The sequence below is a fragment of the Dermacentor andersoni genome, chromosome 5 (assembly GCF_023375885.2).
Source record: "Dermacentor andersoni chromosome 5, qqDerAnde1_hic_scaffold, whole genome shotgun sequence".
In the NCBI taxonomy this organism is placed as follows: domain Eukaryota; kingdom Metazoa; phylum Arthropoda; class Arachnida; order Ixodida; family Ixodidae; genus Dermacentor; species Dermacentor andersoni.
The window spans coordinates 39452450-39524538 of record NC_092818.1 but is presented as its reverse complement, the minus strand read 5'-3'; the positions used below and the strand labels follow the sequence as shown (position 1 = coordinate 39524538).

At 47.8% G+C, this 72089-nt stretch overlaps 1 pseudogene; it reads left to right on the top strand.

Moving 5' to 3' along the window:
* Nucleotides 1-41588: 41588 nt before the first annotated feature.
* LOC140218536 (uncharacterized) lies at nucleotides 41589-42832 on the top strand (annotated as a pseudogene).
* Nucleotides 42833-72089: the final 29257 nt, after the last annotated feature.

Genomic DNA, 72089 nt, shown 5'->3' with positions numbered 1-72089 from the left:
TTGCCCTTATACTACCTCTGACTGATATCTCTGATGCAAGCAATATTAGGATGTGACAAAGTGCATCCATAATTTATCACTGATCAAACTGCTTGCAATAAACTTTGCCAACTCGTCCTTGTTTGAAGCATCTCCAATGTGCTATAATCACATTGCCAGATTATTTTATTGCGTGCACAAACAAACATGTAAATTTTATTATGAAACTTTTATGGTACCTGGCTCCTATATTGCAATAAAATCTTAGGCAGATCTACTCTGAACAAGGGATTCAAACTCTGATGATAGCTTTCGACAATATCATTGTGCTATACAGTGCTTACCGGCTGGTCGAGGAATGCGTCATGCAAAGGCAGTAGTATCGCCATAAGTGTTCATACGAGAATATGTCCCCAAGTGAAAATCATTGCATCAAATGTACCGACAACAGCTTTGATGGGGATGAAATTCCAGAAGTTGAGCTCTGAACGTCTTATTTCCTCTGTAGTTAATTATGCTGGTATATATGTGTCACAATGATTCAATGTGATCATACAGCACATTGATCACGCTCTTGCATTTACTACGAACAACTCATAATTCTGACTGTCATTAATGAGCTTTTGTATGCACTACGACTTAAGTGCACACACTTTTTATGCAATTCATAGTCATTTTCAAAGATCAAGTTGCTCATACGACTACAGTGCGTACACATCACACGCCACCTCACACACGTCATACATAATCTCGTCAGGTCTACACAACTCATCGCACACATGTCATACAAGCTTATGCATTCTTATCGCACATCCCATAAATCTCGTGCACTTCGTAAAAGTCTGCGTAGCACATCATGCAGATCTCGCCCGTTTTCTATGAGAGTTCGTTCAATATGCATTTCATATCGTTCATTTCTCGTCAAATCTGTGCGACATGCATACATCTCGTTCAATTTCTCGTCAAATCTGTGTGACATCCATACACCTCGTTCACTTTCTCATACAAATTTTTCAATAGGGATGTACCAGTTTCTTCCGTTCCCTCCTCAAGTCTAGGCTAATTCGAGTTCTCACCATCCTGTGGTCACTGCAGCGCACCTTGCCGAGCACGTCTACATCATGTATGATGCGAGGGTTAGCGCAGAGTATGAAGTCTATTTCATTTCTAGTCTCGCCATTTGGGCACCTCCACGTCCACTTTCGGCTATCCCGCTTGCGGAAGAAGGTGTTCATTATCCTCATATTATTCTGTTCCGCAAACTCTACTAATAACTCTCCCCTGATATTCCTAGTGCCTATGCCATATTCCCCCACTGCTTTGTCTCCAGCCTGCTTCTTGCCTACCTTGGCATTAAAGTCGCCCATTAGTATAGTGTATTTAGTTTTCACTCTACCCTTCGCCGAATCCACGTCTTCATAAAAGCTTTCGACTTCCTGGTCGTCATGACTGGATGTAGGGGCGTAGACCTATACAATCTTCATTTTGTACCTCTGATTAAGTTTCACAACAAGACCTACCACCCTCTCGTTAATGCTATATAATTCCTGTATGTTACCAGCTATATTCTTATTATTCAGGAATCCGACTCCTAGTTCTCTTCTCTCCGCTAAGCCCCGGTACCACAGGACGTGCCCGCTTTCTAACACTGTATATGCTTCTTTTGGCCTCCTAACTTCACTGCGCCCTATTATATCCCATTTACTGCCTTCTAATTCCTCAAATAGCACTGCTAGACTCGCCTCACTAGATAACGTTCTAGCGTTAAACGTTGCCAGGTTCATATTCCAATGGCGGCCTGTCCGGAGCCAGTTATTCTTAGCACCCTCTGCTGCGTCGCAGTTCTGACCGCCGCCATGGTCAGTTGTTTCGCAGCTGCTGGGGACTGAGGGCCAGGGTTTGATTGTCGTGTTCATATAGGAGGTTATGGCCAAGTACTGCACCAGGGTGGTCAATCCTGCTCTGTTGAGGGAGTGCGTTATCGGTTCTGGTCACCAGGATCACGCCACACTCCAGGCATGTTTGTGTAATTTTAGTAACACCCGGATTTTTTTCTTTTTTTTAATCCGGTGGAAAATGGCCGGCACCGGGATTCGAACCACGGAGCTCTTGCACGCGAGGCGGGTGTTCTACCTCTACGCCACCGCTGCAACACCGCTGCAACACCAACTACCCCAGTCATGTGCTAATTGTGGCCATTTTGTCCCGGCAAGCTTAATAATCTCATCCGCCCACCTAACTTTCTACAGCCCCCTGGTGCGCTTCCCTTCTCTTGGAATCCAGTCCGTAACCCTCAATGACCATCGGTTATCTTTCCTCCTCAATAAATGTCCTGCCCGTGCCCATTTATTTTCCTTGAGTTCAACTAAGATTTCGTTAACTCGCGCTTGTTACCCCACCCAATCTGCTCTTTGCTTATCCCTTAGCGTTACACCCATCATTCTTCTCTCCACAGCTCATTGCATCGTCCGCAATATGAGTAGAACCTTTTTCGTAAGCCCCCAGGTTTCTGCCCCATAGGTAAGTACTCGTGTCAAACAGCTGTCATACACTTTTTTCTTGAGGGTTATTGGCAGCCTGCTGTTCATGACCTGAGAGTGCCTGCCATCGCAGCCCACCCATTTTTTATTCTTCCGATTTTTTCAGTCTCATGATCCGGATCCGCGGTTACTACCTGTTCTAAGTTGATGTATTCCCTTACCATTTCCGGTGCCTCGCTGCCTATTGTAAATTGCTGTTGTCTTCCTAGACTGTGAAACCTTAGGTTAGTTTTCTGCAGAATAATTTTTAGACCCACCCTTCTGCTTTGCATCTCCAGGTCCGTGAGCATGCCTTGTAATCGGTCCCCTGAGTTACTATTAGGCAAGGTAATTTCTTCAGCTAATCACAGCTTACTAGGGTGTTCACCATTAACTCTTATCTCCAATTCTTCCAAATTCAGGTCTCTGAATACCTCCTGTAAACATGCTATGAATAGCATTAGAGAGATCGTACCTCCCTGCCTGACGCCCTCCTTTATTGGGATTTTGTTGCTTTCCTTATGGAGGACTACGATGGCTGTAGAGCCGCTATACATATCTTTCAGTATTTTTACATACGTCTCGTCTACACCCTGATTCCGCAATGTATTCGTGATCGTTGAGGTATCCACTGCATCAAACGCTTTCTCGTAATCAATTAAAGCTATTTATAAGGTTTTGTTATATGTGCGGCTCTTTAATGAAATTCTGACGCAAACTTGAGTCAGCAAGTGTGCATCTATGGGAATCCTTTGTTCATTTTTGACCCCCTTTTCACCCATGTTTGTATCACTGTGTATGTGCCTGGTTATGTGCTTATCTGCTATCCCCACCCTTTACGAGCGATGGGAGATTATGCTGTCCAGCCCCGCCGTGGAAGACTAGCTCCGACTGATCCACAGGGGCCAGCTGGTCCTGGAGGCATATGGAGCCCGCGAAGAGGGAGCCACCCCATCAGGCGCTTAACGCGTTTCATTTCATAAAGGACCAGTAAAGTTGGTTCTCTCTCTCTTCAACGAAGCTCTGTTATTGTCAGCCTATGAAACTTTGTGTGCGCCGCCTTCCGACACAATCATAAAATTAAACATATCATCAACAATTTCCGAGCAACAATGAGTTAGATTGCAAGTAGCAATAAATTCACTGATCTCTTTAATGAATTCTTTATTTACTTGGCAAAAAAAGACATCCGGCAGAATGCAGTATATGATGATAGTGGACGTAATTGTCATTCGCATTTAATCAATGTAGCCACGCCCCCTGTCGCCTATGCCGAAAAGGTCCACATATAAGGTGTTATTAACCCAGCCAGGTTCCGCTGTCACGCTTCAATTGATGGATGGACGCTATGAGCATCTCCTTTGGAGTGGGCCGGAGGCTTACGCCACCAAGCTCTTTTTCGTAGTTCCCCAAATATCTTTTATATCGAATAATTGCTGGTAAAATATTTCCAGTGTGAAACCTTCTCAGCCAATATTGTTAACTGTATTGCAGATTATCGGCGCCGGCACTGTAAAGTGTCAAATAGGAAAACGACGAATTAGTAGTGCGCGCTGGATTGCTGTCCAATTGGGACTACCCCGTTTTACTGGTTTTCTGTCAAGCGGCCTGCGGACCTTACTTACAAGAACATCCCGTGGCATTTGGGGGACGCGCGTGTTAACCGTCTTCATAGCCATTGTGCTCCAAAGCCGTACGTTCCCATTTGCCTCCACAATAACCGAGGACGCCGGCCCCCTCGCAAGCCGCTCCCGACCCCACGGCTGTCGTGTATTCTGGAGCGGTATGTCAGCGCGACTCTGTGATCTTCAGTGGCACCGACGATCACGACGTGGAGGATTGGCTTGCAGAGAATGAATGCGTTAGTGCGTATAACAAGTGGGATTGGCGCACGAAGCTAACTAACGTCATCGTTTATCTCACCGATGTGGTCAATCTGTGGTTCAGAAACCAAGAAGCCGATTTTGCAACGTGGTAAGTTTTCACAGGGGCACTCATTTCATTCTTAGGTCATCTCGCTCTGCACAGACTTCGCGCTGAACACCGTTTGCGCGGTCGAACTCAGCAACGCGATGAGACCTTCGCGAGCTACACTGAGGACGTCAGTAACCTCTGTAAGAGCGTGCGTCCATGACTGAACCAGATAAGCTACGAAATATTAGGAAAGGTGAAGAAAGGCCTTCCATATGCTCGTGGCCAAGAAAGTTACGATGGTTGCTCAAGTAATTGATATTTGTCAAAGCTTCGACGAGCTGCTTAAACAGCGCCTTTCCTCCCGTCGCACCACTTTGCCATTCCCGGACGTCTCGGCCTTGGACCACTGATGCGTTGGTGCTGATCACTTCACCCTGCTGCCGAATATTCAGCAACACATTCGAAAAGAAGTGGCTCGACAGCTATCTCTTGTGGCGCGTGTTACTGAGCCTGCTTCCACACTAGGCCCATCGCTTCGTCATGTGATCCAGGCACAAGTTGCTAAGGCGCTTCCACCTCCCTCTCAAATGTCACCTGTACCTGAACCTCTGACTTACGCTGCCGCTCTCAGCCGACCTCCCGCGCGACTGATGCCTACTACCTCCAGACCAGCCGCCAGTTTCTAGTCCTCACCAAGTCCAGTATGCCTAGTTCACGTGTTGTTTTCTCATTCCGGACTTTCTATTAACCCCTGGCGTACTCCGGGTAACCACCCCACTCGTCTCACATGCGGTACTGCGGTATATGTTGCGCGTTTCTCTTGCAGCCATGGAGCTTATTTTCGTCATGACGCGTCGCACCTCAGCTACCTTCCCCAAACACCTTTGCACCATTCTATATCGGATACCTCGGACTCGTGTTCCAGTCACGCCGCTTTCAGCTGACATCGGCCTGCTCGCCGCCGCTCGCTTTCACAAATGGTTCGCCGGTCCAGTTTTGGTCAGTAAGAAAACTGACAGCTGCAGTTTCCGACGCAAGAACCACGTCTTCGTCGAAATTCTCAAGGCCTCATCTTTCTCCTTCTAATTAAATCGCAGCTTTTCACGAGACATCGCGACAACTGTTCTTCTCGATAGGGGGGGTCCGTTTGGGTCATAAATGAAGACATCTTCCACAAACTCAAAAATGACGATCCTTGTTCCCAATATTTCATACGCACGGCAACCTCGCAGCAAGTCATGCTTTTGGCCGCATGTACCACTCGTGTTATGATTCAGGATGTACTATATTTTGTTGAATTCGTCGCTCTACACCGTGTTAACACGATGTTATTCTGGGTTGGGATTTTCTATCCGCGCACCATGCTGTTTTAAACTGCGCTCGTGTGCAACTGGCTTTGTCTCCGTTAAGTGACCATACCATCCATCTCCCGAACCGTTCTCCTGAAGTAGTCGTCGCCAGTGACGTCATTATATCTCCTTTCTCTGCCACCTTGTTGCCCCTCTCTTGTAACTATGTCTCTGCCACGACTGCACCTGCCCTTATTAAACCGTCTGAATATTGTGCACGTCTACGGAACCTTCTACTCCCGTTTGCCGTCGTCAGACTCGCCGATCTTTCCGCTACACTTTTACTTGCCGATCTTTTCGCTACAATTTACACACGCAAACCATTTCCCGGTCCTCCAACTTTAATACACGGTGAATGTCTGGGGCATCTCAACACTTTTGATGTCAATCTTCTCTGTGACCTGCCTTGCGATAAGGCAACATTGCCTATCGGTGTCTTCGCTTCTACTGCCGTACCAGGCTTACGTTCCCCAGATGTTTTCTTGCATATCGTTGATGACGCGCTTACGCTAGCTCAACGCGGTGATGATGTTGAACTTCGTTCGACCTCATCCAACCTTCCTTGGGGCGCACTTCAGCGCTTGTTTACAGTATTGACACCCATCAGAAGTGCTCCGCTGTGCCAGTGTCCATACCGTGTTTCTGTAGTCGAACGCCGCGTCATTGACGAACACGTTAGCGACATGCTGAAACGAGGTGTAATTCAGTCCTCCCAAAGTCTTTACGCGTCTCCGGCCGTGCTGGTGCTGAAAAATAAAGGATGGCTTAATCAAATTATGCTTCAATTACATCCATTTAAAGAATATTACCTGCAAGGATGTTCATCCTCTCCCGGCCATTGACAACACCATGGATTGCTTGCTCGGGGGTGAGTTCTCTTCGCTGGATCTGCGCTCCGCGTACTGGCAAATGGTGATGGCTGAAGCCGACAGTCCAAAAACGGCCGCTGTAACTCCTGATGGAATATATTGGTTCAATGTAGTTCCTTTCGACCTTTGCAACGCTCCTTCCACTTTCGAGAGAATGATGTCCGCTACTATCAGGGGTCCTAAATAGCACACGTGCCTTCGCTACTGCGATGACATTGTGGTCTTTTCTACGGATTTCAAATCGCCTCTCGCACGCCTTGAGCAAGTTCTTGTGTATCTCGCGAAAGCTGGGTTGCAACTCAAGTGGAAAAAAAGTCATTGAATAAAGCCCCGTGTTTATTAGACAGCCGTTTCTTATCCCTTTTACACAATGACGTCACAGCCTATGCACATGAGTGCTGGGTGAGATCAGAGAACTGATAACACTACAGTTGTGAAATTATACAACATTCAAAAGAACAAAGCATAGACCGCAGTTGTTTAAAGTGCAGCATTTTCACTTGGCCTAATAACACCTACCAAAAACTCGCCCATATACCAAAATTTCACGCGCAAGTCTGAGCGGGACTGATGAACTTCAAGGCGCTTGTCCAGACTCACCAAATAAAGGTAAATTAGACACAGGCATTGGAGCCGTTACATACGCTTTTCTTCGGCAGAAGTAATTCTTTCTTGAACTTGGCCACCCTTGATGTAGCTGGCACATTATCAGCTCCACAAAGTTATCAATGCTGATAGTGAATGAATTCTGCATGTTCACACTTCCTGCTGCATCACTAGAATCGTTTACAAATTGGAGCAGCTTGGCGTGAGCCAAAAGTTCCTTCATACAGTTCATGCCTATGAAAAAACGTGTAAGGCTTTCCGCGTCGTTCCCCTCGAATAAGTCGCTGATGTGACACTCTGCGGATGAATGGATGGATGAAAAATTTTATTGGGGTCCTTTAGGGTGCGCGCTATCGCGCAGCGGGCCGCTCCCACGTAGGGGCAGAGAGGCTGAGCCTCTACGCTACGTCGCGGGCCTGTTGGACAGCCCATAACTGTTCTTCGAGGTTGGGTCTGTGTAGGACCGCATCCCAGCGTGAAGAAGTGTTGATTTCATCGCCGCGTAACGTGGGACATCGCCAGAGCATGTGAGGTAAGTTCGCTAAGTCATTGCATAGTGCAAATGCATTAGTTGTCTGAATTTCGGGGTACACCTTGTGAAGAAGTAGGGGGGTTTGGGTATGCCCCCGTCTGTAAAAGCCTTAGTCTCAGGACCTGAGGTCTATTAGGTTTCCAAATGGGAGGGGGTTGATAGTCCGAGCCAAGTAAAAGTGCTTAGTAATTTTGGTGTACGAGGAAGGAGACGCCCGATTGTCAGTACCCCCAGCGTCACGCTGCCCGGTAGCTACGCGGTTGATGATCCCTCGCGCAGCTCCGTGTGCCGACTCATTGAGGTTGGGCGGGGCACCCTCGCTCTGTCCCATGTGGGCTGGAAACCTGATCAATGTGTGTGGCTTGATCTTTTTGCTTCCTAGTATCCCTAAGGCCAGCTCGGATATAGTTCCTTTGGCAAATGCCCTAAGAGCTGATATCAAGTCACTGTAGATTGATGTCATGTTGTCTTCCAGTAAGGCCATCGCTATTGCAGCCTGCTCTGCGATCTCAGAGGACGTCGTCGGAATCGAGACTGCGTTGGTTATTTGCCTTTCATGATCTACTCTAACTACAGCGAAGGCCTGTCCTTCGGCGTAGCGCGCTGCGTCTACGAAACTGTTCTCCGAAGCCCGTTCACGAGCCTTTTCCAGGAGAGCCTTCGCGCGCGGCCGACGTCTTCCCACGTTGTGCTCTGGATGGACATTTCGTGGGATCGGGGCGACAATGATGCGGTCCGACTGCTCTCGTGGGATGCTACATAACTTTGTTTTGATTACTGTGGGGGGAACACCCAGCTCCTGCAAGATGTGTCTTCCAGCTTGTGTGGTAGATAGCCTGACAAACTGAGCCCTCTCCTGTGCTTCCACTATTTTCTCTAGCGTGTTATGCATGCCAAGTTCAAGTAAGCGTTCCGTGTGAGTGTATATAGGGACGCCGAGAGCTCTCTTGATTGCCTTCTTGATTAATGCGTTGAGCTTATCCCGCTCGGATCTTTGCCAGTTGTGCATTGCCGCGATGTATGTGAAATGGCACATGACGAACGCATGTGCCAATATTACGATGTTGTCTTCTCCCAGGCCTTGCTGCTGGTTGGCCACTCTTCTGATTAGTCTGATGGCATTGTCCGTCTTCTTAGTGAGTCGCAGCACTTTCTGCTTCTTTTAACCACTCGACTCTACCATCATGCCGAGAATCCGGATAGCATCCACCCTCTGAATATAGCCTCCGTCGTTTGTGCGCACTTTTATGTCGCATTCGGTCAGTGGCTTCCATACCTTTGGTGTCGGGTCTCTCCACTTGGGTCGATAAAATAGCAGTTCCGACTTGTGCCGTGAGCACCGAAGGCCCGTGGACTCAAGGTATCTTTCGGTAGCATCAATCGCCTCTTGCAGGGCCGTCTCTACCTGTCCGTCACTACCTCCCGTACACCAGAGGGTAACGTCGTCTGATACCGACGATAGCAGAGAGTTTCCTGGATAGACCAATCATGACGAGGTTAGAGAGGGTTGGAGATATGACCGCCCCTTGTGGCGTTCCCTTAGACCCCAGCTTGATCATGTCTGAAGTCAGGTCCCCGATCTTAAGGGCGGCTTCTTTGTCTGACAGGAAATATCTAGTTTAGGAATGAAAGTGTTTCTCCAGGTTAAAGCTCGAGACTGTGTTTAAAATGAACGAGTGAAGAATGTTATCAAAGGCCTTTGCCAGATCTGGACCTAGTATGGCTGTCGTGCACCGCGTATTACAGTCAATAATGTGATGCTTGATGAGCTTCATCGCGGCCTGCGCCGAGAGTCCGACCCTGAAGCCGATCATGTTGTGTGGGTAAATGCTGTGGTCCTCCAGGTAGCGTGAAAGCCTGTTTAGGATTGCGTACTCAGCAGCCTTCCCAGCGCACGATGTGACCGAAATTGGGCGGCGGTTATCGAGGCAGGGCTGCGTGCCTTGCTTGAGGATGAGAATGGTGTTCGCCGATTTCCACATTTCCGGAACTTTACCACTGTTCCATACTTGGTAAATGATGTCCGTCAGGTATTCGATGTACTTCTCGTCCAGGTTCCGTAGAGCTTTATTCGTGATCTTGCCCGGACCCGGAGCCGATCTGCTGTTGAGGGCGGGGAGCGCCTGCCTGATCTCCTAAATCCCAAATTCTGCGTGGAGCTCAGGTTCTCGGAGCCTTCGTAGTCAGAGCAAGGTAGTGTAGGGCCCGATGCGAATGATAGGTACTTCTTCACGAGCTTGGATAAAATTTCCTTGCTCGAATATTTTCGCTCTGCTGCATGTAGAGTGCGCGCCAGTGTGTTGCACAAGCATTTTTAAGAACTACCCTGAACTTTATCAGTAAACATAGAACGTGTTCTGAGACGATCACCATGGCGATACTACCTTGCTTGCGTGACGTATTGCTCCGCCAGCCAATCAACTCATGCAGTTTCGCTAAACAAGTCAGTTAACGCATGCCTTATGGCAATACTAACGCCGAGGCGACATATCGCCGAAAGAGATCACCGCAGAATGCGTCCCCACGTATGCCCTGCAAGAGGCCTACTTCCCTTCAACATCATCATCATCATCATCATCAGCCTGATTACGCCCACTGCAGGGCAAAGGCCTCTCCCATACTTCTCCAACTACCCCGGTCATGTACTAATTGTGGCCATGTTGACCCTCCAAACTTCCTAATCTCATCTGCCCACCTAACTTTCTGTCGCCCCCTGCTACGCTTCCCTTCCCTCGGAATCCAGTCCGTAACCCTTAATGACCATCGGTTATCTTCCCTCCTCATTACATGTCCTGCCCATGCCCATTTCTTTTTCTTGATTTCAACTAAGATGTCATTAACGCGCGTTTGTTCCCTCACCCAATCTGCTCTTTTCTTATCCCTTAACGTTACACCTATCATTCTTCTTTCCATAGCTCGTTGCGTCGTCCTCAATTTAAGTAGAACCCTTTTCGTAAGCCTCCAGGTTTCTGCCCCGTACGTGAGTACTGGTAAGACACAGCTGTTATACACTTTTCTCTTGAGGGATAATGGCAACCTGCTGTTCATGATCTGCGAATGCCTGCCAAACGCACCCCAGCCCATTCTTATTCTTCTGATTATTTCACTCTCATGATCTGGATCAGCAGTCACTACCTGTCCTAAGTAGATGTATTCTCTTACCACTTCCAGTGCCTCGCTACCTATCGTAAACTGCTGTTCCCTTCCGAGACTGTTAAACATTACTTTAGTTTTCTGCAGATTCATTTTTAGTCCCACCCTTCTGCTCTGCCTCTCCAGATCAGTGAGCATGCATTGCAGTTGGTCCCCCGAGTTACTAAGCAAGGCAATATCATCAGCGAAGCGCAAGTTACTAAGGTATTCTCCATTTACTCTTATCCCCAATTCTTCCCAATCCAGGTCTCTGAATACCTCCTGTAAACACGCTGTGAATAGCATTGGAGAGATCGTATCTCCCTGCCTGACGCCTTTCTTTATTGGGATTTTGTTGCTTTCTTTATGGAGGACTATGGTGGCTGTGGAGTCGCTATAGATATCTTTCAGTATTTTTACATACGGCTCGTCTACACCCTGATTCCGCAATGCCTCCATGACTGCTGAGGTTTCGACTGAATCAAACGCTTTCTCGTAATCAATGAAAGCTATATATAATGGTTGGTTATATTCCGCACATTTCTCTATCACCTGATTGATAGTGTGAATATGATCTATTGTTGAGTAGCCTTTACGGAATCCTGCCTGGTCCTTTGGTTGACGGAAGTCTAAGGTGTTCCGGATTCTATTTGCAATTACCTTAGTAAATACTTTGTAGGCAACGGACAGTAAGCTGATCGGTCTATAATTTTTCAAGTCTTTGGCGTCGCCTTTCTTATGGATTAGGATTATGTTAGCGTTCTTCCAAGATTCCGGTACGCTCGAGGTCTTGAGGCATTGTGTATACAGGGTGGCCAGTTTTTCTAGAACAATCTGCCCACCATCCTTCAGCAAATCTGCTGTTACCTGATCCTCCCCAGCTGCCTTCCCCCTTTGTATAGCTCCCAAGGCTTTCTTTACTTCTTCCGGCGTTACTTCTGGGATATCGAATTCCTCTAGATTATTCTCTCTTCCATTATCATCGTGGGTGCCACTCGTACTGTATAAATCTCTATAGAACTCCTCAGCCACTTGAACTATCTCATCCATATTAGTAATGATATTGCCGGCTTTGTCTCTTAGCGCATACATCTGATTCTTGCCAATTCCTAGTTTCTTCTTCAGTGCTTTTAGGCTTCCTCCGTTCCTGAGAGCTTGTTCAATTCTATCCATGTTATACTTCCTTATGTCAGCTGTCTTACGCTTGTTGATTAACTTCGAAAGTTCTGCCAGTTCTATTCTAGCTGTAGGGTTAGAGGCTTTCATACATTGGCGTTTCTTGATCAGATCTTTCGTCTCCTGCGATAGCTTACTGGTATCCTGTCTAACGGAGTTACCACCGACTTCTATTGCACACTCCTTAATGATACCCATAAGATTGTCGTTCATTGCTTCAACACTAAGGTCCTCTTCGTGACTTAAAGCCGAATACCTGTTCTGTAGCTTGATCTGGAATTCCTCTATTTTCCCTCTTAGCGCTAACTCATTGATCGGCTTCTTATGTACCAGTTTCCTCCGTTCCCTCCTCAGGTCTAGGCTAATTCGAGTTCTTACCATCCTGTGGTCACTGCAGCGCACCTTACCGAGCACGTCCACATCTTGTATGATGCCAGGGTTAGCGCAGAGTATGAAATCTATTTCATTTCTAGTCTCGCCGTTCGGGCTCCTCCATGTCCACTTTCGGTTATTCCTCTTGCGGAAGAAGGTATTCATTATCCTCATATTATTCTGTTCTGCAAACTCTACTAATACCTCCCCCCTGCTATTCCTAGTGCCTATGCCATATTCCCCCACTGCCTTGTCTCCAGCATGCTTCTTGCCTACCTTGGCATTGAAATCGCCCATCAGTATAGTGTATTTTGTTTTCACTCTACCCATCGCCGATTCCACGTCTTCGTAGAAGCTTTCGACTTCCTGGTCATCATGACTGGATGTAGGGGCGTAGACCTGTACAACCTTCATTTTGTACCTCTTATTAAGTTTCACAATAAGACATGCCACCCTCTCGTTAATGCTGTAGAATTCCTGTATGTTACCAGCTATATTCTTATTAATCAGGAATCCGACTCCTAGTTCTCGTCTCTCCGCTAAGCCCCGGTAGCACAGGACGTGCCCGCTCCTTAACACTGTATATGCTTCTTTTGGCCTCCTAACTTCACTGAGCCCTATTATATCCCATTTACTGCCCTCTAATTCTTCCAATAGCACTGCTAGACTCGCCTCACTAGATAATGTTCTTGCGTTAAACGTTGCCAGGTTCATATTCCAATGGCGGCCTGTCCGGAGCCAGGGATTCTTAGCACCCTCTGCAGCGTCGCAGGTCTGACCGCCGCCGTGGTCAGTTGCTTCGCAGCTGCTGGGGACTGAGGGCCGGGGTTTGATTGTTGTGTTCATATAGGAGGTTGTGGCCAAGTACTGCACCAGGGTGGCCAATCCTGCTCTGGTGAGGGAGTGTGTTACCGGTTCTGGTCACCGGCATCAGGCCACACTCCAGGCCTGTTTATGCAATTTTATCAACACGCGGATTTTTTTTTTTTTAATCCGGTGGAAAATTGCGCGGCACCGGGATTCGAACCACGGACCTCTTGCACGCGAGGCGGGTGTTCTACCTCTACGCCACCGCTACTAATCCCTTCAACAACGTGCACTGGAAACATTCAAAGCCAGCACTATGAGTCGCATACGACATTATACTCTGCTATGGAAAGGCCATACATCGGCAAAACCATACGCTGACTTCGCTTTCGCCTCGGCGAATACTTCAACGACCTCAGACAGAAGCAAAAAAGAAACTTGGCGCTTCTTTGTTCTGAATGTGGACGCACAGCAGACTTGCGAGACCAGATAATAGAAAGTCATCACAAGATACATGATGATGGCGGTGGAAGTGCCAGCTACCCTAAATATCTTAGGAAAGAAAACTGAAACATATTCTAAACAAATGTCACCTTACATTTCCTTCTTGAGGTGGAAACTAAAGGTTGAAATTTTGGTGAATCATGTTTTTCTGCGTATATTCATGTTTACGTTAATTCGTTTCACATTGACCATTCGTTTTGCGCAGGTGGAGAACTGTTTCTCCATTGATATATTCCCTTGCTGCAATAAAGACAAGTTTGTACGTCAGCACTTGTGTTGCCAATTTTTCGCCTGTCCATGTCGACCTGTGCTGTGTACCACATCCATGAACATGCTAACCGAAAAGTAGGTGAAATTTGGAAACAATGCATATCGAATTAACTTTTGCGCGATTTCGCAGCCTCCGTCAAGCCTGTGTAGCTGACTGACGCCATTGTAGTTCCGCCAGCACATCTCGTGGGAACTTCTGTGGCTATGTGAGACTTTCAAGGAGCTTTCATGACTACATTTAAAAAAGTCACAGGGCTGCGCGGCACACGACGCGCAGTCACAGCGTGAGCTGGAGGAGCGGCTGCATACTCACTCCATTTTCACCAGCACGCACTAGGTCCTCGCCGCGGTGACGTCTCTTTGCGTCGGTGTCACGAGAACGACGTCAACTGCCCGCCAGGCGTTGGCGGCGAGCTGCGGCTTATGGTGTTCTGTGCACAGCTCTCTGCTGAGCTAGATGTTGCGAGGTTGCAGCCCCCCGCGTACCTCTACGATTCGCTTCTTCAGCAGTGGTGCGTACCTTGCGACGAAGAAGCATAGTGTGTAGGGAAGACGAAACACATGCATCGAGAATACGCGAACCACATGTCACATCCCTTCTCTTGTGGCACGTTAGAATGGAACTGCTACAAGTCATGACACATGGCGGAATACAATGCAACTGCAATTGAAAGTTTACGCGTATTGGCACTACGCGCCGCGCACCTTACATCGCGTGACAAGTGGCACGATATGGTGCTGTTGCTGCTGCTCCTGATTTATTGGCATCTCATTTAAAAAGAGATCTGAGAAACAGCCACCTAGTGCATGTATAATTCAGTTAGCTATACATGCTTTTTCATTTTAGACATTTTGTATGCACCTTATACTTCTTCCTCAATACTTCGCTATTCTCCTTGCACCGCTACCTATGCAGCTGCAATGCAATTCGTGCACGTTTCAATGCTACAAGGTGCGACTCTCACATCGCGTGAAAAGTGACACGATACATTGCTGTTGGTGCTGCTGATAATGATGATGATTTATTCGCATGAACGTTGAAAGTGGGCTCCAACATATAGCCACCTCGCGTGCTGGGTTATTTACGTACGATATACGTTTTTTTTAGCATTTTTTTATACATATGCTTAATCTTTTGTCTAGGGCGCAACTCCTAGGCACCCATTTCGGCACTGGCGTTGGTCTCAGCGTAACCGAGCGAACGACCAGAGCAGCGAACGGTGCCAAAGCAAATGCGGAGAGAGATATGACAAATGTGAGCAGTGAATGGCGGATGCCAATGGGAGCGGCCCCTTTGACGTACGCGCAAGCACTCTCACGTGGATCCACCAGGCCACTTGATGCGTGCTCGTACCTAGTCTGAGCCGGGCCGCTCGTTTCGTACTATCGTCTGCTTCCGTCAGCTCTCGCTCGCACTTGTTTGCTTTGCTCGGTTCGGTCTCGTTGGCGCTTGTTCCGATTGTCGTGGTTCGTGATTGTTTTTGGAATGCACGTCTTATCCACCGCCGTTTGGACGATCTCACCTGCCCTTTCAAGAAGGGGGGGGGGGGAGAGGTGACAGGCTGACGTGACGTGGGGAGGGCTACGGTCGTCCGCGGAGTCCGCTGCTGAGGTCAGTCGACGGTACCAACGTGTGTGAGGGGGAGCACTGGTCCTGCAAGGCTCGAGGGCGAGTGGCTCCGTGTGCGCTTGATGTGAGGCTCCCTTGGCTGTAATTGACACTGACACTGGTGGTACTATATCCCAGTGACGAAGGCCTGCTCTCGTCGTTGGGGAAAGGAAAGTGTGGAAAGAAATGCGTAGCACTGCGTGAGTCGGGCTGTGCGGTCACGATCGCTTTGATGGTAGCGACGTTTGCCTGATTACTTCATTGCTTAAATTATTAATTGAAAAAATGTCGCCCTCTTACGACCAGAAACATTGGGATAGGTCAGAGGCGTATGTGCCAAAATGAGCGACTGGAAAGAATGCTTACGCGCTATCCTACAAGCTGCACTAGGGTGTTTATGCAGTAATTTTATTGCGAAGCATTATATCCTCCACAAAGCGAAATCAGCCACAGTTGGCGTGACAGAAAGATGGTACCGAAAATGGCGGCAGGCTCAAAAAGTTAAAACACGTAAAGAATCCGCTATATCACGTCGCATTTCTCAGGTACATTCCTGTAAACGGCGGCATAATTGCAGCCACTTTAAAGTCATACGTAAATTATTGACTGAAAATAAACTTTGGTACATATAAGTCTGGGAGGGAACCGAAACCGAGCCTCCGGGGGGCAACACGAGCATGCTTCCCCGAGGCCACAGCAGATCCACGGTTCTGGCTGACTGAAGGTGTGCCTAGCGCGTGTATGATTGCACACGTTACGTCGATTCATGCTGTTGACTAAGGTGTAGCCTAGTGCATGCGTTGATTGGACACGTGGACGCGCAGAAAATGGGAAGGTGGCACCACATTATGAGTGTATAAAAGGAACGCGTTCATGACATTCCAAGGTATACAAACGGTGTAATGCTTCCGCATTACCACATGTAAACAGTCTTAAGTGTCAGTGCCGGATATGTGAATGAATGAATGAATGAATGGTTTATTTCATCATCAGTTCAGCATACATATCCAGTGGTACAGCGGGAAGGGGTGGCGAAAAGGCAACTGAATGCCGCACAATGCGCCAATCCCCGCCCAGACCACGACGGTCGCCGGGCTGGTACTCGGCGAAACGTCGTCGGAGGTTGTAGTGTCGGCTGTCGGTACGCTGCTGGGTCTTGCTCCGTAGGCGGGCGAGCTGTCGGGCTTCCTCGGCGCGCTGGAGATAGGTAGCGACGTCAAGATTCTCCTCGTCAGTGACGTGCGGCAGCATGGCGTCGAGCATCGTCGTCGGGTTCCTGCCGTAAACCAACTTGAATGGCGTGATCTGTGTTGTTTCTTGCACCGCCGTGTTGTAGGCGAAGGTGACATACGGCAGGACCACGTCCCACGTCTTGTGCTCGACGTCGACGTACATTGCTAGCATGTCGGCGAGGGTCTTGTTCAGGCGCTCCGTGAGGCCATTCGTCTGCGGATGGTAGGCAGTTGTCCTCCTGTGGCTCGTCTGGCTGTACTGCAGAATGGCTTCGGTGAGCTCTGCTGTAAAAGCCGTTCCTCTGTCGGTGATGAGGACTTCTGGGGCACCATGTCGCAGCAGGATGTTCTCGACGAAAAATTTCGCCACTTTGGCTGCGCTGCCTTTCGGTAGAGCTTTGGTTTCAGCAAAGCGGGTGAGATAGTCCGTCGCCACGATGATCCACTTATTCCTGGATGCTGACATCGGAAACGGCCCCAACAAATCCATCCCAATCTGCTGGAATGGTCGACGAGGAGGTTCGATCGGCTGTAGTAATCCTGCTGGCCTTGTCGGTGGTGTCTTGCGTCGTTGACAGTCTCTGCATGTCTTGACGTAACGGGCGACGTCGGCGGTCAGACGCGGCCAGTAATACTTTTCCTGTATACTCGACAGCGTCCGGGAGAATCCGAGGTGCCCAGCGGTTGGATCGTCGTGTAAGGCGTGCAGTATTTCTGGACGGAGCGCTGACGGCACCACAAGAAGGTAGCTGGCGTGGACTGGTGAGAAGTTCTTCTTCACGAGCAGGTTGTTTCGTAGCGTGAACGAAGACAACACGCGCTTAAATGCCCTAGGGACAACGTCGGTGTTCCCTTTCAAATACTCGACGAGGCCTTTTAGCTCCGGGTCTGCTCGTTGCTGTTTAGTGAAGTCTTCCGCGCTTATTATCCCAAGGAAGGCGTCGTCGTCCACGTCGTCTTGCGGCGGGGGATCGATTGGGGCGCGTGATAAGCAGTCGGCGTCGGAGTGTTTTCTTCCGGACTTGTATGTTACCGTTACGTCATATTCTTGTAGTCTGAGGCTCCACCGCGCCAGCCGTCCTGAAGGGTCCTTTAAGTTAGCTAGCCAACACAACGCGTGGTGGTCGCTGACGACTTTGAATGGCCTGCCATAGAGGTAAGGGCGGAATTTAGCTGTAGCCCAGATGATGGCGAGGCATTCCTTTTCAGTCGTAGAATAATTGCTTTCCGCTTTTGACAGCGACCGGCTAGCATACGATATCACCCGTTCAAGTCCTTCTTTCCTCTGGACTAGGACGGCACCGAGGCCTAGGCTACTGGCGTCAGTGTGGATTTCAGTATCGGCGTCCTCGTCGAAGTGTGCAAGTACTGGCGGCGACTGCATGCGTCGTTTCAGTTCTTGAAATGCGTCGGCCTGCGGCGTTTCCCAATTGAACTCGACATCAGATTTCGTTAGATGTGTTAGCGGCTCCGCGATGCGCGAAAAGTCCTTGACAAAGCGCCTATAGTAGGCACACATGCCAAGGAATCTGCGCACTGCCTTTTTGTCGATTGGCTGCGGGAACTTTGCGACGGCAGCTGTCTTCTGCGGGTCGGGGCGTACTCCAGATTTGCTGATGACATGGTCTAGGAATAGAAGCTCATCGTAAGCGAAGCGACAATTTTCCGGCTTCAGGGTGAGCCCTGATGACTTGATGGCCTCTAATACTGTCGCAAGCAGCTTAAGGTGATCGTCAAAATTTCCGGTGAAGAAGACGACGTCATCCAAGTAAACAAGACAGGTCTGCCACTTCAATCCTGCTAAAACCGTGTCCATCACGCGCTGGAACGTTGCAGGCGCCGAGCACCGTCCAAATGGCATAACCTTGAATTCATAGAGGCCGTCTGGCGTGATGAAGGCGGTCTTTTCGCGATCCCTTTCGTCGACTTCTATTTGCCAGTAGCCAGACTTGAGGTCCATCGATGAGAAGTATTTAGCATTGCAGAGCCGATCTAATGCGTCGTCTATCCGTGGGAGGGGGTATACGTCTTTCTTCGTGATTTTGTTCAGTCGACGATAATCGACGCAGAAACGTAGGGTTCCGTCCTTTTTCTTCACTAAAACAACTGGAGACGCCCACGGGCTTTTCGACGGCTGGATGATGTCGTCGCGCAGCATTTCGTCGACTTGTTGTCTTATAGCTTCGCGTTCTCGCGTCGAAACTCGGTAAGGGCTCTGGCGTAGTGGTCGAGCGCTCTCTTCGGTGATTATGCGATGCTTTGCGACTGGTGTTTGTCGAATCCTTGATGACGTCGAAAAGCAGTCTTTGTATCGTCGAAGGAGACTTCTGAGCTGTTGCTGCTTAATCACGGGGAGGCTTGGATTTATGTTGAAGTCTGGCTCGGGAACTGCGCTCGTCGGGGTAGATGCAACAGAATCCGAGAGGACAAAGGCATCGCTGGTTTCCTGTATTTCCTCGATGAATGCAATCGTCGTGCCCTTGTTGATGTGCTTGAACTCCTGGCTGAAGTTTGTCAGCAACACTCTCGTGTTTCCTCCGTGCAGTCGAGCGATCCCTCTTGCGACGCAAATTTGACGGTCGAGTAGTAGACGTTGGTCGCCTTCAATGACGCCTTCTACGTCAGAGGGTGTTTCGGTGCCGACCGAAATAACGATGCTGGAGCGAGGCGGGATGCTCACTTGATCTTCGAGCACACTCAAGGCATCGTGGCTACAAGGGCGCTCCGATGGTATCGCTTGATCTTCCGACAGCGTTATTGACTGCGACTTCAGGTCGATGATGGCGCCGTGTTGGTTCAGGAAGTCCATGCCGAGAATGACGTCTCGTGAACACTGTTGCAGGATAACGAAGGTGGCAGGGTAAGTCCGGTCATGAATGGTAATTCTTGCCGTGCAGATTCCAGTCGGCGTAATGAGGTGTCCTCCAGCGGTTCGAATTTGAGGGCCTTCCCATGCAGTCTTAACCTTCTTCAACTGGGCGGCGATGTGTCCACTTATGACGGAGTAATCAGCCCCTGTGTCGACTAAGGCGGTAACTGCGTGGCCGTCGAGTAGTACGCCGAGGTCGGTGGTTCTTTGTCTGGCGTTGCAGTTGGGTCTTGGCGTCGGATCACGGCTGCGTCGTGTTAAGCTGAAGCTGGAACGTCGCGTCGTCAGGTTGTCTTTCGTCGTCGTATTCTTTACTTCCAGACTTCGTCGGGACGGCGGCGTGTCGTTATATCGTCGAGGTAGTTTCTTCGGCGTCTTCGTCGGCGGCGGAGGATCTTCGTCAGTTCGACGAACAGCAACCGCACCTCCATCGGTTGCTGCTTTTAGTTTTCCGGATATGGGCTCGCTGACCGGCCCCGAGCTGGGCCAGTGTATGGTCGGCGCTGCGGCGACAGGTAGCGGCCTGGTGACGGCGAACGGGATGGTCGTCGAGAGCTCCATTGAGTAGCGGCGAGGTAGTCGGGCGCTCTCCAAGCTGTGGACGCGGCGCGTTGACGGCGAAACCTCGCAGTCCCATTTCCCGATATGGACATCGTCGGTAGACGTGACCCGCTTCCCCGCAGTGGTAGCAGAGCGGGCGGTGGCCAGGAGTGCGCCAAACGTCGGTCTTCCTCGGGTAGGTGCGCTGGGCGACGGGTGGGCGCGTTGGCGGCGGCGGCGGCGGACGACGGAATTGCGTCGTTGCAGGACCCTGGCGTGGTCGCGGAGGGGGACCTTGACGGCGTACGACGGCGGCGTAGGTCATCGCTTCGGGCTGTGGTTGCGGTAATTGGGGTTGCACCTCCGGGACTCCAAGCGACCGCTGAACCTCATCTTTGACGATGTCGGCGATCGAAGCCACTTGGGGCTGCGACGAAGGCAGGACCTTGCGCAGTTCTTCGCGCACAATGGCCCTGATGGTCTCCTGAAGGTCGCCGGAATCCAGTCCTTGGATGGCGTACTGTGGCGTGAGCCCCTGGCGGTTATATTGCCGGGTGCGCATCTCCAGAGTTTTCTCGATCGCCGATGCCTCTGCAGAAAACTCAGCTACGGTCTTCGGCGGGTGACGAATAAGTCCTGTGAAAAGTTCTTGCTTGACGCCCCGCATCAGGAAGCGGACTTTTTTCTCCTCTGACATTTCCGGGTCGGCGTGCCGGAAAAGACGGGCCATCTCCGTGAAGATCGCGATCGTCTCGTTTGGCAGCTGCACTCTGGTTTCTAGTAGTGCTTGGGCTCGCTCTTTTCGTACGACGCTTGTGAACGTTTGTAAGAAGCCGCTTCGGAACAGGTCCAATGTCGTTAAAGTGGCTTCTCATTCTCGAACCAGGTCCTGGCGGCGTCTTCCAGTGCGAAATAGACATGCCGCAGGTTGTCGTCACTGTCCCAACTGTTAAACGTAGCGACCCTCTCATACGTCTCGAGCCAGGTTTCCGGGTCCTCGAATGTTGATCCGCGGAACGTCGGAGGGTCCCTGGGCTGCTGCAGCACGATGGGGGACGCTGGGGCTGCCATTGGGGTTGCCTTGTCCACAATCTTTTTGGTCTTCTCAGGTAGAAGTCTGTGCTCCGGGGGCAGTCCTTGCAGTCGGCGGCTAGCACGCTGGTCTTGGGCGACGTTGGTTTTGTCGTCGGGCTTCGGGCTAGGATCGCGGCTTTGCGGGGGCGTTCGGTACATGAACGCACAAGCACCTCCACCAGATGTCACGTGGTGCGACGTTGAATAACACAGTAGCAATACTGTGAACGACAAATCTAACCTTTATTGGGCGAACCTGTGCCCACAAAACAGGCTACACTTATAGCACAACGATAGCGGCGAACACGCTCGGCGATCGTCGAAAAACTGATCAGCGGGTCAAGCGCGTCGGCTTTTATAGATCAGTCGTCGAATGTTCCAGATAAACTGATGGGACCCGCGTGTCTTCCACAAAGTTCTACACCATTCGTGTCACGCGATGAAATCTGATAACACAAGGTTCGGCGACAACAGACACGCGGATAGAAGCGTCGATAACTTTCCAGAAACGTCGGATACATGCAGGCGCGTCCCTCGCTCTGCGATTACAGTTGTTAAGCGGCGAAACGTGGTTGCCCGATAAAGATAAGTTCACGTGTCCATATGGCGGCCGCAACATGATTCAAGAGATCGAGCGTACCGAGGCCATTCCGGACAAGTATCGCAGTACACTGCGAGTCGCACCGATACCCAAGAATATGGACCGGAACCTGCACAAGGCGCGTAGAGAAGCAAGAATGGAGTACGTGCAGAGAACCTTGGCGAACAAGGACAACACAAGGTATACGGACGCGGCAATGTTCGTCCAAGACGGAAGACACAACAGCAGAGCAGTGGCGTCGGTGGTTAATTCGGACCTCAAGAAGATCAGCAGCGCATCACTACAGGACTGCACGGTAGTCGAGGCCGAAGAGGCAGCTGTGGCTCTGGCAGCACTGGAGGGCTATCGATCTGGCATAACAGACTCTCAAGCAGCATGCCGTAATTATACAAACGGCAGAATTTTGCGCAGAGCACGCCACATACTCTGCTCATGCGACCTGGGAAACAAAGCTCAGCATACCATAATCTGGGTACCAGGGCACACTGGCATAACAGGGAGGCATAACAGTAACTGGCATAAATCCAGTCTTGAGGAACCCGAGTCAGTACCCATGGGCTACTCAGATATCCTAAATTATTATAAAGGGGTCAGACTGACGTACCCGTCCCCTGATAAGGATCTAAGCAGAGAGGATGCTGTTGCATGGCGACAACTGCAGACGGGTACTTTCTCGAATCTACACCTTCTGAATAAAATTTTCCCTACACAATATGAGGCTAAGTGCCCATGGTGTGGAGAGAAACCAGATCTGTACCACATATGGGCCTGTCAAAATATTGAGTCCCCAGCTATCTATAAAATTAAAAACCCCAGTGCGGAACAGTGGGAGAGTATGCTTTCCAGCGTAAGCTTGAACGGCCAAAAGCGCCTAGTAGAGCGAGCTCGCGGGTTGGCCATACTCAGTGGAGCCTTGGACTAGGGCACCAACCCTGTGATTGCGGACAGAGGAATCCATCAGAAGGTGGAAGAGGCCGTCTGAAGCCGCGAAGATCTCTTTTCTAGAGCCCAATAAATTTTTTCCGATCCGATCCGATCCGAAGCGCCGTCTCGGCGCATGTTAGGCGAAGAATTGCGCGCAAAGTATTTCTTCAGCGGCGAAACATGCACAATGAGGATGGATCCAACTGTAACAGCGAGATATCATATTTGACGTCGTGGAGTTGACGTAGGGCTTTATAATCCCTTGTGTAGCCAGAGAGAACCTTATGGGAGAGGCCGACCCGACGACACGGTGACCAAAGGAGCAACCAAGCACCTGAGGCGAACTAAACATCGCAGTGGCACCGGTCGTAACGCTTATTTTGTATATACTGCGGGGCTAACAAACGAGATCGGGCGATTTGACGCGCCATGTGAGCGCGATCTATGACTTCGCGAGCGTACTCACGTGCAACACGTGGTACAGAAGGGACGATGGTGTCAAACGGCAATGTGGGGTAGCGACCATACCAATGATAAGAGGGCGAGTATCCTCCAGTGTCATGTCGGGATGAGTTACCTGTATATGCGAATATCACGTAGGCCAGCGTGGTATCCCAGTCGCGGTGACCTTTGGATACGTACCTCGACAGCCTCCCTTTGAGTGTTCGGATTAGGTGTTCAGTGAGACCGTTCGTTTGCGGGTGTTAGGCGGTGGAGAATTTGTGCTCAGTGGCACCAAAAGCGGAGGAGGTTGTCGACAACTCGAGACAAGAAGGAGCGGCCGCGCTCTGTAACTGTCGAGGTGCACCGTGTTTGAGAATTACCTCGTGGTGGAAAAAATCAGCGACATCAGGGCCCTAAAACGTGGGCGGTCACTCGCAGGGTTGTCTCAACAGACCAATCAAATGCTCTCCTCCTTCATAAGAGGTCACTTTTGTTTCCTAGAAAAACTAATAACATTGCCTACACTGACCAGCTTGTCTTATACAATTGGCTCACAAGAGGCGCGGAGCATGTTCAAGTTGATAGAGTTTCAATAGGGCCTTACCACTGCACTGAAAATCGACAACCGGATTAAGAGGGTGGTGCCGGCGTCTGCGATTGGTCCGCTTTACCTTACTTAGCTTGCAGTGGCTGGTCGAAAATTCCTGTAGAATGCAACGGAAGCTTAATGATGACGCTAAAACGGATCCTCATCAAAGATGAATTGGCAGAACGAGGTCGTAACCGTGCCGAAAGTGCTCGAAAACGTTACACGGCCACGCATAAGGTTTTATTACACAGAAATAAACTCATGCTCTCCGGCAGGTGCGAGTAGACAGTGCCTAAGCGATCGGTGGCAGCCATCTTTTATTTCTTTCGGAACGGGGCATCCTGCGGCTATTCAGAAGAAAATTCAACTTGTTCAGCATATTATTGCATCTTTAATGCGAACCTGTCACTGTGACGCGGTGAGTTTTTGCGGTTTTTGACGTCATGTGACAAGCAGGTCAAGTGGGCGCAGCCCGAAAACTCTTGACCAATAGTCGAAGCCAATTGGCGAAAATGCGCCCAATCAAAAATAACTATTGTTCGCTTGTTTGGTGAAATTATGCTTAATCAGTGTTGACCCGTCATATCAGATGGGAAACAATCGTGATTTTCGTGACGTCGCTTTACAGACAGGTGAAGGGGTGCGGGTTCAAACGAGCTTTTGACCAATCGCGGAGGGCTGATTGCAGAATTTGAGTAGAAAAGTATGCAATAATTTTACGTTATAGCGCCGAAGGTAACAAAGGCAGGTGGTCCATTTGTAGCCTCGCAGAAGAGAGTCCATCATATGTTCAAATGTCACAGGAGCATTGCATATTCCAAACGGCATAATTTTGAACTGATATAAACCATCAGGCGTGCTGAAGGCCGTCTTGTCGTGGTCGATTTCATCAACCGAAACCTGCCAGCAGCCGGATCGAAGATCAATAAACGCGAAGCATTTAGCTCCGTGCGAGTAGTCCAAGGCATCGTCGATGCGCGGTAGTGGGCAGACGTCTTCTCGTGTGATCTCGTTTAAGTGGCGATAATCGACGCAAAAACGCCAGGCACCATCTTTTCTTTTTAACAAGGACGACAGGCATAGCTTGGCTGGCTGATGATTCAATGACCCCTATGCAGAGTATTTTGTCCACTTCTGATGGGATGACTCTACGTTCAGCATGCGATATACGATAGGGACGCCGACAAATAAGATTCGTATCTCCGGTGTTTATACGGTGAACAACAGGTGTTTGGCCTAATTGCCTGTCACCGAAATCAAAGATGTCATTGTAGGATCTGTGCAGGAGACGTTCAGTAATTTAGAAAGTTGGGCGAGTTGGTGATTAATAATCTAATAATGCTGGTGAAGCAGTGCACTGACGCGGAGACGCATGTCTGTGGCCTGTGCATAGGTGAGGTCAGGTGCAATCATTTTCGCGAAGTGAACCTTTATGTAACCAGAGCTATGAACTGCAATTGGCACTAATCAACTACTACCGGAATTCAGACTCTCTATTTGAAATTCGGAAGTGCTCGGAACGCTGGCTAACACGCCAAGCGGAAGCACTGAAGGCACAGGCTAAAATTTAGAAGCGGTAGAACGACGCCGTTATTAGTAACCGTGACCAGCGTATGCGGAAAAGCAATGTTCCGGTTCAAAATCACGCTGATGATGGGGCCAAGCACATATTCGCCGTCAGGAACCTGTGGCTATCTGGTCAAAGTGACGTGAGTGACTCCCTCGGGTGACATACGCGCCTCGTGAAGCGAGCGCAAGTGCGGTGGGGCGTTGCTTGGATCATCGCCGAGATGAGGCAGTTGCGACTGAAGAACGCCGGTTGAGCAGTCGATGAGAGCAGAATGACTGGATAAAAAGTACAATCCCAGGATAACCTCGTGAGGCCAGTCGTCGGCCACAGCAAGAAGAACAGAAGTAGGGCGTCCGGCTATACTTAAACGTACAGTGTACATTCCACCAACAACCAGCCCGCCGCCGTCGGCCACACGGCGCACTCGGGCAGCTGATGGGGGGAGGACATTTTTCAGACATCTGCGTAGGCTAGCACTCATCACAGATACGTGGGTTCCAGTGTTGACGAGGGCTCGGACAGGTACGCCGCCTATTTTAACGTCAAAACACTTCTATTTGTGGGCACAGACAAGATTTGCTGGAGTAGTAAGCAAGGCAGCACCACATTCGAGAGCTGCATTTCTTAGTTTTCCGAGAGGCTGCGGCCAGAAGCAAAAAGGGACGAAAGCAGACGTGGCTGAGGTGAACGGGAATATGGGTGATGCGTTTGCGGTGAACGACACTGGTGTCCATGCGGTGATGGTGAGCGACTGTACTACGTGTTCCTAGCAGAGTTGTAGGAGCTGGTAGAGTCTGCGGTGGGCGATAAATTGCGGGTATTTCTATTAAAACGGCTCAGGTTGGTCGGTGTGTGAGGTTTTGAGAGCTACGTGTTGCGGTAGTGACGGGCAACATGACCAATGCGGCGACAGGTTAAACATATCGGCTGGTCGTCCGCTGTTCTCCACTCAATCGGGTTGCGATAACGCGTAGAGAAACGTGGGGGTGGAGCGACAATAGTAGAAGGGCGTTCGTTAGCTGTGGGATTGGCGACAGAACAGGCGGAATGTAAACCAATGTTTTCACGTTCCTGGCGAATGATATCTTGTATGAGGGGAACTGAATATGTGGTAGCATCAGGGCTACACGAACAGAAACAAGGGCGCCATCGCATCCAGTTCACGTCGAATGATTAGCACCATGTCCTCTGATGACGACGCATGTTGCTGTGTGGGCTGCTCTTCACGCGTCGTCGTTGCGGCAGTATTGGGAAATCTGGCGAATGGTTTCAAGACGTGTCAGCTTTTGGCCTGCTCGAGCTGTCGGCACTCTTTAATGATAGCGTCAACATTAGAGCACCTTTTGCACATGAGCATACTAAAGGCGTCATCTGCAATTCCCTTCAGCATGTGCCCGACCTTCTCATCATCATCATCATCATCATCAGCCTGATTACGCCCACTGCAGGGCAAAGGCCTCTCCCATACTCCTCCAACTACCCCGGTCATGTACTAATTGTGGCCATGTTGATCCTCCAAACTTCCTAATCTCATCTGCCCACCTAACTTTCTGTCGCCCCCTGCTACGCTTCCCTTCCCTCGGAATCCAGTCGGTAACCCTTAATGACCATCGGTTATCTTCCCTCCTCATTACATGTCCTGCCCATGCCCATTTCTTTTTCTTGATTTCAACTAAGATGTCATTAACGCGCGTTTGTTCCCTCACCCAATCTGCTCTTTTCTTATCCCTTAACGTTACACCTATCATTCTTCTTTCCATAGCTCGTTGCGTCGTCCTCAATTTAAGTAGAACCCTTTTCGTAAGCCTCCAGGTTTCTGCCCCGTACGTGAGTACTGGTAAGACACAGCTGTTATACACTTTTCTCTTGAGGGATAATGGCAACCTGCTGTTCATGATCTGCGAATGCCTGCCAAACGCACCCCAGCCCATTCTTATTCTTCTGATTATTTCACTCTCATGATCTGGATCAGCAGTCACTAACTGTCCTAAGTAGATGTATTCTCTTACCACTTCCAGTGCCTCGCTACCTATCGTAAACTGCTGTTCCCTTCCAAGGCTGTTAAACATTACTTTAGTTTTCTGCAGATTCATTTTTAGTCCCACCCTTCTGCTCTGCCTCTCCAGATCAGTGAGCATGCATTGCAGTTGGTCCCCTGAGTTACTAAGCAAAGCAATATCATCAGCGAAGCGCAAGTTACTAAGGTATTCTCCATTTACTCTTATCCCCAATTCTTCCCAATCCAGGTCTCTGAATACCTCCTGTAAACACGCTGTGAATAGCATTGGAGAGATCGTATCTCCCTGCCTGACGCCTTTCTTTGTTGGGATTTTGTTGCTTTCTTTATGGAGGAGTACAGTGGCTGTGGAACCGCTATAGATATCTTTCAGTATTTTTACATACGGCTCGTCTACACCCTGATTCCGCAATGCCTCCATGACTGCTGAGGTTTCGACTGAATCAAACGCTTTCTCGTAATCAATGAAAGCTATATATAATGGTTGGTTATATTCCGCACATTTCTCTATCACCTGATTGATAGTGTGAATATGATCTATTGTTGAGAAGCCTTTACGGAATCCTGCCTGGTCCTTTGGTTGACGGAAGTCTAAGGTGTTCCGGATTCTATTTGCAATTACCTTAGTAAATACTTTGTAGGCAACAGACAGTAAGCTGATCGGTCTATAATTTTTCAAGTCTTTGGCGTCGCCTTTCTTATGGATTAGGATTATGTTAGCGTTCTTCCAAGATTCCGGTACGCTCGAGGTCTTGAGGCTTTGTGTATACAGGGTGGCCAGTTTTTCTAGGACAATCTGCCCACCATCCTTCAGCAAATCTGCTGTTACCTGATCCTCCCCAGCTGCCTTCCCCCTTTGCATAGCTCCCAAGGCTTTCTTTACTTCTTCCGGCGTTACTTCTGGGATATCGAATTCCTCTAGATTATTCTCTCTTCCATTATCATCGTGGGTGCCACTCGTACTGTATAAATCTCTATAGAACACCTCAGCCACTTGAACTATCTCATCCATATTAGTAATGATATTGCCGGCTTTGTCTCTTAACGCATACATCTGATTCTTGCCAATTCCTAGTTTCTTCTTCACTGCTTTTAGGCTTCCTCCGTTCCTGAGAGCTTGTTCAATTCTATCCATGTTATGCTTCCTTATGTCAGCTGTCTTACGCTTGTTGATTAACTTCGAAAGTTCTGCCAGTTCTATTCTAGCTGTAGGGTTAGAGGCTTTCATACATTGGCGTTTCTTGATCAGATCTTTCGTCTCCTGCGATAGCTTACTGGTATCCTGTCTAACGGAGTTACCACCGACTTCTATTGCACACTCCTTAATGATGCCCACAAGATTGTCGTTCATTGCTTCAACACTAAGGTCCTCTTCGTGACTTAAAGCCGAATACCTGTTCTGTAGCTTGATCTGGAATTCCTCTATTTTCCCTCTTAGCGCTAACTCATTGATCGGCTTCTTATGTACCAGTTTCTTCCGTTCCCTCCTCAGGTCTAGGCTAATCCGAGTTCTTACCACCCTGTGGTCACTGCAGCGCACCTTACCGAGCACGTCCACATCTTGTATGATGCCAGGGTTAGCGCAGAGTATGAAATCTATTTCATTTCTAGTCTCGCCGTTCGGGCTCCTCCATGTCCACTTTCGGCTATACCGCTTGCGGAAGAAGGTATTCATTATCCGCATATTATTCTGTTCTGCAAACTCTACTAATAACTCTCCCCTGCTATTCCTAGTGCCTATGCCATATTCCCCCACTGCCTTGTCTCCAGCATGCTTCTTGCCTACCTTGGCATTGAAATCGCCCATCAGTATAGTGTATTTTGTTTTCATTCTACCCATCGCCGATTCCACGTCTTCATAGAAGCTTTCGACTTCCTGGTCATCATGACTGGATGTAGGGGCGTAGACCTGTACAACCTTCATTTTGTACCTCTTATTAAGTTTCACAACAAGACATGCCACCCTCTCGTTAATGCTATAGAATTCCTGTATGTTACCAGCTATACTCTTATTAATCAGGAATCCGACTCCTAGTTCTCGTCTCTCCGCTAAGCCCCGGTAGCACAGGACGTGCCCGCTTCTTAACACTGTATATGCTTCTTTTGGCCTCCTAACTTCACTGAGCCCTATTGTATCCCATTTACTGCCCTCTAATTCTTCCAATAGCACTGCTAGACTCGCCTCACTAGATAATGTTCTTGCGTTAAACGTTGCCAGGTTCATATTCCAATGGCGGCCTGTCCGGAGCCAGGGATTCTTAGCACCCTCTGCAGCGTCGCAGGTCTGACCGCCGCCGTGGTCAGTTGCTTCGCAGCTGCTGGGGACTGAGGGCCGGGGTTTGATTGTAGTGTTCATATAGGAGGTTGTGGCCATGTACTGCACCAGGGTGGCCAATCCTGCTCTGGTGAGGGAGTGCGTTACCGGTTCTGGTCACCGGCATCAGGCCACACTCCAGGCCTGTTTATGCAATTTTATCAACACGCGGATTTATTATTATTATTATTTTTTTTTATCCGGTGGAAAATTGCGCGGCACCGGGATTCGAACCACGGACCTCTTGCACGCGAGGCGGGTGTTCTACCTCTACGCCACCGCTGCACCTTCTCAGGTGCTGACATGTCGGGATTGGCTTTATGACAAAGCTCCAGCACGTCCTGGATGCACGAGACATAAGACTCCGTCAGCGATTGGGCATGGCAGGCCAGTGCCTGCTTTGCGGCAATTTTACGGCCGGCTGGTTCACCAAACAACTCTGTCAACTTCTTTCTGCATTGGTCCCAACTGGTTATCTCGTCTTAGTAGTTTTCGTACCACACCTTTGCCGTGCCTCTTATGTAGAACAACAGGTTAGCTAGCGTCAGCGTAGGGTCCCATCTGTTGATCGCACTCCCGCGTTCGCATATAACCATGCTCACATCGCCGACATCGGTCCCGCAGAAAGTTCCAAGAGCCCTGGGTTGCACAACCACAACCGAAGGATACAGCGACGCAACTGGCGACGGTGTCGTTGGAGACGGTAACGACGTTGATCCCGCGTGTTCATCGTCATTCGTCGTGGGGACAGTGATGCGACGTCCGCTGTGAAGCTCCGTTTCCAGCCGTAGTACCCAGCACCTCCCACCAATATGTTACAGGGATGTTGGGAGTATAAACAGAATGTGTTTACAATATATGCACAAGAAGAGCCAATTTAGTCGAGATGGCCGACCAACAACGACAAGGCTGACCTATACATTCACGCAACCTTGCATAAACTGAAGAAAATAGGCCAAAGAGCGGGAGTTTCCGTCGTCTCGTCCGCGACCCACAAGTTGTCTCAGTTATGCGTCAACAGCCAGCATATCGCGATCTTCTTCGTCCATTCCCTTCCTTTATCCTTCCGTAACAATAGCATCACCATCATCGCACCGTGCAATTTCATCATCGCAGCATACACATGCCTCATCCAATTGCGAGTAATTGCTCCGAAACGTTTTCGTCCTCAGGCGATCAGCTCGAGCCTCGAATAGCAAGACACGTCCCTTCGTGTTATCGTAAAGGCTATTCCTTCTAATTTCTATTTCGAATTCGTGTAAATCTCCATGGTCCTTTTCGTTTACATTATTCGCATCCAATTCGCTCTCTCTGTGTCTCTGACTTTCTTTGTCATTACTCCTGGCAGTCTACCTACACTTTCAGTTACGCTGTGCTCAGGTACCCGCTTTCTTGACTTCTTTCTCTATTCAGTGTCTGCGGCGCTGTTATGGTACAGACACTTGTGTATTTTAGCCACCCATGAAGTTTTATAGATGTTCTTGAGCCTTTCTTCACAACCAACTTTCTTCTGCGCATCTCTGATTTCAAACGAGGCCCAACACATGTCCTCTTCCACTGCCTCACTTGTGGCTTTGCCGCGTGGTCCCAAAGCCAACCGACGTTACAATCATTGGTTAACTTCCAACCCCGTCAACATATTCGATTGTAGTAACACAATTGGCATTTTTTAACGTTGTCGATGGCACCATGACGCCTTTCGAAATTTCTTTCAATGCATCATATTTATCACGGCCCCGAAGTACCCTTTGTTTGATTATTGCTGCATTCCGCTTCCACTCCCGATTATTTTGGTGGCTGTTCGAGCACGCCTTTCCTTTCTTTACGTATACTGAGAAATATTTGTATTGCAAGACTATGGGTATGACTTTCTGTTGAATCGACACCGTATAAAGCTCTTTTTTTTTTCAATGAAGACACTAATTCCTGGTTTCTGTGCTAAGCTTAAAGCCTAGATTTCTCAGTGAGTTGTCATGCATATTGGTACCGCGTATGTCGCTTGATGCGAAATACGCGCCGCGTAGCGTCCGTACATGCTAACTTTGCGTTCCAGTAGCGTTATATTCCACCAGTTGTCCCGACCTGTAGCAACTGCACATACCCGTTGCATGCTACATGTAACTGGACCTAGTTAACTCAAACAAGTCAGGTGACTTTTTGTCCCCACTCTGTTTCCAAGGGGCTGCCAATAAATCTTCATAATTATCATCAACAACGTCGTATCGTTCAGTAGGTAAAGGTATGTGACAAATGCGCCACATAATGTGGATACATATGTTTATTACTCGGTAGGCGTTATAGCGCCTCTCGCAATGTTGAGACCGCTGGTGAAGAAGCGAATAGAAGTGAAGAAGCGAGCCACGCTCGAAGCTTCAACCACGCAACGTCAGTCTCATCGGACTGCTGTGCAGAAAGCAGGACAAGCCGCTGCACAAGCTGCAGCTCGCCGTCGACATCAGGTGTACAGTGCAGCTCTTTCTCGTGGAAACGACGGGAGGAGATTTCGCCAAAGGATCCTGGAGTACGTGGTACTGTAAATGGAGTTCCTTTGAGCGGCTCCTCCAGTTTATGCCATGACTGTGACATAGGCCACGCAGGCCTGTGACTTTTTACAGCGGAGCTGTATATGGCTAGTCGATTTGTCCGTCCGTCCATCTGAAGTCTGTACGCTGGAAGCTCGCCCGGCGCAACCCACGCGTACACGCAAAAAAAAAGAGAGGAAGACAGGCGCGCGATTGGCTACGCCTGTAGTGGTGTCGTTTCTGTCCATCGTAGCCGAGGGCATCCGAAGCAGTCTACGGCCGCACCTCATACCTGATACTGAGGAGCATGCAGCTTTCAATCAGTTACGACGGGAGTTGCACTGGGAACATGCTCGTCTAAGCCATTCCCATTCCGCAACCTGGGCACAAGAACAGGCTCGTGCAGTAACGCGCAAGCAGCAACTACGTACCGACGACCCGGAAGTCTGCCAAGCCGTGGTTTCATAAAGCGCTGAGGTTAATCCAGTGATAAAAAAACCAGAGCCGCACGTTCCAGCTTCACTGATTAACCACCTGTACAGAGTGCATGGGCGGTGATTTTATTTGTATAGTTCTTTGTACACAATTTGAAGAAAGAATGCACACTCACGTTACAATTTAGCATTCATTGTGGTACCCAACTGCTATTTCTACATGCAGATTTCCTTAGCCAAAAATTACCGTTGGAAATAAACATTACTTTTAACATTCGAAATGAGCAATAAATATATTCCAATTTCAAAGGGGCGGCCGGAAAGGGCACAATTTTGAGAAATCATTCTATTTATCTTGCAGTGAAGATTGCGGAAACAGCGGTCAAAGTACAGCTGATGTATACTTTAATATTGCTATGGAAAACAAGTGGGATGTGCTACGTATACTGCGTTGGTGTTTGGAACGATGTGAAGATGAAGTTTCACGAGAGTATTTGGATGACTATATCAGTATTGTTTAGGGTAACGTAATATACGGTGAGTATTGTTTAATAAAGCATATTTAAATAATTTATATATTCAGAAGTGCTGTTTGAAGAAGGATGCTAGAGCAACTAACTCGGTTAAACAGCTTGGTTATGTCCTAGAAACCGTGATGAGGCAGTAGTTTCCACCTATCGTGAAATCGCAGAAGCATTTCATATCAAAAAGTGCGCTGAAAGATGCATAAGCCAACCATCGGTTGTAATCACTGAAAATGAATTCGCTTTCTTAAATACTGGTTGAACCTTCTTAATCTGTGTTTAATCTGTTTATGTTTTACTGACAACTCTTGTTGCACATGCTCAGCGCTGATAGCTAAGGTATATAAGTTCTGTATCTTTCCGAAAATAAAATAGTTGTGAGTAAGCGCTCGTGTGTCCCCTTCACTGTGTCCTTGTCAAGTGTGCGCGCAAGAATATTTTACTATGGATTCGTACCAACTCGCCCAACTGTCAGTTCTGCTACATAGAAAAAAAATCTTCCATGAAATTCATATTAAGTATGAAAACGGTGCATTGTGAATTTTATGAAGTCTTGTGCGAATTTCACAATAGCCAGCACATATAGTGACGTTGGCATCGCCGAAAATGAGGGTGGAACTATGTATAATATAGAAATGGATGTTGAACAACACGATAAATAATGATAAAGTTTTTACATGGTGCGGCGATTACAAAATACTGAATTTATGCAATAATTTATAAAACGAACAAAGATAAGAAGTGCATTTGATATATACCAAGAATGCTCATAGCAAATTACAAAACTTTAAACACAAGAAATGTGTCAAACGATGTGAGAATGAAATAAGTACTGTCTTAGTTGACTTAATGTCTGATTATCGGCATAGGTGTACTTATTTATATAAGGGGTAAATTGTTTTACACTTCAATTTATAAATTGTGCGGATGCGTGTGAGGAAACGTGTAGGTATGATAACGTCTAGTATTACCACACTTGTGAAATAGCAAAGAGGAAATTGTGATTAACAAATGCACAGATCCATGCGAACACCCTAATGTACATCCTGTGTGAGAAATAAGTGATAAATGCGTCATCATATCTATGAATATCGTGCATATTTTATGACAAGCAAAGGATAAGCCGCGCAGATTCAATGAGAATGCATACTACAGGTACGAGATGTATTTGATGTGCTACGGAGACTTACCAGGGTTGCTGAAGTGACTAGCGCAGGAATCAACACGGGACACAAAAAGCCGACAAGGACAAGCGGTAACTTCCAACTAGTGTTTATTAGAAAAAGCTATGTATAGATACACTCGCGCACTTGATCATAATCAGTTTCAGACTTGCCAGTCAACATGGTTATCACAAATGTACAAGAACACACTAAGGCCAAGCAAAGGCCTAAGGCGGCCTTGTACTAACAGACCCCAGGTATGCAAATTCTTTAACAGTCAGTGCTAGAAATGGTTTGCAAACGCTTTGCCTTCTGCGATAGCGGCTGATTTATTGCTGAGCGTAGTGTTTTCTTGCGAATTTCTTGATGTTATTTCAGTTTTTTTTTTCAGATGCAGGATGACACTTGCATTAGCAGCAATGTATTCCAAGAAAACCCGCGCTTCCTTTTATTACTTTTTGATTATGTTCTTGTATTCTCACGTTTAGGCGCATTCCCGTTTGTCCCTCGTAACGCTGCACACAGGAAGGATAGGATAGGAATAAACTTTATTTTATCCAGCAGTTGTGGATGTTGGTGCCCGGGGCTAGGCTGCCAGGGGTCCATCGCCCGAGGGAGATCTTTCGAGACCCTCGGCAACGGCCCTGGCCCGCTGGACGGCCCACTTGTACACAGGAAAGAGGTATGCTATGCACTACTCCTCTTGAGCAGTCGACGAAACATTTTCTGTGCGCAATGTTACATGATTTTGATTGTCTGCTAACTGGGCTTGTTTTGCCTTATAACTGAGACGTATTGTGGGGCGCGGAAAAAAACGACTGAAACTCCCGCCGTTTGGCCTATTTTCTTTAGTTTATGCGAGATTGCGTGAATATATGGGAGGACTGCTAAATACCTGCGAGCAGTATCCCGTGGGCCGGGAGGGGTATCAAATAATGGCAACATATGCAGAGTCTCTGCAACAGAAACAGTAAAAGTAAAGCAGCTGGGTAGCCAACAGCGTTCAAGCGGACTTTCTGCGAGCTTAAACTCTCTTGTACTGCGTGGTAACAGGATTTTAGAAAGTCGTTTTTCAAGCTTGCCTGAACAACGCCGCGTTCACTATTCAGTTCATTATTCTGAGTGATCTGTTTTTTGCGCATTTAGATAGGAAGGTTGAAGCCCTTTTATCTGGTACCCCTCTAGAAAAATGTTTTCGGTTTCTCGATGAATACCTTATTCAGTTATACTGCAATGATGCCGGCTTTGATTGATCTCTCCACCAGAGACTGGCGCGGTTTAGCTAACGCCTCGAACCACTCACTCTCATGCACGAACGTCCTGATAATGGAGCCTTAAAGTTTCTCGATTTGAGGTTGTCCTTTTATGCGAAGCATATTACGAGAGCTCAACCCAGCTCCTCAGGCGCGGCGGTGTCGCCTTCAATACCACGTGACACCGTGACGTCACGACAGAGGAGAAACGGGGCTCCAACTCGCGCCGCGCGACGAGCAGCCGCGCTTGCCTCTCTGCTAGACACTCACGAGGTGAGATGCCTCCTGGAGACAGAGCTGCTCGTTGGAATTTGAAGCGAAGGTTGCGGCGTGCTACAGAGACTGATTTTCTAGGTGGCTTTGGCTCAACTCTTGCAAGATGGGCTGGGTGGGAATCGAACCAGGGTCTCCGGAGTGTGAGACGGAGACGCTACCACTGAGCCACGAGTACGATGCTTCAAAGCGGTACAAAAGCGCCTCTAGTGAATGCGGTGTTGCCTTAGAAACGAGCTGTTTCTAAGGCTCAGTCGTGCGTCGCTTGCTCAGGCGCACATTTCGTTGCCGCGCCGAACGCTGCGTTGCTCGACGCTCACCGCGTCCAATGCGGGGCGCGTAGTCGCTGCGCCGTAGCCCATTGTCTTACACCCCTTGGCGGGTCGACGGGAACGCTGTCGCGTTCCACTCTTGAAGGCGAAGCAGAGTAACGCATGAGTTGTTTCTTCGTCTAGCCGAGCCAAATATAGCCAAGCAACAGCAGTTCACCAGGCTAAACAGTGGTTCAACAACTAAAATAAAGGCTAGTATGCTTCGCATCCTGGGCTTAACCTTAGCTAAGCCACAGCCATTTTTTTAGGTGAGCATGTCTGTTCGAAAAGGAGCCCCGTGCGAAAAAACACTGCTGCCTTTTGCATCAGCCCACAGTAAATTGGTCAAGCGCGGCATTGCTCAGGCATGCTTGAAAAACGCCTTGCTAAAAGCTCGCAGATAGTCCGCTTGTAGGCTGTTGGCTATCCAGTCTGCCTTGTTGTTTACACTGCAGAGACGCTGCGTAAGAAGTTGCGATCTTGTGACACCCCTCCCGGCCCACGTGATACTTCTCGCAGGAATCTATCAGTCATTCTATACATTCACGCAATCTCTCATACACTAAAGAAAATAGTCCAAAAGGCGGGAGTTTCCCTCGTTTTTTTCCGCGCCCCACAAATTGTTTCAGTTATGCACCAAAACCAGCCCTGTCAACAGTCAATCAAAATCATGAATAAAGGGAAAATCAGACATCCACCCGTTCGTAGCAATTGCTACAAAGGAACCCCATATGGTTTCCTCGAAAGAAAAGCCTCATGGTTGAAGAAAAACCAAACGAGGAACCCGTATGGGTTTCCTTTGTAGCAATTCCTACGAAATGGTGGATGTCTGATTTTCCCTTTATTCATTACTTCTCTCCATCTTGCGGGTTTCCGCAGAACTACTACGTCAAGCAGCTAAGGTGTATTTCCACCACCAATGTGAAATATCAAGGTCTTCCTATATCGAAGACTTTGTAACCACGGAAGCCTGAGGTGTGATCCTGAGGTGGAGGCCCTGTTAGGAGGTATTGTTGCCTCCATTTGCCACGCCTCGTGGACATCCTGTACCATCTATGTATCTCTAAATAACCTGAATTCAACAGGAAGGTGCCTAAACATGAGACTACAAGAATATAATCAGAAAGTACAAAAATGGAGAGAGGGTTTCTTTGGAATATATTGCTGCTAATGCAAATTTCATCCTCTCTTTGAAAATAAAAACAGAAATAATAGCAAGGAACGCGCAAGACAACACTACACTCATCATTGAAGCAGCGGGTATCGCAGAAGGCAGCTGCGCCAGCAAACAATACCTAGCATTGACTGTTAAAGAATTTGCATACGGTCAGTTAGTGAGGGCCGCCTTAGGCCTTATCACGGCCTTGGTGAGCTCTTGGTAATTTGTGATAACCATGTTGACTGGCAACATTAAAATTACTCATGAGCAAGTGCGCGAGAATATATATACATACTTTTTTGTAATAAACACCAGTTGGTAGTTAGCGCTGGCCCTTGTCGCCCTTTTGTCCTGTGTTCTCTCCTGCGCTAGTCACTTCAGCATGGAATACCAACTAGCCCAGTCCCACAATGTTCACAGGGTTGCTTATGAAGTCAGTGAGGTGGCAGATAATGTGTCTGTGCCGAAGCTGTACGAGTGACGATATCTTTGTATATGACTATGAAGTGCATACAAAGGCTCTGTATTTAAATCGTAGTGTATACAAAGCCACGTAATCCAGAACATTGCGTAAACAATGCCTGATTTTGTCATGCAGCATTGTCCAGTGGACATTAATGTTGCATATATGTTGCCATTTGTATGTTTAAGCAACGTTGTCCATAAATGTCTAAAGAACAGCTAGATAACATCGTTGTCTCAACGCTGACCTAAACATAAAGCTGATTGGTTGTTGCTAACAATGTAGTAATAATGCATAATTTTACGTCCCCAGAACGTAAGCAGACATCTCTAATGCACAGACAGAAGCATATGATACCGGCTGCATAAAAATCACGAACACGCGCACGCTGTGCAAAGCATACACAGAAATCGTGTCGTCTTGTCGATATGACAAACACTATACGATTATTCAATTCATGCAAGGTTTTTGTGAGAAAAACAGAACCAATGCACAAAAACACTAAGCGAGCTGCACTCAGGAAGAGCATGTATTTTCTTTTACTTATATCTCATCTGCTGTAGTGCTCTACATCTAGCATGGATTCTCACTGGCTACTCGAAGTTTCTGTGCGACTTTATCAATAGTTTACTATACTGTGCAAGCAAGTCCAGGTATGCTACCACAGAACAGATGAGCCACTCGTGCTCTGTTAAGGTTAAGGAGATATGTACTACAGGGTGTTTCAAGGAAGATCTTAGGTGATTTTAAATATTAGGCTTTCGGCGGTAAAATAGTTCTTGCGCAAAGGGAACAGGGCCATCGCGGGCGGTGTAAATTGGTTTGCAAGTGCTATTCAGGGGAATAATTAACTAGAGCTTGTTAATTACCTTTTTTTTAAATGGTTAGGTGTTTGATTGTAATGTGGAAATTTTAATGGATCTCGAGTTCATCCGGTATCGATTCTTAGATTTCCAAAGTTGTAATTGCGCGCAGAGGTACAGCGCTCAGAACCTCAGCTCTTCAGACACGCGCAACGGACTCCGTGTGGCAGCTGAGCGCCGCAAAGCCACGCCCACGCGCTCATATGTGATAGCAGTGCACGTCACATACTTCCCACTCTTTTTCTGCGCCCCCAACAGCGGAAAGTGGTGTCGTGTTTTTCATCCGCTGAAAGGGCCTCGCACGCCCAAATATGACGTGTCATGACAAGTGCTGCGTGCGGCCTTGATCTGCGACCCCGCGAATGCACTGCCCTATGCTAAGCGGTTTGCTTTGTGATACCACAAAGATTTCCTTGCTTTTGCGCTCCAGAATTTAGGTACCAATTTCGCAAAACGCAAATGAACATACACTGCGGTCACAGTCTTGAAACTACTTTATTTCTGGAAGGACGCTGAGAAGCTCACAGCAAATGCTCACAATGTTGGCCTTGCATACCAATACATAGCTGCGCGCAATCTTTCACTGAACGTATAGAAAGCATAATCATGTCCACTGGGACGTTGGCCAGCGCTATGACGATTCTGGCCTTGAGCTTCTGAAGGCTTGTTGGAGGTGTTTGGTACACTTCACTTTTTATATGCCCCCAAAAAAAGAAGTCCAATGGTGTCACATCTGGCGACCTCAGTGGCCCTGGAATGCGCCCGCCGCGCCCGATAGACTGCTAACGAAATTTCACATCAAGGAAACGCACAGGAAACGACTAATGTCGTGGCGCTCCGTCGTGTTGGTACGACGTCGAACGCACAATTCTGCGTGGAAATTCGGATGCGAAGTCCGCAACCACGTCTTTTAGAATGCAATTTGTGTAGTGCTTTCCTGTCATGCTTCCAGTCAAAAAGTGTGGCCAGCGATACGGTCGCGAAAGAATGCACAACAGTTTTACAGATCATTGCCATTGGTGCCTGTGCTCTCGCAGCCAGCGCGGGTTTCCTACTGACCAGAAATGCACGTTGTGTAAGTTGACCCGCGCATCTCTGCCGAACTGCGCCTTTTTTGTCCAAAGCACATTGTTCAGAAAATTTTCATCTAGGCCACACTGGATAAGGCACCAGTTGCAGAAGTCGAGCCTCCGCTGGAAGTCTCTCTATGTGTGTATCCGACGTAGAGACAGATGATACAAGTAAAACTGGTGTTTCGACCACACACTTCATACTGAAGCAACATTGCCTTGACATGCACCAGCGATTTCTCTTACGGTCGCTTAGGGCTTCCAGTTGACGTAGGCAAAGACGTCGATCTCAAAATATTCATTCAGGATATGGTAACGTCTTATTTGACGATGTACCGCTCCGGTGATGCGAAAGTGGTTTATTTATTTACTTTTTATTTGCGCGTGCGTCGTGAACGCCGCATACAAATGACGGCCACAAGGCACCACTTTCCGTTCGGGCAATAGAAGAAGAGCGGGCTGTGTGTGAGGTGCAATGCTTCGAGTGATACCAGCGTGTGGACGTGGCTTTGCGGCGCTCAGCTGCAGCACGGAGCCCGTTGCGCGCGTCTGGAGAGCTGAGGTTCCCGAGCGCTGTAGTTCTGCGCGCAATTCCAATTCCGCAAAAGTAACAATCGATACCAGATGGACTCCTGATCTAGCAAAATTTCCTCATCACAATCAAATACCTAACTAGATAAATAAAAATTTACTTCACAAATTCTAGGTAAATGTTTTCCTAAATAGCACTTGCAGCCCTCTTGATAGCGCCCGCCACGGCCCCTGATCTTTTCGCACGAGAACAACAATGTTACCTCCGAAAGCCTATTATTTAAAGTTGCTCAAAATCTTCCTTGAAGACCCTGTAGGGGAGAGTCGGGAGGTTTGTGACAATTCAATGAATGGCACAACTTGTGTATCTCTCCTAAAGTTAGTTCAAACACGTTCACAGACTACTCACGATATGGCGTTCGCATACCGAGAGCCTGGCTGTAATGGTGGACGTCTTCAGCGGATAGATTTTTTTCTGTGACTAGAAATCTCCTTTATCACGTGTCAAAAGTAAGTATCTGATGTCTCAATTGCACATCTCTCCAATTTTTACCATTCTGCGGAGGCTTATACCGATTTGTCTCCGAAAACAGACATCATCCTCGTACTTCAAGCAATAACATAATTACCATAAGCAAAGAAACTTTTGCAGTTCAGTGCTTTTTTTTTGCTTTGGGCAACGTAGCTTGGGAGGGATTGGACAGTAGAGTTGAGGATGGAATGGGACACTGTCCTATTCCTCCCCACAGTAAGGCTGGTGCTGTGTCTAGCGAATGAACTTCATGGTTGAGCCACATTTTCTCCGAAAGCTGTCACCTATGCTTATTTCATATATTAGGCTTATAAATATTCGGTGCCAGGAAAATTATAGTAAACAAGAGACAGGCTGACTACATGAAAAATCAATTTGACACCTTAAACGAAAGGGCCATTATAAAATGCGATGTCGCTCCACTAAAAAGCTTTGATTATTCTGCACATTTGTGAGCAGTCCGGCATAAGCGCGTGAATAGTAGACTGCAGCAGGAGGGCTGTTAAGTGCATGCAATGAAGTTAAGCATGTTTTGTACATTTTTACATTTACTCCTTTTACATTTGCAAAATATTGATCCTTTTCAATATTCAGGAAGACGCCAATGGTATACAAAAGAAAGTATAAAGTATACAAAAGAAAGCCGGAACTCTTGGTTTGGCAAAAAGATCGGGGTGGATGTCCGGCGAACTGTTTTCACTGACATTTGAACACATTGTGAGGCATGCAAAGTGGTCGAAGGAAGCATCCGTTCTTCTAATTCTTGACAATAATGAAAGCCTTGTCAGCATGAGCACCATCAACAAAGCCAAGGAGAGCGGCGCAATTCTGCTGACCTTCTCCCCACACTGTAGCCACCACCTGCAGCCACTTGATGTGTCCGTGTATGGAGCATTGAAATCTCGATGCACCGCTGCTTGCAAAGGTTGGCTCATAAATAACCCAGGGAAGGTCATTCTTAGCTACAATGTTGGAGAACTAGTGGGATCCGCCTACGTAATAAAGGTGAAACAAAAGAACATAATTTCGGTCTTTCAGAAAACGGGCATTTGACCTTTCAATAGGGAACCGTTCACTTCGGATGACTACTTCATGTCATCAGTAACTGACTGACATGTAATATCCCCAAGTGGACAGGTGTCCCGGCAGACAGCAGCTGTCATCAGTGAAACAAACAGCTTAAGCCTTCTGGCAATTGTTTGGAACTCTCAAGCAAACACCGACGGAGCTCGAAGCATCCCTATACATGCCTTAACGCCTACTGTCGATAAAGCAGCCTCGATGTCAAGGACATCGCCAAGCTGAATAATTCCATGCGATCTCAGGCCCTGCCCTAAGGCTGCACTCCGTAAGAAAGGCCAAAAAGGAATAAAGAAAGGTAGGGCAAAAGTCCTTAAGTATACACCAGAGAAACATGTGTTTGAACAAGAAGCGGCAGAAAGGTTTTCACGACAGGTAGTGGCGGCAGTCCAAACTGCCGCCATTACCGTTCAAAAAAGAAACGGTGACTTCCGAAGGATTTCAGTTCTTCAAGTGAACAAGAGACTGTTGCCGTTGCATTCGATGATTCTGACAGTTACATGTCAGATTTCAATAATGAGAGGCAGGACATTTCTAAGGCCGATTGGCCGAATGAAGCTGTTGGAGCGGCAAAGCGTGACCTTGTATTTGTCACGTGTAGTGAAAGAAAATCTGACGTCTATTACACAGGTAAATTCGAGAGCAATGACAACATTCGCGTGTTTGTCTACTTTCTACGAAAGAAAAAGAGCTCAAAATTTTACTTTCCTCCACATAAACGTATAGGGACTGTACCAGTCGTGGACATCGTGATGAAGCTGCCAGCTCCAAAAACTATCGGGGGAATCATGCAATCTTGCATAAAGTTTGATGTGGACCTATCGGCTTACGATGTTCACTGAAGACGTTGGAACCAGTGCATTGCAAATGTCCCATTCCTCCCAAACTATGTCCCACTCCAGCCAAGGGGAGGGGTGGAATGGGCCAGATTTTAGCTGTTAGAAACTATTTTTTTAAAGCTGCGCCAGAATTGGTAGGAACCAGTGCTCCTCAGAATGTGTGCAGCATGTTTCCATTGTACTATTATCCATCGAAGATCTGGTTGCGTTCAAAATAAAGAAAACTAAAAATACATTTGTGAAAAGTGTCCCTTTCATCTCAACTCTCCCCTATATAGCTACAATGAAAAATCATGCCGATCCCAGACATTGTGGCAGTCATTGTTAGCGAAGTTTTCTGCACTGTTAGCTTTTTTTTCGGTGATTAGGGGTGGTGCTGACGGCGAATATTTCATTTATTCGGCGTTTTGTGCAACACTGGAGTGCTTAGTGCGTGCGAAACGTTATCTTGTGTGTATTACTGTGGTTTGTTTGCGTAGTGCACACAACACAAAGCGAGACGTGTTTGCTTTAGGTGTCATTGCGCGCCGTTATTGATAACATCTGAGAATTTTAGCGTTGTAATTACCATAATCGGTACACTGCATCGTGGCAGAAGTGCTAAACTGTAATTATGCGGCTGTACGTGCCAAAACCAGAATTGCATTATAAGGCAAGCCGTAGAAGACGGCTTTAACGTGCACCTCAATTTAAGTGCATGGCCTGTTTTTATTTCCTTCCGTCAACATGCAGCTACCACTGTTGGGATTAAACCCGCGACCTGGATGGGGTAATGTCATAGCCGCAAAGCTACCACGGTGTGCATAGAATTGTTCATTTGATGGGTGGGTGCTTCCATTCTTTAATTGTCCTAAATGCAGCATTGCGCTTGCACGCCTTGTGTAATTTGTCGATCCGCGGAAAAAATTTCTATTGTATTCCTTTTCTAGAAAAATCATAACCGTACCATGCTTTACCGGAATTCTGAATTTACGAAGTGTCTCCGCCGCACATGTCGTGTGCAGTAGTACGTTTTTTTTTCCTTTTTACGTCGCTTTTCCTCTCTCGCCCTCCCTCATGAATGCAGGCTGAGAGCGGAGAACGCCAAGGGTGTTATTCACTCGTTGCGTGGATGCGTGGGGTCTAATATTAAGTCGACCAGGTGAAAGGCCCGGGTCGCAGAAAATCTGGTGTTCGCTTCATTTTCCGTCAGAAAAAATAATCCCGAACCACCACAATGCCGGCTCCTTCGCGTGACGCTGAGGTGGTATTTAACTAATTTAATTTTTGAAAATAAAATGCGTCAAGAAATACGTAAACTACGACTTACACACAACCTACAGACTTGGCGTCGGATAGTAACTTGAATATACGAGAAAACATATTTCTGTTGCGCGCAAACACACGCAAAAAACTCTTTTGCTTGCGCTAAGTCACTGCTTGTCCCCTCTGCCTGTCGAAGGTATGAGCCATTGCTCTGCCTACCACGGCTGCCGCGATCGGCCCATCATTGTTTTCTGTCGATGTTACGCCACGAATTCCGGTATCCTAGCTATATACATCTGCGCTGTAAAACGAAATGGAGCTGGGCAGGCCATGCAAAGCGTACGGCAGGTAACCAGTGGACCAGAGTTACAGGATGTACGCGAAGGGAAGAGAAGCCCATTCGAGGACGGATGAAGGTTAGATGGGGTCACGACATGAGGAAATTTGGAGGCTCAAGCTGGAATCGGATAGCGCAAGAATATCGTGTTCCACTATTAAACGCGTAGCTTAAGGGTTATCCAAATTTTTAAAGCGAAAGCTATACTAACTTCGTCAAGCCGAGCTTTGTCCTCGCGGCGTATTTGACTTTCACTTGACCGCACCTCCGCCGTAGCCGCGCCGAGCCCCGACGCCACCGCGTGCAGTAGCTGCCGACGCCGGCTTCGCGCACGCGCTTTCCGCAGCTGAGACGACGCCTGACCACGTGACTCGCGGCGCGCCTGGATAAGAGGATAGCCGCACTTGCTTAGTCAGGGCGAGCGTGGCAATGGATGAGAGCGAGGCCGGATCGTCTCCTCTGTGTGTTGCGCGGCAACGCGAGGCTTTGAGCCGTCGTTACCAAGCGGAGTCTGACCACCATGCAAATATCGCCCGGCGAGATGCTTCACTGGAGAGGGTCCAGATTGCAACATGCCTCGTAACTTTGAGATTGATGTACCGACGGTGTTCCCGCCCTGACTGTTCGTGCTCCGATGGTGACGGTGCGCATGCTCGCAGCGTCTCTCTGCATGTCTAGCACTTGCATTTTCCCTGTGGCACAACAGCGTCGCACCGTCGAACGATGCCACATACTTAGGCGCAGCTCTCATACTTCGCATAACGATGACTGTATAGCTAAGTATAATAATACAGCTAAATCAAAGGTTAACAAATTGAAACCAAGACTTAACCAGGCTAAATAAGGCTTTTGCTTTGCATATCCAGGGTTAGCCGAGCGAAGCCACAGCTGATCCTTTCTCTGCCTCCTGTCGACCATTCAGTCTTGCTCGCCTCTGGAATATTTCACGGTAGTTCAGTGGTAAGCGCTGAAGTTTCTGGGAGGTTCTGGTGGGGGTCGCGTGTAAGATAGCTCTCAAGGGGTTACTGTAGCGAAGCTCAAAGAAGCTCCGGGAGCTCTAAAAGGCACTACTGCGACGCACTGCAGATGTGAAAAAATGCGGGCTCTCACGCAATCGAGAGTAGTAGTAAGGATGGAATAGTTACCGGCAAAGCAGAATAATTGGAGATAATACTAGCCACAATCTTAAGATGGGTGCAGTGCATGTTCGAAACTGCACACCCCATCACACCGAACTACGCCATAATCCTGCAGAGGTGGGTATGCACGCAATAGTATCCAGCCACAGACAAAGCCTCATTGCGAGTCTCGTCTTGGTCAAATAGCCATCTGCTGTGCGGTGGGCGCTACTAAAGAGGCTACATGCACAGCTTGCATGTAGGGTCCCTAGATGCTACCGCATGGACGCTACCGCGTGCTACCTGCGCTGCCGGCACACCGGACATGCTGCTGACATGACGCATTGCTGGCATTGAAGAGAGCGTAGGCAACTCTGTCTCAGGGCCCAAAGATGACAGCTATGTGTATGGTGCCCTGCATATGCCTTTTGAACGTCGCTATTGTAGACGGCAAATAAAATTTCAGTGTACTAGAAATTACAGATTGAGCGATATCGTGAACAAACGTTTGGAAGAACTCGGAAGCAATATTTTTGGTAACTTGTCTGGGAAGTAACTAGCATATGTAGTGCGGTCTTGACTATTTGCCTGTATGATCTCGCTTGCTCTCGCAACTTGCGCAGATGCTTTGTTTGGGTACCCTAATAATGGCTCTCGCTTTTGGCTCAACGTCAATTGAAGGTGGCCGACAGCAGGGGCTAAAAGCATTTCATGGTAAAAACGAGTTTCTCACACAGCCTGTTGTGTCTGTTATGCTCCTGCCAATAATATGGACGCTCTGAACCACCTGCCGAGGTAGTGTGGAAGAAATCAACGGGAGCAGTAGCACCAGCCGAAAAGTCTAAGTACAGGGCAAAAGAGGCTTTGCTCTAAAATCACGTATGGCATACCTGATTACCTCAAACAAGGCAGGCGACCATATTTCGCCAACCGCTTCCAAAGGGCATGCTACTAAATCATTATCATAGGCAGCAGCGCCGGTTTTCTCTGGGCAATAGTAGCTTATCTCAGAAGATGTGATTTTGTTTACTGCAATTGTATGAAGCCATTGTGACAGGCAGCAATACGCATCACTGACGTGTCTTGAAGTTAACAGCAACAATCCCTCGCGTGCCATACAAGGAGAGCCAGGTGTTGTCTGGAACCTTCTGTTGATGCGTGAGTGGCAGTTTCCGTGACGATGGCTGAATATTGAGCGTGTTCCACACTTCCTTGTCAAAGGTAAGTACATTGTCATCTGTCCTACTGCTAACAGTGTGTGGTGTCTCTTCGTTCATACCCAGCAAAGTAGCTTTTCGACGCGCCCTACCTAAACTGTCCAGTACCGTTATCAAACGGGAACTTTCAATTTGCGATCTCCTCGGTGTATTGTGCTCGATCAGAATCGACTGTAGCTACACGGGCATCTTCGATCGCCATCTCCATCCTGAAACATTCGATCAAAATTCGTTTATTGTTATTGCACGTAATGTCTGACGTGTGAACTGCTATTCACACTCTGCGCGGTAGATAGAACCGAGCAATTGGGCCGGGTTACAGCCATGAATTAAGATCGTAGTTAAAAACCAATCTCGACGCGTTTAGACCGCGACAGAGGGCCTGATCTCTGCTCTTCATCACGTTTTCAAACTTCGTGTGCACAACTGCCTTACGTCAGCACCTTTTTATGGCTGTGACGAACAATTGTAATCGTAGAGCTGCGCACAGGAGGACCTCGAATGTCATAGCCCCCTAGCCTGATAATGTTTAGGATGAGGCGTAATTCGGATGCATATTCGCTCATTCCATTTCCTCTGACCGCATTCAGGTAGTTGCTTTTCCCACTTGTTGAGCCGTAAATTGTTGAACAAAGCTCCTACTCTTTATCGAGCTTTAATTTTTAAGGATTTGATAAAGTAGAAAATCTAATAAAAATGCTTTCACCAAGCGCCGTGTTCAGCGCTCAAGCTAGCTGTACACGTTATTTTTGACGGGTATATTTATGCTTGCTTGCTAGCTAAGGCTGTCTGGTTCGTCTCACTCACGCCCGAAATTGTGCCATTTGCCACATTTCCTTCCCCTTAATTCTTGCGAAGCAAACAGCGTCATCCCGAAAACTCTGCACTTGAAGACAGCAGTAGCGTCAGATAATTTGACAAGCCGGCAAGATAATACTGAGAGCAAAAGTTCTAAAATGCTAACAGACAATGGCATACTTAGAAGACGGTGTATGTTTCACAGGGTGGTAACTATAGCAGGTTATTGCTCATGTCTTCCAGAACGTACAGCTGTATGCCAACTCCACGCTACGCTAAGGAGCCACTCCAGCAGATAGTCACAAGAATGCTTGGGGCCCTAAAGCTAAAAGAGCCCGTTCAAGCCAAGAAGGTATCATAAGCTTGTTATTTTTTCCCAAGCCTGTTGAACCCGGAACAGCCATGCTGCGCAAAGAATTGAACTTCAGCACTTCCACCTCACGCAACATAACGAGAGTAACCTTGTTTAAAAACATGTCATCAGTCAGCAACTAACGAAGGAGGGAAACCCACAATCTTGCATGCCATAACGTAATTACGATACTTGTTTTTGGCTCTCAACCGTCTGTAATTTTTTTTTACTTGACCAGTGACCACAACTTCATTTATAGGAAACAGAATGCAATAACAGTAGCAAAATCAGGATGCAATCTTCCTACACATGATTTTCAGATGTAAACTTTTGAAACGCGTCTCAGTATGTGCAGTGCACTGGCTGAGGAGTCCGTGATGTTAGAAATGTTGAAAACTATCCGCACAGTTAACAATCACAAGGCAAACTTATGGGGTATTTTGAGACAATAACGATGAACATCCTACTTCAATGAGTCGTGCCATTTTTTAGCTGTAATCATCACCATGAACGCACACTGCACTTATAATTTTAATTAGAGATAAAGTAAGGCGAAATGCATCATATAAACAAAATGATGACATTCTTCGACTTCGTAGATTTTTGCTCAACCCACCTGAAAATTTATTGCTCGTAAACTTACGAAATTTTGTGCAATGTAACTGCTAGCAGAATATTGCATATTAGCATTTCGGCTTAGCATACTCTATTTACACTTTCCAAAATTTCACCATTTTAGTATGTGATTATTAGGATATGATTATGAGGCACGCTTTTGGGGGGGGGGGGGGGGGGGCTCCAGATTACTTTTTCCTAGGTGGCGTCCTTGAGTCTGCTCCCAATGCATGATACACGGATATTTGTGCATTTCACCTTCACTGAAATACAACCACCGCGACCGGAATGGCGTCCCGATCTGTTGGGATTATGCTTATACCTGAACTTCATCGCTGTATTTACTTTGATGGCAGGGGGGAAGTTTGTAAGTAAATCAGTTTGACGTGTGCAGGCTGCTTTGTGCATTTATTCTTCTATTACTTCTATTCTTCAACCACTAGTTTTTATTCTGAATAAAACATATTAAACATTTTTATTTAATTTCATAACGCTTGTTTCAGTGGCTCGCTAACTATTTCAGCTTACTGTACTACTGTGTAGCATGTTCACTTATGAATCATAAGCATTGCAGGACATCACTGTTATTTTTTTCAATACATCCCATCTAGAAATGCGAAGTTATTGCATGCGTCTAATTATTCATTCAGTAAAAATTTAATTTTATTTACGTTTCTTTTCCAGCTCTTCTGCAAGCTCTGACTCAAGCGACACATTGCGATGGTCTCTTGTGAGCTGCCTGTACATATAAACTCCCAATAAATAAACAATAAATACTGCTTGCGATATCGTCGACACGATTTACCGCAAAACAAGAGGACATCACGATTACTGAAAGCTGGAATGGATGAACAGACAGGCGTAGACCATAATCATCTCTTTCATTTCGTAGTAAAAGGGGTTATTTCACATCAAATTTTCCCACTCAGAATTGCGCTTTACAGTGCGCTTATGAACAAATCTTTAGAGCAACGCAACATTGCACTAAGATTGCAACCAGTGATCTTGCGGTGCATACAATACAGGAATGCGTCGCCATCATGTGGGCAATACAAAAATTTCGACCCTATCTCTACGGCCACCATTTCACAACTGCGGCCGACCCATTGTCGCCGAATGCCTCTGTTCGTTGTCGTCCCTGAAAACCTTTTCTGAATGACGAGGCCGTTGGTACTGCGCTTACAGGAACATGAATACACGGTCACGTGTATGTCCGGCAAGCAACATAAGAATGCCGATGTCTTGTCGCGATACGCGCTGTCACAAAACGCCCATGCATCACATTCGGTCTGCACATCACCATGAAGCCAAATGTCCAAGCCCACGCTCAGAAGCCTGCTACAGTCGGTTGCCTCAGCTGAGTTTCTTCCGTCTACTGATCTTGTCTAGATCCAAAGTACTGATCCATACTGGCGTAGGCTCATCGACCGACTCACTGGCTTAAACACACAGGACAGCGCTGAACTCACAAGTAACTTTATTCGAAGGCATACACAAACTTATGTACACAACCCATAGCCCCATGCTGTTCCATCGATGGCGTCACTATCAGTCTGCAGGCAAAAAACGCAAAACCCTGTAATTTAATGCGACATTATGAGGCGGATCAAAATTCTAATTAAATGTCATACAAATTTAATGATAGCATGTTTACACAACGCGACCCTTTTTCCTGATATAGAAGGGCTGAATAATTTCCCACGTGGTCTAATTTCTATGCGCGGAAAGTATTAGCACAACCCCCCAACACTCGCTTAAGACGAAACCTTTCATGTTTTAAACTTCAAGGTGGCGTGTTATTGAGATTAATTTACCATACTTCCCTAACCAATGGGTGCCAGTCATACCGCATTGACTTCGAACCCAAGTTCTAGAAGCATTTCACTAAAACGTGACGGCTGGCCACATAGACTTTCACAAGACCTACGACAACATCACAACGCTCTGTTTCTAGCCGGGCGTTTTCATCTCTGTCGCCAAATGAATTCACTCCTGCGCATCCTGTCAACTCAAAAAACGCTCGACATACCTTCCAGCTGGTCGTCTGCGGCCTCTACGATCCCAGACCAGCCTCTTTGAATTCGTGGGCATCGACTCATACGGACCCTTCCCAGTCACGCCCGCTGGACACGGCTGAAATGTTACCTCAGTGGACAATCTAACATGGTACGCTCAGACAGCAACACTTCGCTTTGTGACTACCTATGAAGTCGCCTCGTTTTTGGTGCACGGCGCACCGTGTGTTCTCGTGAGCGAGCGTAGAAAGGTCATAGTTTAGAATGTGCTTCGTCGTGGAATCCTCCAGGCATCTGACACGGCCATAAGACGACATCAGCGTACCATCAGCGAACAAATGGTCTCACAGAGCATTCTCATCGAATTTTGTCTGACATTTTCTCTATAGATGTTCGACACAATCATACAAACTGGAACACCATTCTACCTTTTCTGACATTTGGTTAAAGTACTACTATCCAATGCACAACTAATTACAGTCCCTTCCTCCTCCTGTATGGTCCTGAAGTGCCTTTCGTCTTGGACACTATATTCCTTTCGGCCCCTTTTGCTACATCCGCATCCCTTCGAGAATAATTCGCTGCTCGCATCGGCCGCTGCCATAGAATTACCCAAGCCAACACTGCTACCATGCAGGACAAAATGAAAGTTCGCTATGATGCTACGTCTCACCTTCCTTCACTCCACACAGGTGACGAAGATGTTTGTGGGCACCTGTTCGTGCACAGAGGCTCTTTGAAAAATTTATTCATTGTTATCTCGGCCCATACAAAGTTTTGCATAGAACTTCGGCGTCACTCATGACAGCTCGGCAGCTGACCGCCGCCATGGCACTGGAGAAATCGTTCACGTCTCTCGCCTGAAACCACACATTCGCCGTACCTAGACTTTCTAGCTTGCTGTCTTGTTGACTGCTTTCGTGAAGTGAGGGGGGAATTCAGTTTGAACGCTGTTTGTGCATATCGTCTTCGTCATCTGTACAAATGACTCATATTGTCTGAGGGTTATTAGTACATATCGTCTTCGTCATCTGTACATACGACTCATAATCTTGTGTGATAGCTATTTATGCATATCGTCTTCCTCATCTGTACAAACGATTCATCATCTTGTGTGAGTACTTTAGTGCATATAGTTTCGCTATCTGTCGATACCACTCATAATCTTATGTGATAGCTATTTGTGCCTATCGTCGTCGTCATCTGTACATACGACTCATCATCTTTTGTGAGGGCTATTAGTGTATGTCTTCTTCCTAATTTGGACATACGATTCGTGATCTTGCGTGAGAGCTATTTGTGCATATCGTCGTCGTAATTTGTACAAATGACTCATATTCGTGTGTGTTAGCTGTTAGTGCATATCGTCTTCGTCATCTGTACATACGACTCATCATCATCTTCTGGCTTTCGGGGTGTTTCAGTCCTGCCTCGGGCTTCTGCTCTTAAATAAAGGAATCACATGGAACGACATTTTACTGTATATATATATATATATATATATATATATATATATATATATATATATATCGTGGAATGGTGACGCCTGCTGCAGAACGGATGTTCCACATCCGCCGCCATGTTTTGTGAGCGGTGGCGCTGGCTAGCACTCCCAGGATTATTTCTCGACGTAACACGTGAATACCCCAGAAAGTTGATGGGAAGACGACGCCGCGATAGCTGAATTGGTCGAGCACCGCACGCGTAATGCGAAGACTTGGGATCGTTCTCCAGCTGCGACATGTTTTTGTATAGTTTCAATTTCATCATTTTACAAATTCTTCATTTAAATTAGTCGGTACAAATATAATTTCTCCTGTGTTCTCCTTGGTGTCTTTGGCTGTTGGCTTTGTATGATATGGTTAATAATAATCAGGCACCTCGGTTAACCACCTTTCTTCTCATTCATTACATAACGAGGGTCTCGAATCCTGCAGCATAGATGCCTTTAGGTAGCACGTGTGGGTTTTTTGACCAGTTACCTTCACCCAAAAACATCGCGTCATTGTGACGCCTGCGACAGAAAGGATGTCTCGGAGTAGGGTCAAGGAATTCACGTTCATGGATTGGGACCATTTTTCCAAGATTCGTGAAGAACGCGGGAGAGCCAGGGCAGCCGCCACTCTCGAAGAATGGTGTGAAGGCATCCGGAACGATGCTTCCGTGGCCACCAAGAAAGTGTAAACAGATCTCGAAGTCGAGCGGATAGACAGCAGACTTGCCCACCTGATCGAGGCCAAAACCGCCCTGCTGCGCCAATGGAACGGTCAAAGGCTCAATCTCAGACTCCGAAAGAAGATTTCGGAGCTCAACAAGGTCATCGATGACCACTGCAAGGCGCTATGCCAGCAGCAGTGGGACGAGCTCTACGATTCTATCGACGGACAGATGCGCAATGGCAAATCCTGGGGTATGCTGAAGCACCTTCTCGACAAAAGTGGCTCGAAGTCAAATCAAAGACATACGTTGGCCCAGGCCCTTCACGAAGCCACCAGGTCTCACACGGTCGATGAACTCGTCGCAAAACTCATACAGAAGTACCTGCCTGTCCGTCGTGACGAAGATCCTTCAACCCAACTCCCGGACTACCGAGGCCCTCCACGCCCCGAGCTGGACGAAGACTTCTTCATTGCCGAGGTCAGACAGGCAATCTTCGCGCTCAACCGCAAGTCTGCGCCGGGTCCGGACGGAGTCACCAGTCGAATGCTGAGAAACCTCGACGACACGTCGATTGTCTTTCTGACCGAGAAGATAAACGAGTCCTGGAAGAGCTGCATTGTACCTGCAGAATGGACGACGGCCTGCACGGAGCTCATTCCAAAGCCCGGCAAGGCCCCCCGAACATCGACATCTTGAGGCCGATTTCTCCGACCTCCTGCGTCGGCAAGGTCATGGAGCGCGTCGTCCTGAACAGGCTTAACGGGTACCTCGAAGACAACGAGGTTGACACATACAACATCATCGTCTTCCGCCCCGGACTCTCAACGCAGGATGCCATGAAGCTAATCAAGCCTCAGATTGTGGATGGCCGGTCCAGAGACGTCAAGGTTCTGCTCGGTCTGGACCTCAAGAAGGCTTCCGACAACGTGCTCCACACCTTCATCGTCAAGACCATTTCAGACCTGGGTCTCGGTTCCAGATTACACAGCTACGTCAGCTCTTTTCTAACTGACAGGAAGGCCAAGCTTCGCATTGGAGGCTTCCGCTCCGAAGATGTGCCCCTCAGAGGGCGGGGCACTCCTCAGGGCACCGTCATCTCCCCAACACTGCTTAACATCTGTATGATTGGTCTTTCCGAGAGGTTGGCGCGCGTCAAGGACGTCAAGCACACCATCTACGCAGATGAGATCACTATACGGTGCTCCCACGGCTGCGAGGGCAGAGTCGAAGAAGACATGCAAGAGGCGATCGACGTGATCGAGGAGTATCTCCGCCCCACCGGACTTCCATGCTCCCCCGCCAAGTCGGAGCTCCTAATTTACAGAAAAGAGAAGGGAGGCAGACCCAAAGATTGGAAGCCAGTCTCCGAAAGCAGCATCAGACTTCGCACTTTTGACGGGGGGATGATACCCAGGGTCGCCGTTATTCGGGTCCTGGGCATGTTTGTCGAATTCAACGGCGGGAACAGAACTGCTCTCCGCAAGATCATCGCAGACATACAACGCTTTCCGCCTCGTTCGCAGAATCGCAAACCAGCATCGAAGAATGAAGGAAAACAATCTTCTCAGGCTTCGTACTCTGCCACTTCACGTAAACGATTTTTATGCACAACTGGCTCAACGTTCTTATCCGCAAGACAAGCTCAACGTTCTTAGACAAGCTCAACGTTCTTATCCGCAATATAGTCAAGAGGGCTCTTGGGCTACCCATCAGGACCCATACCGAGGATCTCTTGCAGCTGGGGGTACATAACACCGCCGAGGAGATTGCCGAAGTCCAAGAACGCGCGCAACTCAGTCGCCTGACTTAGACAGCGGCAGGTAAACGCATCCTCGAGGAGCTGGGTTACCACTCTGCGGGATTCCCGATTGTCAGTACCCCGATCCCTAGGTGCATTCGAGACAAGTTCGTAGTGGCCCCTGTGCCCCGAAACATCCATCCCGTCCACAACGAGGGCAGACGCAATGCCAGAGCAGCAGCCATCCTCAAACAGATCAAGCAACACGACATTAAAGCAAGCTTCGTCGACGCCGTGGAGTACAGTGACGGGAATACCTTTGCCGTCGTTGTGGTCGACTCGAGCGGAACGATTCCCAATAGCGCCTCGATTCGCACTTCAGATCGCGGATTCACCAAGCAAGTCGCCATCGCCCTTGCCCTGCTAGACGGTCGTGGGTCCGAAATCTATAGTGGTTCGAAAACGGCAGTTAGGGCTTTTCAGAAAGGTTGCATCGCCAAGGTAGCTGTTCGTCTTCTTAGCGGCTCGAGTCCACATGCTCTCACAAACCATTCAATTCACTGGTTTCCCGCTCACGTAGGATCGGTCGAGGGTGCTCCCACGAACCTGAATGAGTCTACCCACGAGGCTGCGCATGACCTCACCGACCACGCTTCCTCTATAAGGAGCACTTACTCCCCCCTTCTCTATGGTCACAGGGACGTTCCCGCTACTGACAACGAGATTATTAAATATTTCTACATGTCCAGAAGGGTCTTTCCACCCCTTCACCCCAAGATGAATAGGGCGCAAGCCGTTTCGCTTAGGCTTCAACAGACCAGCTCATATCCGTGTCTGTTCGCTCTCCACGAGGCTTACCCCGGCGTGTATCCTGACGATGCCTGCCCGTCCTGTGGCCAGACCTACACTCTACCTCACATGCTCTGGGAGTGCGGGTCGACATACCCCATATTCATCAAGGAGAAGTGGGACTCGCTTCTGCGTAGCCCCGCTCTAGAAAAGCAAACCCTGGCCGTCCGGCGTGCCCGCGACCGGGCCCGTAGGCTAGACCTGCCGGTCCCGCGGTGGCACTAGCCGGGTGCGCGACGAGTTCGCGTCCTTGCCGGACCTGCAATAAAGTTTATTCACTTACTCACTCACATCAGCCGCCATGGTTTGCGAGTGGTGGCGCTATGTAACACTCCCAGGTTTAGTTTTAGTAGCAACACATAAATACCCCAGAAAGTGAATGGGAAGACGGTGCCGCAGTAGCTCAATTGGTAAAGCATCGCACGCCAAATTCGAAGACCTGGGATTGTTCCCCACTTGCGGCAAGTTGTTTTGTCATCGAGTTTTAATTTCATTACCTTTTAATTTGTTTATTTCAAATAGTTTGTGCAACTAATATCCGCTCTGTTGTCCTTGGTTGTTGGCTTGTTGTGATATATATATATATATATATATATATATATATATATATATATATATATATATATATATATATATATATATATATATATATATATATATATATATACCATCAAAAAGTAAACACGAAGTAGGTAGGAACACGTCATTTTTTTTACTGTCAGACGTACTTGCTTATGGGCAACGCTTCGTCAAGTCCCCCTGATGATGGCTGGCCCACCAGCGGAAACGTTTGGAAGTAAAAGAGCACAGTTTTACACGTATATCAGGTTTATTATAGTGTGCTATACCAACAGAGCCAGTACGCTTTTTTGTTGCCACACACACGCACACACACAGATATATATATATATATATATATATATATATATATATATATATATATATATATATATATATATATATATATATATATATATATGTCTGTGTGTGTGTGTACACTGTTATGCTCGCGTAGATTTGAAAATGGACTGCTCATGTCAGGCGCACAATCACAATAACGAGGTGTGTCTCCCTTGAAAGTGACGAATAACGAAGCAAGCTTTACAGTCGTAACACTAACTTTAGAGCAATTATTCTACGTCTGTCACTCTGAAGCCCCATAATTAATGCACTATGGTGAGTGTGGTTCGCGCAGCCCTCGCACTGATTGAACTAATGCTTGAACCAAGCAACAACATAAAAAGTGACGTTCGATTGCACAATGTGCACGCATTTACTTCGAATAATTTGTACTCAAACAATGTTGCGGCAGCCCAACTCTATTCATAAACGACCCGGTTAAGAACATGCTTCAGTTTTAGCTATCGAGGGCAACTCAGGTTTCCCTATTCATGCAAAGTACAGCTGTAGAACGCACAAAACTTTGATAAGATAAATGCTGGACTTATTTGTATGAAATTAAGAGCTTTTGAGAGATAACTTTAAATACAGCGAATAAAAAAACATAATTGTTTTATACAGGAGGTCACACCTCTCACAAAGATTGCCGAAAATCAGCAGGCCTAAAAAAATGGGAGCACGGTGTTTACACATCAATAACTGATTGATTGAACTAGAAACTGCGAACGAGAAACTTATATCGCTGTTCTTAAAATTGCTTCTGTTAGAACATCATAAGCGAACCGGATCAAATATACATTTTTACAACGTTCATGGAACAGGTAGAATTTTTAAAGGTATATAGAAAGCCGTACTCAAAATGAGTGGTATGTTTTAGAGCGTCGTACAATACATTACCTTGGCCCGAATTAGGTATTTTAAGTGCAACTCATAAAACTATGTGACGTCGCTTCTTTTTTTTATTCATTTACAAAATTTAAATTATTATGCTTCTATTTTTATATTGCAAATTGTAACAGCTCTTATAAAATAAACTGATAGACTGAAAAACGTTTTTTTTTTAGGTAACAGAATGTCAACCTTTTCTTTTAGGTGCCGTAAATTTCACCATATTTCGTGCACTCCATGGCGAAGAAAGTGATTTTTTCTTGTTCATTTATTTTGGAACGAAGTCCCAAGCTGAAGCTACCCTCAATAGTTATTCGAAAATTCAGAGCCCTTCCTCCCTGTGAAGAGGGAAGTTGGCACTATGGTTGGTTTTGCAATGTTGGGGTTTTACTTTGTTGCGGATTTCTTATGTTGAATTTGACAATTATGAGTTTAGTATTGGGCTAATAAAGAGATATTTACTCAAACATCCCGCCTGTCATAATTTAATTCAGGATAATTGTAACCATTGCCTTGTGATCACTGCGGTACACGGCAAGTGGTTGCACTTTCACTCTGTTATTGTTCTTTCGGAAGCCGATGCATGATCGTTGACGAACGGTGGGTGTGGTGGCATAGGTGAAACGCTTGAGGCCAAAGCGCTCCAACATGAAGGTTAGTATCATGAAGGTTACTTGTTTATTAGTATCCAAGTCGTTTACTTTAATATGAAAAATATGTCTATGATGCCTCTGGCGACCTGGCATTTCATCGCTTAGCGATACCTCCTGCGCTCCTCGGTGGTTTTGTTCGTTCAGATGATGTAGCCACCATATCGCCACGCAGGATTGTAGCCCCTATATCGCCACACAAAGTTCAGTTTGTCAGAAATTCCAGCCTCCTGGTCGGCGCACAGTCTTGGCAGTTCACCCTGCGTGGTGAAATGGGAGCTACATCCATGACTTTTGGTATGTGTAGTGGTATGGTGGGGAACGGCTGCTTCTAAACAGCGTTCCCATACTCCTCGAAAATTTGGGTACATGGACATAAACTGCTTTATATCAAGTATAACTCTCAGCCAATCCATTGGCTTGGGGGTGATACGGAGAGCAGCACCGCAGCACAACCCCGCGACTGTCTGCCCACTGCTGAAAATTTTCTTGTGAATGGGCGTCATTTGTCAGAGACTAAGACAAGACCTTCAAATCGAAAACATTGCTTGGTCAAGAAGGGCAAAAGCACTATTTTTATCTTCTTTTTCATGGCATGCACCTACGATCTTGTGCATTGGTCGATTGCCACTAGAAATTACTGTGCACCTTCACTCTTTTTTTTTTCAACTCGGCAAAGTCCAATAAAGTTTGTCACCGCCACCACCACATGCACTACTTCGAATGATACGTCCGAGTGAAGCGCTAATACGAGCTCGTCCGGCTATGGCCGTTTCATTGCCTAATTGACCTGGCATGAGTGATATGACTGAACATATTTGTCTACATCTTTCTTCATATTCTTCCACGTGAACCTCTGCAGAAGCTTATTATAGGTTCGCCAGAAACCATCACGATTGCTAGAGTCGGGAGTGTCATGGCACATGTCGAGCACTTTCGGAACGAGAGTCTCCGGCACCACGAACCTTCCACTTGCAAACTGTAGATTTTCGCATCCTTCCCATAGTTTTGTCATCTTTAACACTTCATTTGTAACTTCGGTCGCCAATCTGGGTAGCGCACCTGCATCCGTAAACCACTTGGCCACGCTACCTGCCCGGTCGATTACCGCGAAATCAAACTGCTGCAGTTCATTTATCCAGTATAGCAGCTTTCGTCTTGGCTCCGACAGACTGACGAGATAGGTGAGAGCCTGATGGCCCGTATGCAGTTTAAATGTTCTGCCGTCTATTTACTAACTAAACTACCTAACTGCCATGAGGACGGCAACGGCCTCTTTCTCCGTCGTATATTAGTTGAGCTGAGAAGTGTTAAAGACGTAGGAATGGTACCCTACGACTCCAAGTTGTTGATTTAGTGGAGAACTGCAATCCCTGTAGTACAGCACTACCCCTGTAGCATAATTTGATGCATCTCTGTTCATTTCTAATCGCAGGCAGAAGTCATAATTGGTAATGGCTCGGACAAGATGTGGCGCACTAGTTCTTAATAGACTACTTCACAAACATTGGACTAAATAAAATGAACATCCTTTTCTGTCAGCTCAGTCAGGCACTTTGTCATCTTTGTAAAAAGCCTAATGAAAGCCCTTTATGCGGCCTGCTAGTCGAAGGATAATTCGCAGCGAATGAAGGTCATGCAATTTCCTAAGTGCGCAAATCTGATGTACAGACTCTTCTTTCGTACTTTTGGTAGCAGTTTCGAACACTCTACCTAGGTAAAGGACTTTCGCTGAAAGGAATCAATATTTTTTTTCAGTTATTTTCAGGTCAGCATGGCTACATGCTTGTAAGATCTTCGCCAGGTGTTTGGTGTGCTGCTGCTCAGACCTAGAACACAAAATGATGTCATCAGTGTAAACATTGCAACAAATTCTGATATTTGGTTTTAGACATTGTTCATCATCTTCTGAAGCCATGCGATTCAGTTCTTTGAACCAAATAGTAGTCTTTTATATTCGTGTATACCGAATGGAGTAACGAAGATGAAAAATGTTCTAGTATTCTCTGACAGTGGCACTTGCCAGAAGCCTTCACCCAGGTCGAAGGGAGAAAAAGATTTTACAGCCCCCGGTTTCATTGATGATCTCTCCGATAAGTAGCATTGGAAAGGGGAATGAGGCAGTCGGTTTGTTGACTTCCCAGTAGTCAGTACAGAGACGAAACGTTCCATTTCCTTTAAAAGCAATGATAATCGGAGAAGCGAAGGCAGAGGTATATGGGTGCATAACACCAGCGTCAAGCATCGTCTGTATTTCTTCCTAGAACTAACGTTTCTTCTCTCGCGACATATTGTAGCCCTTGCGTTTCACTACAGTCTTGTCGTAAAGTTCAAATGGCACTTCAAAGTTTGATATGGCCTTCGGATAGCATTTTCAGGGTTTTCTCGATCATTGTTGCCTCATCCAAAAACTCAACTATGGTCTTCTGCAGATCACAGAGCCGTCCGGTAAAAGGTTCTTGCTCGATGTCCCGCATCAGTATGCGGATCTTTCTCTTCTCTGACACTTGTCGGTCACCGTGCCGGAAAAGACGGGTCATTTCTCCTGTAAAGATGCCTATGGTCTTAGCGGGCTGCTGCACTCGGGCTTCCGGTAGAGCTAGGCCTTGCTTTCCGGTCGCAAGTTAAGGTCGTGTCTCGATTCTCGAATCTCCTCGTGGCGGCGACTTCCAGTGCGATAAAGCCATGGTGCAGCTTATTGACACTTTTCCGGTTGTAAAATGAAGAAACCATTTCACAAGTTTCCAGCCAGCTTTGCGAATCCTCAAGTGTTGATCCGCGCGATGTCGCTGGCTTCCTGGGCTGCATGCTGCCACCGGATTGCTTTTTGCAACACTGGGGCTGCCATTGTAGCTGTTGTCATTGCTCTGCATTTCCTGGTTTTTTCAGGTAGGGGTCCGTCGTTCCGCACCATTTCTTGTTGCTTCCTGTTTCTGGAAGCGTTGGTGGGGTCCTTGGCTTTCGGGTTCGTATCGCGGCTTTGCGGGGCCATTCGGTGGATGAACGCACTAGCACTTGCACCGGGTATCACATGGTAGTGACGGCTAAGGAAGGGCCACCCAAGCTATGCATGACAATACTAACTTTCTATTGGGCGAACCTCTGCCCACAAAAGCAATTAATGCTCAAGGTACAATAATAGCAGCGAACAAAGACAGCCAACCTCAAAATCTATTCTGTGTGTCAAACTCGTCGGCTTTCATGCATAAGTCATTGAAGGTTTCAGCCCAATCGCTGGTGCCCGCGTGTGATCCGGAAAGTGCTACACAATTCTAGCAGCGCATAGAACCAGACTGCGCAAAGTTGAGTGACAACAGACCAGGATAGAATCACCGAGAACATTCGCGAAACTTCCAATAAATGCAGAGGCACCCTGACTAACGGTTATTTGGCAGCAGGGGCAGCGTCCAGACTGCAGCGCGCTAACAAGATCTATTCTTCGCACATGCAAGTTTCCCTGCAGGCCGGCTGCCTTCGTTGGGCCGAGATTCCGCTGTCTGTGCAATTTGCCGTGGCTGTCTTCATCGCAAAGATCATCTGAGAGCAATCACGCCGCTGATATGCCGTAACGTGAGCCCTGCCCTCCCATTGGCCCCTCATCAGCTGCTGCGGATAGAAATTCAGGAACTGATTGACCAACGATTATTTGGCAACAGTGGAAGCGCCAGGACTGCAGCACGCTAACAACACGTATCCTTCACACACGCAGGTTTTCCTCCACGCCGGTTGCCTTCATTGGGCCGACATTCTGCTGTCTGCGCGATTCACTGTGGCTTTCTTCATCGCAAAGATCGTCTCAAAGGGATCATGCTGGTGACGTGCCGTAACGTGATACCTGCACTCCCATTGGCCCCTCATCCGTTGCTGCGTATATAACTCTAGGAACCGACTGCCCAACGATCACCTGGCAGTAACGCGGGCGCCCAGATTTAAGCGCGCTAACAAGACGTATTCTTCGGACACGCAGGCTTGCTTGCACGCCGGTTGCTTGGCTGGGCCGAGATTCCGTAGTCTGTGCGATTCGCCGTGGCTCTCCTCATCGCAAAAATCATCTGAAAGCGATCACGTCGGTGATATGTCGTAACGTGAGCACTGCACTTCCATTCGCCCCTTCATCAGCAGTTGCAGATATAAATAGAGGAACCGACTGACCAACGATTACTTGGCAGTAGCGGCAGCGCCCAAATTGCTGTGCGCTAACAACCCTTATGAAAATGACTGTTGAAATGTTGTTGGCATATTGTTGACGAACTGTTGACTCAATAGCCTTTCAACAATACCTCAACAATTATTGAAACCACAGAGCAATAATTCAACAGTAAAGTTGTTGGGCAGTTCACAACAAAAAAGTCGTTGACTAAATTCTGTTGGTATAGTGTTGAATAGCATTGAGTATTATTGAGCCATTGTTGAGTAGTTTTCAACAATAAAGTCATTGACTAAATTCTCTTGATATATTGTTGAATAGTATTGACTATTATTGAGCCATTTTTGAGCAGTTTCCAACAATAAACTCGTTGACTAAATTCTGTTGATATATCGTTGAATAATATTGACTATGATTGAGCCATTGTTGAGCAGTTTACAACAATAAAGTCGCTGACTAAATTCTGTTGATATATTGTTGAATAATATTGAGTATTGAGCCAATGTTGAGTAGTTTTCAACAATAAAGTCGTTGAATAAATTCTCTTGACATATTGTTGAAAAGTATTGAGTATTGAACCATTGTTGAGTAGTTTCCAACAACAAAGTCGTTGACTAAATGCTGTTAACTCATTGTTGAATAACACTGAGTAGCGAGCAATATTGAGTTTCGAAGTACATGTGAAAAACACACGCACATATGTATGTGTGCGTCTTTTGCACATATATGTTGCTTTACTGATCACTTGATCACCATTGCATATATACAGGGTGTTGTTTCACGTTACTTGAACCATAGACGTATATACACGTGTTTCAGCTAACTTTACTCAGAGTTTAAAAATATGCCGATGCACCATAAGACCAAATGCAGGTTGCTCACTCTTGTACGTGTCACGCTATTCTTTTATTTTTCCTAAGTAGTTAATTAGTCAAGAAAATTAGCCATTCTAAATGAACAAATTTAGGCGAAAAATTCCAATTAGAAAGTTCTAGAGCACGTTGCATAACGTCCGATTAGGTAATTTCTAACTTTCTATCTATTAAGTGCTAGTGTTTTTCAGCTTACTGCGGATGCCCGAGAAATTCAAAAAATATCACCTGACATACCCGCTTGCGCGCTGTGCTTGCAGCGCTCCCAAACGAGCATACCATGGAGCAGGGTGTGTTGCCGCTTAAAAGGCGACAGGGCAGTGACGATGGCGTTGGCTGTGGTATTGACGCCAGCGACGTGCTTCCCTCGCTGCGGTTCATGATGGCGATAACCAGACGGGTGTTCACACCAGCTAATTGGTATGTTTTCGTTTGTGCGCAGAAGGCTTAGGAGCAGTGCAATCACGACTCGCAGGCGGGCATGTCACGTGGTGCTTTTTGTATTTCGCGAGCATCCGCAGTAAGCTGAAAAACACTAATAGTTAACAGATAGAAAGACAGAAACTGTTTATTCGGACGTGTTGCCAACTGCTCTGCAACTTTCTAATTGGAATTTCTTTCCTAACTTCCTTCCTTCAGAAGTGGGTAATTATCCTTGACTAATTAGCTAATTAGGCAATATATAGAAATAGCGCGACACGCTACATACCAAAGGGAGCAACATCCATTTAGTCGCGTCGTCATAGAGGGCATAGAGTGTACACTCGGCCTAAAGTTAGCAGAAACACCCTGAATATATATATTATTGCAGGAAGAAAGCAGGCCCACGAATGTAAAATAATGTATATTTACAAGTGAGGTTAATGGCGTTCAGGCAAGTGCCAGACTTCGTCTTCCTCTCGACCAATCCAACTTCTTCCTTCACTTCACCGTAACATCACCCGCCCGGTGGAGTAGCGCCGTCCCGGTGCAAGTTATGGAGCCTCACTTATTGGGGGGACATAGGGCTTCAGCCTGGCGACGTGAACAACATCGCTGGTGACGTCGGAATGCACTGAAGGCTGACCGACTGGGGCGATCTCGTATGTCACGTCGGACAGTTGGCGTAAGATCTGGTACGGTCCAGAATAACGGGAAAGTAGTTTTTCGGACAAGCCGACGCGACGTGAAGGCGTCCAGAGAAGGACAAGGGAACCAGGTGAAAAATGGGAGTCTCGGTGCCGAAGGTCGTAGCGTCGTTTTTGAGAAGCTTGCGAGACTGTGAGGCGATGACGGGCGACTTCTCGGGCCTGGGCGGCTAAGTCAATAGCATCGCGAGCGTAATCAGTGCTGGGTGATTGTACTGCGGAAGGTAGCAACGTGTCAAAGGGCAAGGTGGGGTCGCGGCCATACAACAGGTAAAATGGTGAAAATCCGGCAGTATCGTGACGGGACGAGTTGTATGCGAAAGTGATATATGGTAAAGCGACATCCCAGTCGCGGTGATCGTCGGAAACGTACATGGCCACCATTTCAGTTAGCGTGCGGTTGAGTCGCTCGGTGAGGCCGTTCGTTTGAGGGTGGTACGTGGTAGCAAGCTGGAGTTGTGTAGAACAGGAGCGGAGCAGATCATCGACGGCCTTCGATAGAAAGTAGCGGCCGCGATCCGTCAGCAACTGGTGAGGGGCGCCGTGGTGCAGGATGATGTCTTATAGTAAGAAGTCGGCGACATCTGTAGCGCAGCTGGTTGGTAGCGCTCGTGCGATGGCATATCTCGTGGCATAATCGGTTGCCACAGCAATCCATTTGTTTCCTTTGATGGAAATTGGAAAGGGGCCAAGGAGGTCTAGGCCCACACGGAAGAAGGGCTCCGTAGGGGTGTCAATTGGTTGCAGCAAACCAGTGGGAGGCATAGCAGGCGTCTTCCGGCGCTGACACAGGTCGCAAGAAGTGACCTAACGGCGCACAGAGCGATAAATGCCGGGCCAGAAGAAGTGTCGCCGCAGGCGGTCGTATGTTCGAGTGATGCCCAGATGTCCAGCAGTAGGAGCGTCGTGAAGTTGCTGGAGCACGGCTAGTCGAAGGTGCTTGGGAGCGACTAGGAGGAGCTCCGGGCCGTCAGGACGAACGCTACGACGGTATAAAGTTCCATCGCTGAAGGTGAACATCCGGAGGGACGGGTCATTGGGCGAGGAGCTTAGGCGTTCCATAAGCGTTCGAAGAACAGGATCTTTGCGCTGCTCGTCGCCAATATGGAGGAAGCCGTAGAGGGATAGAACACTGATGTCCGAGTCTGCATCAGTACCGTCCGGTGGATCCACTGGATTGCGGGACAGGCAGTCAGCGTCTTTATGCAGGCGCCCTGATTTATACATAATAGAAAATGTATATTCTTGTAGACGCAAGGCCCAACGTGCAAGTCATCCAGTGGGGTCCTTCAAAGAGGAGAGCCAGCAGAGGGCATGATGATCGGTTACGACGCAGAAGCGCCGACCGAAAAGGTAGGGCCGAAATTTCGCGACCGCCCATACGAGCGCGAGACATTCTCTCTAAGTAATGGAGTAATTTCGCTCGGGCGTGGAAAGAACGCGGCTAGCGTAAGCGATGACACGGTCTTGGCCCTGCTGACGCTGAGCGAGGACAGCGCCGATGCCATGACCACTCGCGTCAGTTCGTACTTCACTGGGTGCAGAAGGGTCAAAGTGTGACAGAATTGGGGAAGTTGTAAGCCGCTCAATGAGGGTGGAGAACGCTTCCTCCTGCAGTGGTCCCCAAGAGAAAGAGACGTCTTTCTTAAGAAGGTCAGTGAGAGGATGAGCTATGTCAGCAAAATGTTTCACAAAACGCCGGAAATAAGAGCATAAGCCCAGAAAACTACGGACATCGTTGGTTGAACAAGGTACAGAAAAATTTCGCACGGCGTGAACTTTCTGTGGATCAGGTTGGATTCCGGCGGCATTGACGAGATGGCCGAGCATGTTAATTTCACGGCAACCGAAATGGCACTTGGAGGAGTTTAGCTGAAGGCCAGCCCTGCGAAACACGGAGAGTATGGTTGTGAGACGCCGCAGATGGCTCTCAAAGTTCGGCGAAAACACAATCACATCGTCGAGGTAACAGAGGCATGTAGACCACTTCATACCGCGCAAGAGAGAGTCCATCATGCGCTCGAATGTAGCGGGCGCATTGCATAATCCAAAGGGCATGACCTTAAATTGGCACAGACCATCCGGAGTGACGAAGGCGGTTTTCTCGCAGTCCATCTCATCGACGCTAATCTGCCAATAGCCGGAGCGGAGGTCAATTGATGAAAAATATTGGGATCCATGAAGGCAGTCAAGAGCGTCATCAATGCGAGGCAGGGGATAAACATCCTTCTTTGTTATTCTGTTGAGGTGACGGTAGTCAACGCAGAAGCGCCACGAGTTGTCTTTCTTCTTTACTAATACAACTGGTGATGCCCACGGGCTACTTGAAGGTTCAATGATGTCCTTGTCCAGCATCCTGTCTACCTCTTTTTGTAGGATGGCCCTTTCTGTTGCGGAGACACGATACGGCCGCTTAAGAATGGGGCTGGCGTCACCGGTGTTGATGCGATGCGTGACAACAGATGTCGGACCAAGTGGAGGGTCGTCGAAATCAAAGATGTCCCGATAAGATGACAGGAGGTGAAGAAGAGCTGCGGTTTGCTCGGAAGGAAGGTCTGGGGCGATCATCTTAGAAACATCGTCCGTAGGCGTCGAGGACGGAGGAGTGGGGGACAAAGGTCCGTTGGGACTGAGGAAGGATTCACAGGTCAAAGAAGAAACCTCAAATTCTTCCAAAGGAGTGGTATGCGCTATGGCAAAACCGTGTGGCAGCACATGCGACGAAAATCCAAAATTGAGGATGGGCACGCGAGCGCAGTTTTCGCAGATCCGGACTAAAGTGCTCGGCAGGGCGATATTGTGCGACAAAACCACGTCAGTAAGCGGCGACACGACGTACTCGCCATCAGGTACGGGAGGACACGGCGTCAGGAGGACATTTGTAGCCGCTTGTGGAGACAGCCTTGCAAACTCAGCTGAACATAAGCGGTGTGAAGCGCAAGTTGTTGCGTCGGCAGGAAGCGGCAGATCCAACTGTACAACACCTGCGGAGCAGTCAATTCGGGCGGAGTGTTTGGAAAGGAAGTCGAGGCCGAGAATTAGGTCGTGTGGACAGTGTTCAAGGACGATAAATAGAACAACGGTGTAATGGCCCCCAATGGTCACACGTGCTGTGCACATTCCAAGGACAGGTGAAGTACTCCCATCGGCGACTCGCACAGTGCCCAGTACGGCGGGTGTCAGAACCTTCTTGAGACTTCGGCGTAGAGCAGCGCTCATAACTGAAAGCTGCGCTCCTGTATCAACGAGAGATCTAACAGGAACACCATCAACTTCAATGTCCAGTAGGTTTCCACATGTAGGCAGGGTCAACAGAGGAGTTGTGGGCCGGGTCGTAGATGCAGCTTCACCTCCGGGAGCTGCACCGCCTAGTTTTCCGAAGAGAAGCGACCGGTTGCAGAAGGGGACGAAGAGCGGTGAACGAGAGGCGAACGGGACCTACGACCTTGCTGAGACGGGGAGCGGCTAGATCTTGGTGGAGCACTGTCGGCGTTGATGTGCCTAGACGGCGGGTAGGGGGAGAAAGTGCGATTGTCTGGTACTTGGCGGTAGTGACTCGGAGACGACCACCGAGGCGGCGACGACCAATGGTTACGGCAATGACGGGCGATGTGTCCAATACCGGAACGATTAAAGCAGATTGGTTTCTCATCCGCTGTGCACCAGTCAGCTGGGTTGCGACGGCGTGACGGAAAGCTTTGCGTCTGGGAGCGAGCAGCCGGAGAAATCTGGGAGGTGTTTGCATGGCGGACCGAGCAGAGAGATGGAATGCCCAAACTTGCTATTTCCTCCCGAACGTCCGCTTGTATAAGGGAGATAGCGGGCACGCTTTCCCTATAGTCGGGACGAACTGGAGCCGGAGCCATGGCCTCAAGCTCACGGGGAACGATGCGCGTGATATCTACCGGTCCTGCGGGCTGAACGAACCGCGGCGGCTCTTCGCAAAAAGATGTCACGGCGGTATTGGGCAGCCGGTCGAAAGCTTGAGCGACGCGGCGGTCCTTCGCTTGTTCGAAGCGCCGGCACTCCTTTACAATTGCATCCACAGTGGCACAATCCTTACACATTAGGAGATTGAAGGCATCGTCTGCAATACCTTTAAGTATCTGATCAATCTTGTCTGCCTCGGTCATGTTGTCATCAGCCTTGCGACAGAGGGCCAGCACATCCTGTATGTACATAACATAGGATTCTGTGGACGTGTGAGCGCGCGCACGCAAGTTCTTTTTTAGCTGCCAGCTGACGACCGACAGGTCTACCAAACAGGTCTCTCATTTTTTCTTTGCAGACATCCCAGCTCGTTAGGTCAGCCTCGTGTGTGTCGTACCACTGCTTCGCAGTTCCTCTTAGATAAAATATCACGTTTGCAAGCATCATTGTTGGATCCCACCTGTTGTTGTCGCACACTCGCTCGTACATCGTAAGCCAGTCCTCGACGTCGGCGTTGTCCGTGCCACAAAATGTCCCTGGGTCCCGCGGGTGAGTGAGGATGACCGTTGGCACGGGCTGCTGAGGCATTGTCGCTTGTGTCGGTTGAGTTGCCATTGTGGCGGCAGGTAGATGACGTCCGCTGCGAAGTTCCGTGTTTGTACCCCGCACCTTCCACCAAAATGTTGCAGGAAGAAAGCAGGCCCACGAATGTAAAATAATGTATATTTACAAGTGAGGTTAATGGTGTTCAGGCAATAGCGTTCAGTCAGGTAATGGCGCTCAGGCAAGTGCCAGACTTCGTCTTCCTCTCGACCAATCCACCTTCTTCCTTCACTTCACCGCAACAATATATATATATATATATATATATATATATATATATATATATATATATATATATACACAGTTTGAGAAGACAAACCTCGCTACAAGCAGTGATAAAGAACCGATGATTGGACGCATCCTGCATTTCTATCGGCGTCCATTATAAGGGGCCAGTGCCCTGGCTGAGTGTTAGGAAACGGCATTGCATGCCTCCATGTTAAATATGGTCAAGGTGGAGGGGAACGTTAACAAAATTCAAGTCTGGGGTTTGACGGGCCAAAACCACGCTTTGATTATGAGCCGCACCGTAGTAAGAAACACCATATTTATTTTGACCACCTGGGGTCCTTTAACCTGCACCAAACGCACAGTACACGGGCGTTTTTGCATTTCAGCCCCATCGAAATGCAGCCGCCGCCGCCGGCATTAGATTCCAAGCATTCGGGTTAGTAGCGCAACACCTCAGCCGCTATGCCACCACGGCGGGTGCGGCAGAGAAAGCAGTGAACATCGTTTTTACAGAGTGTGTTTCGCTTAGATGTTACCCGTTAGCGCGCTACAGAACGAAACGAAAAGCTTGGCAGATATGTACAACATGGTGCTCATATTTCACATGGAGGCCAAATTTTTTTCTGTGACCTAGACGGGGTGCTGGCGAATGTGTTGGGAAATTGCTCGGCCACCAAGCACAATGTGCGCTGCTATACGTTCTCGGTGACAACTCGCACAGCGCAGAAGCACACGCACAAATGTTTAAATGGGACGACAGACCGCCTGCAGTTTGCCATGACGTCGAAATAAGAAGCACAAACAGCGACGTTTCTGTACTTTTGTGGTCAATAGTTCAGTTTGCATGGTTGCCGCACGGATTACTTTTTTTAAAAATCCAAACCACGAAAACTGTGCGCGCAAAAATTAGCACAGCGTTTGCGACGTTTGAATTTGGCGCCTTTTTCCGCGCATCCCATTAGCTCCGGCCGGTGCACTGCGTTACTGCGCCAAAGAAAGTAGTTCATAAAAGAAGCGAAGCAAAAAACTTTCATACACTTGCAAATCGCAACAATTGTTCAATATTACCATGAAATTACAAAATTTGTTATCAAATGGTACAATTCCCTATTGAAAATTTGCCCGATGCTGGGCATAACGGAATCCATCATCCATCATAATGGTGGATTATGGTAGTGGGTATGCTGGGTGTTGGGCATGGTGGGTGCCGGGTAGCATGCGGGTGCCGGGTGGCGTGCTGGGTGATGCTGGATGCCGGGTGGCATGTTGGATGCCGGGTGGCATGCTGGGTGCCGGGTGGCATGCTGGGTGCTTGGTAGCGTGCTGGGTGACGCTGGGTTCCGGGTAGCATGCTGGGCGATGCTGGGTGCCGGGTGGCGTGCTGGGTGCCGGGTGGCGTGCTGGGTGACGGGTGGCGTGCTGGGTGACGGGTGGCGTGCTGGGTGACGAGTGGCGTGCTAGGTGACTGATGGGCACAGCGGGTCAAGAGCAAGGGGTGCAATGGATTGAATGAGCAGCAAGTGCACTTAAAAAGCTTATGATGGTCTATATTCATGCAGTCTTGAGTCGTGCGAAGTGTGCAGCCTGTATCTACATGTGACTAAGTATGCAGCTACGTGTTCATCTGCCGTATGGAACAAATATGTATACTGTTATATGTGACAAACATTTTTATTGTCCATCTGTCAGGGAGGCATCTGCTCTTTTCTGTTGACGGACTCTCTTTCCCTGTCGGGCAGCTTCAGTAAAAAAGCTGCGCAGGTGTTTTCGGACAGCTGCAATAAGGTGTTCAGCAGGTGGTGCTGCTGGCCCCGAAGGATGCATGGCCACATACTTCTCCAGGCAGTCTAAAAGAAGAATGCAATAAATGTAGAACTAAGTTATTTTTGCTACAATTTGTAGTAATAAGTGGATGAAGGAAATCTGCTGCAATCACTTCAAGCAAGATTCAACAAAAAGTTTCAGATATTAAAATACAGTACGATTTATTTCGCGTGAACATGCTACCTGGCATGCATGCCAAAGTAGCTTTAGTTGCACTGAGAACACATACACATGCACCACATTGTTTTGTTGAGTAATATGGGATTCTCGTCGAGTTGGCTTGGCTTGAATGCAAAGCTTAGTCGCATGGCAGCTGCACTTGAAGCCTCATGGGGCGGATTTTTGGCTTCCAATTTCATATATTTTGTCTGCTCTACAACCACCAGAATTCCTGTAGTATTTGGAGAGCCATGACTCGGCGACACTGTCTCTAATGCATGCAAGAGAGCTGCAAGGGACGAGCTGCATGGTTTGTCCACTCTGTAATCTGTTGCCGTTACCTGCTGCTCATGCCCTGTATTAAGTGCAGTAGTGAAGGCGGACCATAGCATCAGCATCAGCCATGAAGGCATAAAAAAGTTACATAATAACCACTGTCATATGGCTGGTTTGCAAGCTCTGTTTAGCTACAAAAGACAGCAATGAATACTTAAGTGTTCCACTATTAAACACCATATATTTTGCTTTTTGGGTAAGCTAACCTGCAATACATCTTCAATGTAAAGAAGCCTAAGGATACATCTTAAGACAAAAATAGCCATCTGTTATGCTGGTTTGTTCATAATAAACATATTTTTCCAGCAAACGAAATTTGCGGCAGACTGTTTGCTGGTGCCAGTGGAAGAGCTATCTGCACTTAAATTCATAAAACAATCGAACCTGTGCAGAAAGAAAAAGGCCGGTTACAGCCACACTATACAGTCCATTCTAATCCAGGCTGGCAGCAAATGCTGGAACTCTGTATGATGCCCAGCACCTTGCTTTTCTTTGGAACCAACAATAGGCATGAAAATTTATAGGTGGATTTGGCAGGACAATTAAGCTCAAATATCCATGTCATAGTGTACATGCCACTAAGTACGAGTTTCTTTGTGTAGTAATTCTTCCTTCATTTCTATTCTCAAATAAGATGACATCACTGCAAGTAAGCCAAAAGTGATGAGAGGCCACATCTTGCAGAAGTTCCAAGGCTGTGAAAGCAGCACATTGGAAAGGCAGTGGTTTAAAGGGGTTCTTTGATTCAAGCGTTGCATACTGCTTCAGGAAGCAGGATGTACACCATGGGATTCACATATACCCGATAAATAAATTAATAATAGCATTACTATGCCGAGCGATTTTTCAGTTTCTAGGCTCCGAGTGATGCTATTACGTCGTAGGAGAGGAAACGCAACACGGCTTGGTCACGTGGGTCGCAGTAGAGTGACATAAAACTATGCTGTGTCGTCTGCTCGCGCAACACGTGCTCTGCCAGCAGAGGTAAACAACTGGCAACTCGAAGTGTATGCCGCGATTGCTATAATTATTGCTAGAGCGACGACGGTAAGAAAATATTGCTGCTTGTGAGAGTCGATGATTCATTCTGAAGCACCGTCAGTGTTAGCTTTGAAGTGAACCGGAAAAGGCCTAGCGACGATATAGGCG